Source organism: Alosa alosa, chromosome 6 (assembly GCF_017589495.1).
Source record: "Alosa alosa isolate M-15738 ecotype Scorff River chromosome 6, AALO_Geno_1.1, whole genome shotgun sequence".
In the NCBI taxonomy this organism is placed as follows: domain Eukaryota; kingdom Metazoa; phylum Chordata; class Actinopteri; order Clupeiformes; family Clupeidae; genus Alosa; species Alosa alosa.
In genome coordinates, this window is record NC_063194.1 from 9,330,303 (window position 1) to 9,402,082 (window position 71,780).

General features: G+C 40.0%; 5 protein-coding genes across 13 annotated transcripts; 2 read left to right on the forward strand and 3 right to left on the reverse strand.

The window, feature by feature from the left end:
- Positions 1-274: 274 nt before the first annotated feature.
- On the reverse strand, positions 275-12,184 carry ogg1 (8-oxoguanine DNA glycosylase). 3 transcript variants are annotated; one of them, XM_048245035.1, is made up of 8 exons: positions 12,122-12,184; positions 11,733-11,872; positions 2,934-3,289; positions 2,639-2,818; positions 2,285-2,463; positions 2,057-2,204; positions 1,909-1,958; positions 275-1,726 (listed from the first exon to the last, which is right to left on the reverse strand). In XM_048245035.1, exons 2-8 carry the CDS (start codon positions 11,840-11,842, stop codon positions 1,499-1,501), a joined length of 1,251 nt encoding a protein of 416 aa, XP_048100992.1. In that variant the 5' UTR covers positions 11,843-11,872; positions 12,122-12,184; the 3' UTR covers positions 275-1,498. The 3 variants fall into 3 exon arrangements, with proteins under 3 accessions (XP_048100992.1, XP_048100993.1, XP_048100994.1); XM_048245036.1 differs by lacking the exons at positions 11,733-11,872; positions 12,122-12,184 and adding an exon at positions 11,335-11,472; XM_048245037.1 differs by lacking the exons at positions 11,733-11,872; positions 12,122-12,184 and adding an exon at positions 3,366-3,375.
- Positions 12,185-14,767: 2,583 nt separating this feature from the next.
- nr2c2 (nuclear receptor subfamily 2, group C, member 2) lies at positions 14,768-27,685 on the reverse strand. The gene is made up of 15 exons (XM_048245039.1): positions 27,437-27,685; positions 25,913-26,022; positions 25,455-25,550; positions 24,831-25,031; positions 21,945-22,050; positions 21,569-21,748; positions 21,278-21,425; positions 20,877-20,967; positions 20,447-20,577; positions 20,115-20,289; positions 19,051-19,172; positions 18,754-18,893; positions 17,895-18,032; positions 17,115-17,220; positions 14,768-16,949 (listed from the first exon to the last, which is right to left on the reverse strand). Exons 2-15 carry the CDS (start codon positions 25,970-25,972, stop codon positions 16,775-16,777), a joined length of 1,869 nt encoding a protein of 622 aa, XP_048100996.1. The 5' UTR covers positions 25,973-26,022; positions 27,437-27,685; the 3' UTR covers positions 14,768-16,774.
- LOC125295682 lies at positions 26,546-43,338 on the forward strand. 7 transcript variants are annotated; one of them, XR_007193686.1, is made up of 6 exons: positions 34,947-34,982; positions 36,826-39,531; positions 39,777-40,750; positions 40,867-41,022; positions 42,082-42,156; positions 42,529-43,338. XR_007193686.1 is itself a non-coding variant. In XM_048245046.1 (6 exons), the coding sequence occupies exons 3-6, from the start codon at positions 39,782-39,784 to the stop codon at positions 42,850-42,852; spliced, it is 1,524 nt and encodes a 507-aa protein (XP_048101003.1). In that variant the 5' UTR covers positions 35,733-35,804; positions 36,826-39,531; positions 39,777-39,781; the 3' UTR covers positions 42,853-43,338. The 7 variants fall into 7 exon arrangements, 6 of the variants coding, with proteins under 6 accessions (XP_048100998.1, XP_048100997.1, XP_048101003.1 ...); XM_048245046.1 differs by lacking the exon at positions 34,947-34,982 and adding an exon at positions 35,733-35,804; XM_048245043.1 differs by lacking the exon at positions 34,947-34,982 and adding an exon at positions 35,733-35,804 and having other exon boundaries at positions 36,826-37,157; positions 39,413-40,750.
- Positions 43,339-52,460: 9,122 nt separating this feature from the next.
- b3galt4 (UDP-Gal:betaGlcNAc beta 1,3-galactosyltransferase, polypeptide 4) lies at positions 52,461-60,548 on the forward strand. The gene is made up of 2 exons (XM_048245048.1): positions 52,461-52,836; positions 56,584-60,548. The coding sequence occupies exon 2, from the start codon at positions 56,797-56,799 to the stop codon at positions 57,913-57,915; it is 1,119 nt and encodes a 372-aa protein (XP_048101005.1). The 5' UTR covers positions 52,461-52,836; positions 56,584-56,796; the 3' UTR covers positions 57,916-60,548.
- A 3,747-nt stretch (positions 60,549-64,295) lies between these two features.
- Positions 64,296-69,617, reverse strand: wdr46 (WD repeat domain 46). The gene is made up of 14 exons (XM_048245047.1): positions 69,531-69,617; positions 69,051-69,236; positions 68,820-68,900; positions 68,574-68,686; positions 68,301-68,388; positions 68,083-68,144; positions 67,849-67,953; positions 66,744-66,894; positions 66,346-66,581; positions 66,057-66,210; positions 65,812-65,959; positions 65,488-65,678; positions 65,074-65,187; positions 64,296-64,925 (listed from the first exon to the last, which is right to left on the reverse strand). The coding sequence occupies exons 1-14, from the start codon at positions 69,585-69,587 to the stop codon at positions 64,809-64,811; spliced, it is 1,803 nt and encodes a 600-aa protein (XP_048101004.1). The 5' UTR covers positions 69,588-69,617; the 3' UTR covers positions 64,296-64,808.
- Between the last annotated feature and the right edge of the window lie 2,163 nt (positions 69,618-71,780).

The following is a 71,780-nucleotide window of genomic DNA, read 5'->3' on the forward strand; positions in this document are numbered from 1 at the left end:
GGGCGGCATGGTGCATGGTGCACTATAATAAAATCAGCTGATGTAGTTCTCTGTTGAAGTGGTCACATGTAGTGCAACCAGCTGGTGTTTGTTTAAAATGGACTGGGCCATGTTTGACATTGATCTTAGCAGATATCCACTTTTCTGGTGATGTTCAATATAATGCATTACAATGCCATGTTAAACAAATGGATGCATTCATATTGCTTTTCTGAGCCTCTAGCTGATTGCATAAACATTGATACAGAACCAGATATTTAAATGATGCTTTCCGTTACCTCTTACAAAAACACATTTTTAATAGCCCACTTATGAGTGACAATTACAGTGGCAAGATTGAGATTTTATCTATTAAAAGAGGGTAGCATAAAGCTCAACACGAGCTTCAGAAATAATATGTGAAACGTGACTACAACAGGGACAAAATAGGGGGGAACATTTATCATGAGCGCCACCTTTTGGTCAGTAAATGGCAGCAAAGTTGAACATGAGAATATAACTGGTATCTAATTCATTGACAGTGCCATAAGCGGTTTGTGTATAGTGGGTGTTTGAGACAGTCCTGTGCAGTGAAATAGCTCTGATGGTGAGGACGGGGAGGTATGCGGTAAACCTTAAACAGATTTCCTGTTCACTGGAATGCAATGCACTGTGTCACACACACCTGGGAAGTCCAAATCCAAAGAGGCCAGCTAATGCCTGCAGCCTGCGTGACATTTCCTGCCTCTACATTATTCCCCCTTTAATTCATATTGGCCTCAATTTAATTCAAACAACTCACACGTTAACCTTCCATGCTACTCAGATAAGAAAAGATGTGATCAGACTTCTATTACACATAGAAGCAAATAGCAAATAAAAGGACATGGTGTAGTAAAATATCCTTGATAGCAACTTTGTCACTGTTCCACCATTGGATTAGACATGTGAATAGCTGAGCAACTCAAATGTCCTTAAACTGTTGGATGAATTTTGAGCATAAGAGGTTACAGTGGTTTACTGTACTTCACAATCTGACAATCTTGCACCTCCTGCTATATCAGGTGTTTCCTGTAGAATAGACCCAATAACTGTTTGCTAGCCTGCAACATTCCTCCACAATGTTTACAAACTGAGCTCTGCATCTCATTTTACAAATAATTCCTGAGATCAAAAAACGTTCTGTGCCCTTGAAGGATTCAGCCATCCTTTAGGATTAGATATACATTTCTTAAGTTCTACGGAACACTACAGTGTTTTCTTAAATACGAAGGAAGATGCTTCAGCCATTCCATCCACCGCCCCCCTGGCGTCCACCTGAGTTCAGCTTACGGCACTGTTTGACCCTTGACGATGGCACTACAGCCACACAGACCATAACTACCAAACTCAACAACACTGCCATGTAGCTTTTCTGTGTTGCTGGGTTGCTGTTGTTGTTGGAGAGCTGACAGCTGTACTCCTGACATCAACCAGGTGAAATGTCTTATTTTCAGTTCTCTCTGCCTCTGATTCAGAGCTATTCTCCCTCTTCCTTGACAGTTCGGTTCCTGCTGAATGGTTTCTCCAACTTCATCTTCTTCGCAGTTTTCCCCTTGGCGTCGTTTCTCTCCGACAGTCTGTCTTTCTGTTTCTTAGAGTTGCTCTTCCCCTTCTGGTCGCCCTCTGATTTCACCCACTCGGCCTTCACGCCTGCAGCCCGCTCCTTCAGTTTCTGGAACTTCTTCAGGTCAGCACAGAACAGGACCTGAGTAGGGTCAGCGAGGAGCACAGAAAGAAAGACGAGAGAAAACAGATGAGCAGCAGGGGAGAGAGAATTAGAGCAGATCAATTTCATACAGCTGATGCATTCTGTGGTTATTAAAGGAGTGAAACAGAAGTCATTGTGGATGAAGACCGGAACTAAATGAATGGAAGACAAGTACTCACAGAGTGTGCCCATCCTGCGTAAGGACCCCAGAGCTGTCTGAAGAAATCGCCTGTTCAGAAAGCTCTAGTTAGAATTTCACATACTCACCACTAGTCACACTATACAATTACAAATGCCGTGGCATGCAACCTTGGGTCACACACTCACCAATCTCTCGGTGCACTTTGTCTGTGAGTGTCTTCTGGCCATTGCCAGAACTGCAGCCATAATCTCGCTTGGCAATTTGCCACACATGTGTATCGACAGGAACAGCGTCTAGCTTATCCAGAGACATCAGACACACACAGTCGGCCACCTGCGCAGAAGATCAAAACTGTCACAGTCTCAAATGTTCTTGGAGCTTGTAGCTCCGCACAGACAATTCCATAAATTTACCTTGACTCCGACACCAGGTAAAGTACGCAGCGCTTCCCGTGCCTCTTCATAGGGGGCGCCGCGGAGCTGATGTAACCAGTCAGGGCTGTGTTTGTCCAAGATGAGCCGAGCACTCTGCTGCAGGAAACGAGCGCGGTAGCCAAAACCCAGGTCACGCAAGCACGCCTCAACACCATTATCTGTCTCAACACAGCAGGTATCAATCACATCACTGGTATTCAAACCACATCTGTCAAGAGACATGGTCAAAACATCACATGGAACTTTGCTATAATTGTTTTATGCATTTGATGTTTAGATTCAGATGATATATGTAAGGGCTGTGTTTTAATCAGGCATCAATCAGAGTTTCACCTGCAAGGACTTGCAGCGTAGGGAAATCATGATAGTGTGTGTCCTCAATTGTGAGCAGGCGAGGTCCTAGTGTGTGACAGAGACGCTCAACCATGCCCTGGATGCGTGAGATATGGTTGTTGGAGCTGCAGATGAACGAGAAGAGACACTCCACGGGGTCCTGTTTCAGCATACGCACTCCTGTATAAAGACAACATGAAAACGAAATCACTAGGGACCCAGGCAATATAATTTATACATTACCATTGTCAGCAAGCATAGACATTCATGAACAGGACACAGGACATTTATTTACCTGTGAAAATGCTGGCTATATGTCTGAAGTGGTCATCACAGGCACCCCAGTCTTTGTACAGATTCTCCAACTGAATATTGAGCTGAAAGTAATCTTTCAGGAGCTCCTGTTCAGTGGAATCATGAACTGATGTCACCTTAAGTCCCTCCTCATCCTCCTGCTTCATACTGCCAACACCCTTCAGCCTCTTGTCTGGTACAGACTCTGCACTCGAACCCATTTCCGACACACTCCCTGTGCCATGGTTGTTTTGGTTGGTGTACACATAGTACCAGAGGGTGTCATCTGTCTGGGTAAGGGTCCATACTCGGCCACCCATTACACCTGTCCAATGCCCATCCCCTGTTTCACGCCACCTTGAAGGAAATTAACATTAGACAGATTAACTACTTTGACACATAGATGTGGAAAACACTTAAGGCTTCTACATACCTGACGCACCCGACCGGTAGCGCGACAATGTGACGTCAAAATGACGTAGATCTCTCTGGCGCGCCAGGGTTTTGGCCGTGTAGCGCGAGGTAGCGCACCACTCATTTTTTTTCAGACGAGCGCGACAAGGCGGAAACAGGAAGATGGACTAGTTCGAGGGCAAGCGAGTTGCAGTGTTTTGTTACAGTCGTGAATTTTTAATAGTTTGCTGGATAAGTTAACAAAGTTACCAGTGAGAGTTGCAACACATGGAATTAAGAGGAAAGAATAGAAACGATTTATTTTCAAACAAAGGATATCTATTAAGGCCTTAACAAAATATCTTTCCACTTCAGGAAATTACACAAACTCAGCCAGCTGCTAGCTAGCTAGCTAGCTAACTAAACTGTTTAAATTATTAAAATTTCCCTCGGGATGACTAAAGTACCTATCTATATATCCATCTATCTATCTATCTATCTATCTATCTACCTGTGCACACACCTTGGAAACTACATGATAATGATGATGGTAGTTGTGAATAGTAGCAACCAAAGTCTGAAGTACCATCACAGAGGCTAGCTACTGGTGTTTCAGTAGTGTGAAACTAGCGACAGTAAAGAAAATTCCAATATGGCCGCCATTCGCGAATCATTCAAAATAAAAGTCAGAACATAGTCATTACTTTTTCAATGAAAAAGTAATGAATATGTTTAAAAATTATTAATTTAAAACTGTATTGTGTTACCAAAGGGAAAGTAAATTTAGAAAATAATTAAATAAGACATTTAAATCGAAAATACACATTAGAATGCTATATTTTTCAACGCCAATATAATTAAACTGTGTGGATGTGAAAACAATAAGTTGTGCATATGTAAAAGGGGGGTGAAATGGAATCCTTATAACATGTACTTTCAGAATATATATAGATATTTATACCAAGTTCGCCTTTGTAGGTACCAGGTCATACTAAGTGTGTACCGAGTCATATACTATGTCTACCATTGACATACACTGTTGAACTTCAAATTGTGTGGCTGTGAAAACAATAAGTTGTGCATATGTAAAAGTGGGGTGAAATGGAATCCTTATAACATGTACTTTCAGAATATATATAGATATTTATACCAAATTCGCCTTTGTAGGTACCAGGCCATACTAAGTGTGTACCGAGTCATATACTTTAGGCCTGTCATTGGTCACTGTTGAACTTCAAATTGTGTGGCTGTGAAAACTATAAGTTGTGCATATGTAAAAGTGGGGTGAAATGAAATCATTATAACATGTACTTTCAGAATATGTATAGATATTTATACCAAGTTCGCCTTTGTAGGTACCAGGCCATACTAAGTGTGTACCGAGTCATATACTATATCTGCCATTGACATACACTGTTGAACTTCAAATTGTGTGGCTGTGAAAACAATAAGTTGTGCATATGTAAAAGGGGGGTGAAATGAAATCATTATAACATTTACTTTCAGAATATATATAGATGTTTATACCAAGTTCGCCTTTGTAGGTACCAGGCCATACTAAGTGTGTACCGAGTCATATACTATATCTGCCATTGACATACACTGTTGAACTTCAAATTGTGTGGCTGTGAAAACAATAAGTTGTGCATATGTAAAAGGGGGGTGAAATGGAATCCTTATAACATGTACTTTCAGAATATATATAGATATTTATACCAAGTTCGCCTTTGTAGGTACCAGGCCATACTAAGTGTGTACCGAGTCATATACTTTAGGCCTGTCATTGGCACACTGTTGAACTTCAAATTGTGTGGCTGTGAAAACAATAAGTTGTGCATATGTAAAAGTGGGGTGAAATGGAATCCTTATAACATGTACTTTCAGAATATATATAGATATTTATACCAAATTCGCCTTTGTAGGTACCAGGCCATACTAAGTGTGTACCGAGTCATATACTATATCTGCCATTGACATACACTGTTGAACTTCAAATTGTGTGGCTGTGAAAACAATAAGTTGTGCATATGTAAAAGGGGGGTGAAATGGAATCCTTATAACATGTACTTTCAGAATATATATAGATATTTATACCAAGTTCAAGCCTTTGTAGGTACCAGGCCATACTAAGTGTGTACCGAGTCATATACTTTAGGCCTGTCATTGGCACACTGTTGAACTTCAAATTGTGTGGCTGTGAAAACAATAAGTTGTGCATATGTAAAAAAGTGGGGTGAAATGGAATCCTTATATCATGTACTTTCAGAATATATATAGATATTTATACCAAATTCGCCTTTGTAGGTACCAGGCCATACTAAGTGTGTACCGAGTCATATACTTTAGGCCTGTCATTGGCACACTGTTGAACTTCAAATTGTGTGGCTGTGAAAACAATAAGTTGTGCATATGTAAAAGTGGGGTGAAATGAAATCATTATAACATGTACTTTCAGAATATATATAGATATTTATACCAAGTTCGCCTTTGTAGGTACCAGGCCATACTAAGTGTGTACCGAGTCATATACTATATCTGCCATTGACATACACTGTTGAACTTCAAATTGTGTGGCTGTGAAAACAATAAGTTGTGCATACGTAAAAGGGGGGTGAAATGAAATCATTATAACATTTACTTTCAGAATATATATAGATGTTTATACCAAGTTCGCCTTTGTAGGTACCAGGCCATACTAAGTGTGTACCGAGTCATATACTATATCTGCCATTGACATACACTGTTGAACTTCAAATTGTGTGGCTGTGAAAACAATAAGTTGTGCATAATGTAAAAGGGGTGAAAATGAAATCATTATAACATTTACTTTCAGAATATATATAGATGTTTATACCAAGTTCGCCTTTGTAGGTACCAGGCCATACTAAGTGTGTACCGAGTCATATACTATATCTGCCATTGACATACACTGTTGAACTTCAAATTGTGTGGCTGTGAAAACAATAAGTTGTGCATATGTAAAAGGGGGGTGAAATGGAATCCTTATAACATGTACTTTCAGAATATATATAGATATTTATACCAAGTTCACCTTTGTAGGTACCAGGCCATACTAAGTGTGTACCGAAATACATATACTTTAGGCCTGTCATTGGCACACTGTTGAACTTCAAATTGTGTGGCTGTGAAAACAATAAGTTGTGCATATGTAAAAGTGGGGTGAAATGGAATCCTTATAACATGTACTTTCAGAATGAGTAGTGGGAGCACACCAATACTGCAATTCTTTAAACAAACAAGAGCCGTGAAGCAGTGTCAAAAAAGACTTTCCTCCGCCTATAAAAAGAAACGTAGCCCTGACTTTCAAGTTTCACAGAAAGCAATTGAAGACATCTCTTTATGTGAACATTATGAACTTGAAAGCCAATTTACTAAAAATGAAGCTGTAGTGTTAATTAAAACATTTGTAGATAAATACCTGCAGGCAAACTTTTTAGCCAATGATTTGCTGTATGCTCACTGCTTGTCATTATTTAATTGTATCAGGTGTGCAGAAAATGAGAGAAGAAACCGCACAAACAAAATTCTAATCTCATTACCTTTAGATATTTCAGAAGAGGCAATAAAACACTTTTTAACTAATCAAGCTTTAAATAAAAAAAATAGAAATGAAACAGACAATTGCAAATCATGTGGAGAGAATACTGTGTCAGAAACTTTGCTGATTCATTTGCCACAGTCACTTCTCATATTAGCAGATAACCCCAAAAGCCTCCCATTACATCTTACACTCGACACAGTTTTTGGCATTTACAAGTATTCACTGGCATCCCTTTTGGTATCTCTCTCAGAAAAACCTTTATACAGTTGTTAAGTTTTGATTGTGTTTCAGACAAACAAACAGAAATTGCCAACTTAATACAACTTAATCCCATATTCTTTTTAGTTGAATACTGTGTGGAGACCACTGAACAGATTAATATATGCCGTTTATATGAGGAACAACACAAATGTAATAAACAGTGTGGTAATCATGAACCATTTGAAATTCAAGAATGGATTCCTCAAGGAGATGTCAACTTGCCTCCAAATATGACAGAGAAGGATATGAACGCGGATTAGAAGTAGTGAATGGCTAGATGATAAAATAATAGACATTTATATGAAAAATGCTCCAAGCAAAACTGACAACAAATGACATTGTAATGGTCCCATCAACATTTATAAGTCAGTGTTTAAAAAGTGTATTTTGCCCTGACATCAATGTATTACCAAAAATATATAAGCCTGAAAATAATTGGTGGCAATTATTTATGCATTTTAACAACATGCATTGGGCTGTTATGATTTTGGAGCTGATGGAACAACACTCCCAAAATAATGAAATAACTGTAACAGCAAAAGTCTTTGACTCAATCAAAACATTTGATTATGAAATGATAAAAATAATACCAACATTGCAGAGATATCTATTGTTACAGTATCTAGCGATCCATGGGAAGCTGGTGAATCTTGTATTTAGATATGAATTTTATCATAAATGCCCAACATTTATAAAACAGTCTGATAGCATAAACTGTGGAGTGTATGTTTGTTTTTTGTGAAATCTTTCCTTTTTCAAACAAATTTAAACAAATTTTGCAGTAGCAATATGGAGGGATTTTAGAGTATGAATTAAGTCACCAGGTGATACTGTAATATTTTTCCTGGATATATTGGGGTTTGTATTTATTTATTTATGTATTTATTTATTGATGAATATGTATTATTGTAATTATAATATATAACTTATACTTATTCATAATATTTATTGGAGAAGTGTGCAATATTTGATGTCGGACAATGTGCAATATCCAAACTGTGGCAATTTGCAATATGTATGTGTGTGTGTGTGTGTGTGATAATTGTGTGTGTTGTGTTTAATTGTGACATTGTGTGAATATTGCAGTGTTTTGCTCTGGCTCCTGCTGAGGTCCTTGTGAAATGACACCCTGCTGTCACTAAGGTAATGTATGTGCATGTGTATGTATGTGTATTTATTTATTTATTATTGTCCTTATTTATGTTATGTCCTTGTGAAGTTTGTCTGTCATTGTTTATCATTGTTTATTTGTCCAAGAAAAAGTTTGCATCCCCTTACTTTGAACAGTAGTAGAGGAGGTTATAAAGGGATACATTATAGAACATTTCATGAAGGGGCATGGAAACTTTAGCATGTATAATTGTCATTTATGTACTTTTTTACTGTCTTTTATTACTTTCTATTTATATATGTGTTTTACTAACCTTGTCCTCTGTCTTGTCCTGTCATACTAACATCCCACTTGTGGCCTGTACCTTGACGTGGTGAGTGGGCTTTCAACTAAACAGGCCTGTCTTCCTGAACACTCATCTGTTTTTCTCTTTTAATCTTTCAGTCCTATACAGTGCAACCAGAACGTTTTCAGACCCTTTCAAGTTTTACACATTTTCTTATGCTTCAGACTCATCTTAAATTTTTTTTCTCATAAATCTACACACAATAAAAAATCAGGTGTTTTAAGTGATGTGTATAAAATGTGTATAAAATGTATAATAAATAAAAGACTGAAATATATAATTTACATAAGTATTCAGACCCTTTGTTATGACGCTTGCAATTGAGCTCTGGTGCATCCTCATCTATCAATGGTCCTTGAGATGCTTCTACAACTTGTATGTCAAAGTGAAAACCAAGCCACAAGGTCAAGACAATTATTTGCATATGCAGGCCATTTATTTTTTATTCTATATTTGTACATATTTCTTTTTGTAAATATTTGAACATTACACATGTATTTCTGTATCTGTTTTAGTGCCTTCAATTTGGTTTTACATACACATCTATATGTATCTTATATTTGGTTTTACAAACATATCGTATTTCCTGAAAGTACATGTTATAAGGATTCCATTTTACCCCCCTTTTAAATATTCACAAGTGATTATTTTCACAGCCACACAATTTCAAGTTCAACAGTAGCCTATGTGGCAATGATAGGCCTAGTATGTGACTTGGTACAGACTTAGCATGGCCTGGTACCTACAAAGGTGAACTTGGTATAAATATCTATATACTGTATATATATTCTGAAAAGTACATGTTATAAGGATTTCATTTCACCCCCCTTTCAAATATGCAGAACTTGTTTTCACTCAATTTGAACAGTAGGCCTATGTGTCATAGGCTTATAGTATTTCAGTTGGTACAGAGTTCCCATAGCCTGGTACTTACAAAGGTGAATTTGATATATGTATTTCCTTAAAGGGTGTTTCCTGACAGGCCTAGTATGTGATTCGGTACAGACATAACATGAGCTTGTACCTGGGGTGAGGTGGGATGAGGTGGGGGATGATTATAACATAGCCTACTTTCAAACATTTACAGTATGTCATATTTATGCCTGTAAAAACTATATATATTCTGAAAGTACATGTTATAAGGATTTCATTTCACCCCCCTTTTACGTATGCACAACTTATTGTTTTCACAGCCACACAATTTGAAGTTCAGCAGTGTACCAATGACAGGCCTATAGTATATGACTCGGTACACACTTGGTATGGCCTGGTACTCACAAAGGCAAATTTGGTATAAACATCTATATATATTCTGAAAGTACATGTTATAAGGATTCCATTTCACCCCCCTTTTACATATGCACAACTTATTGTTTTCACAGCCACACAATTTGAAGTTCAACAGTGTATGTCAATGACAGGCCTAAAGTATATGACTCGGTACAGAGTTAGTATGGCCTGGTACCTACAAAGGCGAACTTGGTATAAATATCTATATATATTCTGAAAGTACATGTTATAAGGATTCCATTTCACCCCCCTTTTACATATGCACAACTTATTGTTTTCACAGCCACACAATTTGAATTCAACAGTGTATGTCAATGGTAGACATAGTATATGACTTGGTACAGAGGTAGTATGGTCTGGTACTCACAAAGGCTTAATTTGGTATAAACATCTATATGTATTCTGAAAGTACATGTTATAATGATTTCATTTCACCCAACTTTTACATATGCACAACTTATTGTTTTCACAGCCACACAATTTGAAGTTCAACAGTGTATGTCAATGGCAGACATAGTATATGACTTGATACAGAGTTAGTATGGCCTTGTACCTACAAAGGCTTAATTTGGTATAGATATCTTTATATATTCTGAAAGTACATGTTATAAGGATTTAATTTCACTCCCTTTTACATATGCACAACTTATTGTTTTCACAGCCACACAATTTGAAGTTCAACAGTGTGTGTCAATAGAAGGCCTAGTGACTTGGTATTGCCTGGTACTACAAAAGGCTTGGTATAAATATCTATGTGTATTCTGAAAGTATATGTTATAAGGAGTCCATTTTACCCCCTTTTAAATATGCACAACTTATTGTTTCCATAGCCACACAATTTAAAGTTCAATAGTATTGTGTATAGTATGACAGGCCTAGGGTAGGCTATATGAGTCCATTATAGAGTTAGTATGGCATATACCTATAAAGACTAATTTGGCATAAATATCTATTCTGAAAGTACAAGGAGTCCATTTTAGCCTACCACCCTAAGTTTGAACTAAGTGTTATTTGATAATAGTGTTATTTTAGGTCTTGTTAATGAAAAAGGTAATCCTTCCACAATTATATTAATGCAAAGTATAATTGTATAAAAACATTAACTTTAAATCGATGTATAGTACATTATTATCCCCTTTTTCTATGTTTGTTTTTGTTCCCCTCTCTTTTAATAGTAGCCTACATCAGGAGATGGAGACGTTTGTCCAGAGAATGTCCTTAGACGGGCTCTGGTTTGTCTTGCCTTGCATTGAGAAAGGTGTTGCGTGAGATCACTTCCGTTCAATTTCAAGGATGTTAGCAAGACAATTCTGCTACAATTATTTGCACATGCATTTACATAGGCTAAGTTTCAGCAACATGTTTACATTTCGTGTAAACCTTTGAAAAATACTCTGAAAACCTACTTTAACCTACTTTATCTGATCGTTCGTCTGTACCTTTATTTTGACGCTTTTCGCCGCCATATTGCCCGCTATTGTCGCGTACTGTCGCTTACTGTCGCTAGCTCCACGGAACTTGGTGTTTCTTACTGCAGCTTCTTCTGCTGTGTAAGTAGTCAATGTTAGTCTTTTCACAACAGCGACACCTCTGTTCAGGAGAATATTGCAACTAGTGTTGCGACCACCACGCGCGAGTATAAATGGTTACGGTGCTTCTGTGACGTCACATTGTCGCGCTACTGGTCGGGTGCGTCGAGTATGTGGGACGTTTTAGTTCGAAAATTAAGTATTGCGAGGCTAGCCTACCACTTGTACTATATCACATGCTCAAAAGTACAAATAAAGTGCAAACAAGACACAATTCATTAAATAATGCAGGGAGAGGGCAGACTTGCCGAAAAGTTTGTCCACATCCAAGAGTGAGGTCCAACCGGAGCTCGGATATCGGGCAGGAGAGCGCGCGCCAGGCTTTGCAGCCAACAGACAGTAGAGCGTGCTGGAGCATGGTGGGTCGAAGGAGGAGCAACGTGTCTTGCTGTGTTTATTAAATATTTTAAGGCAATATAAAATGTAACTTGTTGGCTATGATGGGTAACTTGCATTGATTTAACTACCTACAGCCTCATGCAGTGATGTTTTCTTTAGGCAGGTCTTGTGAGTTGATACTGACTGGTGTAAGCATTTGACAGGAATAAGTTAACACAAGCTGCGTTAATAACACATTTATTAAGCTAATCTATCGATAATATCGTAACCTTTTCGTCCCTCCTGAAACTGAACTCACCACCGTGCTTGTTGTTAGAATATTCCTTCCCTCTTCAGCTTCCTCATTTAACGTCAGTTACGCACACTAGCGTCATCTATTGGGCTGGCATGTAAAAATACACTCCAAACCCTTGAGAACTTGAAACCCTTTGCTTGGACTGGCACAGGTGATGCTACATAAAGTAATGTACAACAATATAGAAAAACATCTTGTTATTGAGTACATTTAAATTGTGATTTTTGATTTCAAGTATCCTGATTCTGAACCATAAAGACAGAATTCACAAGGGTTTTGTCAGACATTTCTACATACATTATCAAACCAAAACACTGTAACAATTACTCAACAAAATGGACAGTGGACAGCGCTCTCAAGACGCCAATTTAAACCTGGATTAAGTAAGATTACTTGTAAAATGTAATTTTAAAATCATTTACTTGCAGACAAGACAGGATCCCACCCAAACATTTTTTTAGTAATGATCATGGGCAGTATTTCAATTATATGTATTTTAAATACGTATTTAATTACTTTAGTGTATTTTGTAGGATTGGAACACATCTAATGTAGTTTGTAACAAAATACTTTGAGGGATTGTATTTAGAGTATTTCAAATACTTAAATACTTAAGAAAAATCTGTCATTTTTTCTCTAATAAGCCAACATTTCATCACTCAGTTAAATATACTAACCATTACAATAAGCTATGCTTGTCAGGGAGCCAGAAGGCCAGAATCATGGTGAACCTGTTTTTTTTTTTCTTTGTTGTTTCTTGTTGCCTAGGGGTTACTCCATAACAACAGGGTGGGTGACCAATGATATCCCTTGGGTAATTCCTTATCAGCTCTATTTGTCCATTCAAATACTAATTTCATTACCCTTTTGGAAGGACAGCGTAAAATGTAAACCCATTTTTCCTTTTTCTTGCAGTATTGCCACATTGTGACCAACGTAAGTGTTAGATACTCTAATTTCTTTTTTACGATCCCCTCTGGACATGTCTGAAGTTGGAAAAAATTAATAGAAAAGTCAACTGAGGGAGCCAAAATGGTCAACATGGGTTGTAAACCCAATTTGTTTGCGCCTGAATTTTCTGTTTCATCATCCCCTTAGAACATTGAAAGTTAAAAAAATAAATAAAAAGTAACTATTTTCAGGTGCTTGAATTGTCAGGTGTGTCAAATCAAGACTAAAATGTGAAAACGATACAGATAAGATACTGAAGGAGAACATTAGGACATGGACCCTATGACCTTGAGTACCTAATAGCTGATATTCATTCTCATTACAGGACAGTATTAAAACCACTTAATGGATTTGACATGAGGATTCATGCCAGGGATAACATCCACAGAGGTATGCAGAAATAATGGACACAAAGACCTCCCCGATGCAGAAAGAGTTTTCTCCACCAAGTTAATTCATTCTGTAAATCAACCTTGCAGGATGTTATTCTGTTTGTCCCCCATGTTGCCAGTCATTTATGTAGGCAATAGGCATGCATTTATAGCACAAAAAGGGAAATGCAGTTCAGTTTAAAAAGAGGCCGACCTGTTAAATTTGTTGTTATACATTCATTGGTTACGGAAATGATGGTGGGTAGTATGCCATGTCAGTGGTTCTCAACTGGTCTGATTTTGGGACCCACAATTTCCCATGTTCATAAAGTCGCGACCCATATATATATATTTTAGCATCAGCCATGGATATGGTGAGCTACATGGTAAGACAAGCGAAGTGCCTGTAGGCCTACAGTACTTGTTTGGCATTAGCCTTGTGAAGTCTTCAACTCTTGATGTCACCTTTCAAAGTACTCTACAGGTATGACTTTGACAGGGGTGCCTTGTTTCTATGTGGCATTTTAGTTTTGATGGTTTCATGCTCTCATGTGCCAGCTATCTACTGCACACCACACAATGGGGTTTCTATCCTATTTTGTCCTGCAGTTTAAGCGAATCCATATCTGAGCCTACTGTAGGCTACTTTAAATATTCAGAGTAGCAGCCTACTTCCGTTTACCACTAAAATTATCTCTAACATGACCTGTCACATAAACATTGTCCATGACAATGACTGATATGTAGGCTACACATAAAGTTTACCAAAAAAATAAAGGTCCAATGTTAGATCTGATAAGGTATCATTTTAAATTGCTGATTTTTTTTATTTATTTTTAACCACAAGCTCTGCGACCCACCCAGAACGGTTCCGCAACCCACTTTTGGGTCCCGACCCACCAGTTAAGAAACACTGTGCTATGTTACAGTTGATTCCACTGTTGCGAAGTTTGCTTCTTGTCAGTTCAATCATCGATATGGGATGTTTACATTTTTGTTTACCAGATCTACTTCATAGGAGCACCCATGTACAGAATTAATAGCCCTCTGCCAGCCAATCAGAAAATAGTATTTCTTGTCTCTTGGGGATACGTTTTCAATAAAATGCTTTGTAGTTTCTTTTTAAAAAGTTGGTATACCATGATTATTGTGTGGATATTTTTGTATTTTCAAATACATTTTTTTCATCAGTATTTTGTATTTTATTTTGTTACATTTTATGAGCCAGTATTTGTAGTTTGTAACAAAAGTTTTTGATGTATTTGTGCCCTCTGGTAATGATAAGGTATAGAAACACATCTGGGAATAAACAAATGAAAACAGAGACTGCATTTATGTCATTTAATTACAGAGGCGATCTTAGTGGAGCACACATTTGACCACGTTTCACAGCATTTCATAAAATGCATAAGCTAGTCCATGCATCGCAATGCACTATTTACAAACTAAAAACAACACTGCTCATTGTCAGACAGCCTGATAATGTGGCATATAAAAGCTCCAGATTAACAAAAACATGCATTCATATTTAGGAAATTACATAAAAAGCACATTTCACAGAACAATCTATTCATAAACAGTCTTAAACAGATCTTTAACCCCAAAGATTAAAGTAATATTCAATGTACAACTCATATTCAAATTAAGACATATTTTAAGTTTTTTGTTTAGCCATACATAATCTTTCTTCTCCTATAAATTATTAAACAAGTTTTGTGTTCACAGGTCCACCTCGAACATAAGTGCACACAGCTGTACTTATAGTACACTTTTGATTGGGCTACATCAGACTGCTAGGACATGGGATGCCAAAGCTAGATATCAGTTCTGAATCCTCCTCAGTCAGCAGGCTTTCATGACCACATAAAATGTGCTGACATGCAGAAAGGACTGAGTGATGACTTATGGCCACTAATTTGGATCTGGCAGAGAAGGGTAACAAAAAGCTCTTCAGGAGGAGGAGAACCCCTCCAGGAAACAACAAGAGATGATGCCTGAGGGGAAATAATGGCAACATTTGTAAACATCTAAGAGCTGCAACATATTCAGAGATAAAAAAAACCGAAAGAAGTTTCTCTCTTGCTCACTTACACACACACAGACACACACACACACAGACAGACTGAGGATATGAACACCACAAGAGACAAAATGAAATCTAACAGAAGATTGACTACATGATTGTCATGACAACAGAGAACTGAGGCTATGTGGACGTTAGGCTCTCACCCATGGAAAATGAGGAGCCAGTCCTCCACATTTATGGAACTATCTGCCTTGCTGATCATGTGTATCTATGGTGGCTCAGGGTAATCACATTCAGACCTCTGGTGTTACTGACCACGACTCATTCACATGAATTCCTTATGATGGACTTTGAAAGCCACATCAAATGAGAGGGCTATCTCGGTTTCAACTTTTTTAAAGTTGTCAGGGAAAGTAAGGGGGCTACTGCAACAACAGGCTTCTATGTGGTAATATGAATAGGCTTATGGTGATTCATTATTGTACAAACTAAAATGGCTTCAGAGTTTGAGAAAAAAATTACTGTATGGAATCGAACATTATCTGAGAAGTAACTGCGAGCTGTACCTGACTAAAAGACAGACAGCTGCATAGACCCACCCACATTATATTCAGCAGAGCCAGCAACAAAGACATTTGATGATCAGTTTATCTAAACAGACCAAGTCCAAGAAGACGTCTTGTGAAGACATTCATTGAGACTCCGATTATCCACACAGAGGGATTGTTCATGTGTTACAGGGTCTCAGTTGGCTGACCGTGCGCAGAGTAGCAGGCAGAAGGCAAGAGGATATCCTCAACAAGCCAGACGTAAAAAAAGGCATATGTGCAGGGGAAAAAAACACAAACAAAAGGCTTCCATGAATGTCTTCTATAAATGCTTGGGATGTAAGTGCTTATTCTACGAAGCGTAGAAAACGAATCGCTGGCATCAGCTGCGGCCCAGACTCGAGCCGCGAGAGTCCCAGAGAGAGAGCAGAGCGCTGCGCTCCTGGAACACGACGCTCCGGGACATGAAACGAAGTGTGACGCATCTCTCTGAGTGAACATTCAGGCCGAGCGTCAGGGCTTTGAACAAACGCCTCAAAATGGCCTACTGAGATTAAAGCATGATTACCGTAAAAATTTCATAATGTGTTTACATTAAACATAAAATTCATCCACCAAAAAAGAAAAAAAGGGAATATGTACTGTATTAGGGTCACTGTTTGGAATGAGGGAGAGCATGGTTTGTGGGACTGAAGCACTTTAAGGCCAAAAGGGCAGTGGGTTCAGAGTGAGGTCCCGTGTGACCTGGGGGTCACGAGGGTCACGCGCTGGAGCCCGTGATCTGGCTGTTGTAGTCGGCGGTCTCCATCTTGAGGATGTAGGGGATGATGCTGTCGATGGGCACGTTGCCAATCAGCCCTGTAAAGAAGAGCTCCTCCGTGATGCTGGAACTCATGAGCCGCAGAGCAGGGAGGCGCATCAGGATTCGAGCCAACCTGCACACACACACACAGACACGCACGCACGCACGTGCACACACACACACACACACACACACACACACACAGTTAAGACAAAAAGGTGAACATTCCGTTTTAGAGGCTGACTTATTTGACTGATATTCACAGCTTCAAGTGGCACATCACATTCAGGTACAGTACCTGTATGTGTCCTCTGGGTAGGTCTTCTGCACATAGTCCTGCAGCTCCATCTGAGCTTTCTCCTGAAACTTCTCTATCTGGCTGTTGTTACTCAAGCCGGGGTGGTCTGTGAGATAGATCATGAACCATATGAGTCAACTGAAGGATGATGGGACCAAAGCTAAATTACTCTTCAGTTTAACCTCATCTTGCTGAATTTGCAATGGGTTAAGATTAATGACTACATCTTTAAAATCCCAACTACATATCTACTGAAGTTATTGTTTCAGTTTGAGAATATAAAAAAAGAATGACAGCCTTGCTAATGCTCTGGAGGGGTTTAAATAGTTAAGTGCAGGTTATAAAACGGATAGTTCCGGTCCTTGATTATGATTGGTTGAATCGCGTTCGATGCTGTTGTATATTTTCCAGATATAGCACGGCTGAGACCGCATTTCGTTCTATATTAATGCGTTTAGAATGCACAGTTAATGGTTACAATTTAAAGTTGCTGAGCAACAATTCCGATAAGAATCTACTAGGGGTGGAACTATTCTATGGGGACTCTGCGGAAGAATGGACATTTGTAGATGAAATAGCGTTTAAATTTCATGATTATTTGTTTATTTTGTATCAATTTTTAATGTCCTATATGTGGTAGCCGTTTTATAAAAGCAATAAGCCCCTTGAGGCCGTTCTATATTGGGAATATTCGCTTCGCTCGCTATAACACCCCTCAGCTGTGCTATATTCACGATATAGAATGGCCTCTCGGGGCTTATTGCTTAAGTATAAACTCACCTGGACTGAAGAGCACGATGGCTTTGAGGTAGGCGTACTCATAGCCATCCGTCTCCAGCTTGCCCATGCTGTTGCAGAACTCCTGCAGCTTCCAGATGTGCTCCATCACCAGCTTGATGCGGTCGCTAGACAGCTTCTCTGAAGAAGACCAAACAAGGGTCAATAACAGGCACAACACAGAGCGAAAGGATTATGAACCAGAATCATTATTGGTATGTACATTATATGTATGTCTACGTCTGATATTCATGATGTTTCTTTACTATTATTTTATATCTTTTATTTTATATTCTTATATTTCTTTAACCGTGCTCTGTGTTCCTCCATGTATGACATGACTTTGTTTCTGAGTATCTATATGTCCTTGGAGGGGGGATCGAATGTTTCTGTGTCTGCATCTGCCGTCAAAGGAGTCACTAGTAATCTTTGCATTCTCTGCGTCAATTAGTCTTGAATTTCCCCTTGGGGATCAATAAAGTATCTATCTATCTATCTATCTATCTATCTATCTATCTATCTATCTAGACAAATGCCTAATTAGCATCATCATTATAGCACTGATTAGGTTCTTTTTTTTTTAAACTATATTTTGTTGGGCTTTTTGCCTTTATTATGACAGGACAATGAAGAGGAGAAAGAGATGGAGTGGGATCGGGAAATGACCCGGGTCAGACTCAAACCTGGGTCCCTGTGGGCACTTGGGCCCATATGTGGTACGGGCCCTGTAGCCAGTTGCCCCCTATCCTTGTAATTCTGCTGACTCAGTGAGGTCTATGGAAGTTGGGCCCAGTGATCAAAACTCTCTCCCGTCAATTTACACCACTGGACCTACAAGTGGCACAGTATACTGCCGACTTACCATCCTGGATGCTGGTCTGTAGGTGGTTGACGATTGCTGCCAGGATGGTGGAGAGATTCATGACCTGTGAGCACTGTGCCAGTCCCAACGTAAAGAGCTCATTCCAACACGCCCGTACCAGCGCCGTGTGACACTCCTGTCTGCAGCACACACACACACAGATTTACAGATCAAAACTCACAGGCAGAGCAGAGGGTATGACTCTGAGAATGTCTGTACATGCCTGACTATCTAGTACCCAAACAACTTTCTTTACACACAAACCCACACACACACAGTCAGTGTCGGAGCTCTCACCCAAGAGCGAGAAATGTTGGTATGGAGCGTGCCCAGTGCATAGAGAGGAAAAGCAGGCGGGACGCAGACTCACAGATGTAGTGAACATTCAGATACTCTGGCATTGGACTGGGCATCGTCAACTAGAGAGACAGACAAAGGGGAACACAATGATCAGTTTCAGTCTATTTATATATTTACATTTCAGCTAATTAAGTTTTTTTTTATTGATAATAAATTATTGAGCAGTGTTCAAATTTGATTGCATCTCTATATCTAGATTTTACAACAGCTTTGTGAAAAAGCCTCATGCCTACGGTTGAATCACAGATTCGATATCTGCTACCACTGCCACTAACACTTGTGCCATTTTGTTTAAATCACGATTATTTTGATCAATACTGAGTGATCAATACTTAAACTGAAAAACAAATGTACAAATGTGCAAATGCTGTTTAAAATAATTCTACAATTGCCACTGTAAAGTGAAGGGGTGCTATAAATTCATAACTAAAGACAAAACAAGAAAATGGCTGCAACACAGAATATAGCAAAATAATTGATGTGTTGCCATTATGTTGTTTTCATAATTGTATAGAAAAGAGTACCGAAGCCATGACGTAGCGTTGTCAAGGCAGCAATTTCACTGGATCTAAACAAACCAATTTAATAATAGTGGTGACCATAGCGGTGGCTTTCTTGCGGTTAAAATCCTTAAATTCATGGACGTGTCTTGGCTTTATTTTTGGGGCAAAAAACGTCACTCTTAACAGCCAGTCAGCATTTGATAAGGCTTAAAATATTAGCTGGGATTTTGTTTCTTACTATTACACCTGGCAGGGAATTGTGCTGTGTGGCTAAGCTGCTGCTGAGCAGGTAAAACACATTTAAACGGCTATAGCCTACATTTGAAAAACAATGTATGAGAAAGACACGATGTCACATGTATATGCTGTCGATGACACTTCAAAAGTTTGTTTAGATCCAGTGACGCTGCATGGAAGCGCAACGTCACACTTCGATACTCTATCGAAGACTGTTTGGAGTCTTAATTGGAGACTGGTCATCATTTATGTTTCTCCCACCTTGAAGCTGACGTGGGTGTCTGTGAGCAGGGGCCCCTCCACTTCAATGATGGGCGTCACCTGGTCCCTACTGATCACCTGAATGGTGGCTCCGCCCACACAATCCGCCTCCCCCAGGCTCTGCCCTCCTCCGACCTCACTGGGGTTCAGAGCTTTAGCCAGCGTGTCAAAGGCACTGCCAACACACACACACAAAAAATACACATTAACACTCACACACACACATTTCAGGCTATGCGTCAACACTTTATCTATGTTTACACACACACACACACACAATAAATGCACATTACTCAACGCTTTAATGTATGTTTCATCCTGTACACACACACCGTGTGATTTCAGTAGACTGATCCTCTTGCGGTGAATCGGCAGAATCTCCATTGTTGAGTGATTCGTTCAGGTTTGCAAGTGATGTCACAACATTGGCGAGCGTTCCCAGGTCACCCTGATTGGACTCTCCCTGTCGAGATTGAAAAGTGGGGAAAAATGAAACTCTGGCTTTGTTGTATTTTAAGACAAACACTGTGTGGCAACTGATTACTTATTTTAAGTTACATTTTGGGCCTTTCCGCCTTTACTCAATTAGGACAGTGAAGAGATGACAGAAAATGAGTGCGAGAGAGATGGGAAGTGCGTTTTGGGAATGACCTCAAGCCGGATTAGAACCTGCGCTCCTGTGGGCAATGAGCCCGTTCGTGGTGCGGTACACTACGGTACGCTACAGCTCCCCCCAACTGATTGAGTTTTCCTCCAGTGTACCTTGGTGTCAGTAGCCAGGAGTAGCGTGCCATCAGCCTGAATGAGAGGCTGCTGGATGTTCACCAGCATACCGGGGTCCAGCAGACCTGAACTACAAGGAAAACCAACAGGTAAAATCAGCAAATCAGCAAATCAAAACACACACACACACATTTTTGTTGTGGCATTGTGCGTGCGTGTGGCTCGATGGTGTTTTATGCCCCCAATGTCGTCTTCCAGGGCAGTGCTGCCACCGCTGACTTAAAGGCACCTAATCCTAAACCTAACCCTAACCCTAACCCATGCCTAATCCTAGTGACTTCCAGGCAGCGCTGCCTTAAAGACAACGTTGGGGGCATAAAACACCAAGAAACGTGTGTGTGTGTGTGTGTGTGTGTTTAAGTACGTATAAGTGTAAGTACCGTGCGCCATCCTTATCAGTGATGAAGGTTGGCGTGGCGATGAGTGGACTCCGCAGATCTTTGCGGATGTAGATCTTCTCTGTGGAGGCAGCGCAGTTGGCCGGCTTTTCTCTCGGAAGATCCACTGGCTTCCTCTCACTCTGCACGGCTGCGCGTGCGCACACACACACACACACACACACACACACACACACACACACACACACACACACACACACCAAGTATGAGACGCTATGTATTCTGTGTGGCCATTCTTACAGGTGCATGTGTCTCTGTGTGTGCAAGACTCACACTCCATTTTCATGCCCATCTCCAGGCACTTCCTGAGACGGCAGAATTGACAGCGGTTTCGGTGGTGCTTGTTGACTATGCAGTCCTGGTTGCTGCGGCAACTGTAGGTTAGGTTCTTACGGACGCTCCGCTTGAAGAAACCCTTACAGCCCTCACAGCTGACTGCCCCATAATGCCTCCCCACACACACACACACACACACACACACACACACACACACACACACACACAGTGTCAGTGAAAAAAATGACAAAACAGACAAACAAACACAAGCATCCTTTGAGTGTGCTGTCTGTACATGTGTATATTTATGCTGCTTGTATATATGTGTGTGTGCGTGTGTGTGTGTTGCTCACATCTTAAGGATAGAGTGTACCTGAGGCCTTGTCTCCACAGACCACACAGTACTCCACAGGCTGCGGCCGGCCCATGTCTCCTGCCTTTCCCAGCAGCCTCTCCACTGACACGGCATCTGCCACTATCTGCACAGGAAAGGTCAGGCCCACAAAGTAATTGGATTCAGACAGTGACATATATACAGTACATAAATGCAGTAGCCTGAAAAGTTGTGGGTTCAATTCCCAGCTTCCACCGCTATGCCCTTTAGCAAGACACTTAAAGGTTGTATCAGCGATAGCGGGGTCACTTCTGTTGATGTTCAAACAAAACAGAGAGCTAGCTTGCTACTCCCTCCCCCTCCCTCCCGTGCAATTAAAACTCTCCTAAAATCTCGTTGTTTATTGGTTGATACACTTTATTTTGCCTTCGAGTGGGTTGCCAACCCTTGTTGATTGCAATTGTTTTTGTGTACAGATCTCAGAGCCTAAGCTGCCTACAGAGACGCATTTTTTTGACAGCCTGCTTATGGGGCAGACAGCTAGCGGATCGTTAGGAAAGATTTGATGAAGTTAGTTGGGCCTTTTTGGGCCTGAAATCGCTAATACAACTTTTAACCCCAAGTTGCTGCGGGGATAATAATATAATTGACATACGTAAGTCGCTTTGGATAGAAGTGTCTGCTAAAAGAATAAGGGCTCTATTTTGGGGATCTAAAACACATGGTCACTGGCGAATAGCGTAAATACATTTAGGGGTTTGTCCAGTCCACATTCGGGGTGGTTTTGTTATCAAAAGTTGTGCGCCTGACGCAAAAAGGCGGCTCTTATGTTTCTTAATCAGTCATGGGTGTGTTTTGGGCGTAACATCCTTTAAACCAATAAGAATGACATCTGTCATACCCTTTAACAGCAAGCAGCACAACTTCAAACAGCGCAGGGTATTTTGAAAGTCAGCGGTGCATTTGAAGGAATCTGCTTACACGTGAGACCGTATGGAACAGGTATTCCACTAAACCATGCTTTACTAAAACCTAGCAGAGTATAACCTATATGCATGTGCAGGGCTCTGCAGTGCGCCCATTTCACTCGCACATGCAAGTAAAAATGATGGCGTGCGAGTGCAAAAAATATTTAGGCGCACTGGTGCGAATGACTTCTAACCATGTCAATGTTTGTCTACAAAATACACTGCAACATCGAGAAACATGTGCAAACCATAGAATCACGTCGCGAATGCAGCATAAAAACTACACCTCCCATCAACGTTAGCAATTTCTCGTTGTGACTCGCTAGTAGTCGCTTCTATCAAATCCAAGAGCGCGCAGAAAAAGTGGAAAGTTAGACTAGCCAGCCAAGATGCAAAGATTGAAAAAATTAGTTCTTCTATCCACCGAATTCATCGGATTTAGGAGGAACAGGATGAGATTCTGAGAATGCAGTGAGAGAAGAAAAGGTAACCTAACATGCCTTTTATCCCAGTTGACGTATTGGCTGCAATATGCAAAATATAGCTGTAGCGAACAGGCACAAAAGTAGCCTCCCGTAATACTCCCATTTTGTTCAAAGGTAGAACGCTACTGACAACTCCAGGCTTCCACGCATGTTTGTTTGTTTACACCGAATACAAGCTGAAGTGCAAAACGAAAGTAGGCCTAACGTTTGCCTACTGCCCCCATCAATGCAGATATTTAAAAAAAAAAAAAAAAAAGGATAAAAAAAAAATATATATCCTTGATGGCCTATGTTGGGTTTTGTGGAAGAGAAAATTGACTGTTTTAGTAGTAGTATTAGGCAATATGCAGTCAGATAGGTCACCATGGGCATATTTGGATTAGCTACAGATGGATTCACAAATAAATAAATTAGCCTACATTTGGCAGGATACTTGATATACAGGCTAAATGCAAATATGGCAATATTATTTTACATTAACAAAATGTAGGAAAATAGAACAGACTGAAAATAAAGTAGGCACCAAAGTAGGAAAATAAAGATTAAAATCCTGTTTCCTGTAGCCTAAATGTTGTCAGTCATTTTTAATATTCGCAATTGGTGCACTGGCATGTTTAACTGTTAGCTGCAGTGTAATGTTAGATTATGTGTAAGTTAAGTACAGAAGTGACTGTGCGCCCAAATTTTTGTCTGTGCTCCTAAGTTTTTTAACTTGGGCGCACAAGTGCTCCTGGAAAAAAATGTTAGTGTAGAGCCCTGATGTGCACTTTTATTTTAACTCATAGGCAAGAGTTAAAATAGGCAAGAGTTAACTCAAGTGAAACTAACTTCACCGTGGTGTCATAGTCAACGACAAAACAGTTCTACACAGTTAATTGCTTTCACTATTGACTGACAATGGGTTAACATCGAAAACATAGCCTGAAAAAAGCAACATTTACCCCAGTAATGTTCGAATGACCTAAAACCTAAGGACATCTATCCTGCAGACATCTTGTGACAGTGCGTATTCAGCTATGCTTCTAATGTGAATTTCGCTATAGACCAGGTTTTTCTTGGTCAGTGGCGTAATGCTTTTTAGATGGTGTAAGATAGCGATTTTTAGATAATGCGCTAGACCACACCTTAGGTCGTTAATTGCCACACCCCTGGGCGCATTGTTTAATAAAAGAGAAGCGCATGGCGAAAAATTTGAGTGTTAGATAGGAATACTCTTTGCATCGTGATAAGAATACGCTACACGCTGCGTTTCTGAGCATCAAAATAGGGCCCTAAATGTAAACTTCTATCTATTTTGGATAGGTAATGATCCAGGAATCAATTCATGAATACCAGCTCAGTGATGAAAACAAAATTACTTAGTTCACACTCTGAGTGTGGTTGAGGCAATAGTTGTACTGGGTAAAGTGGTTACATTTGTTTCTATGGTTGTTATGGGCAGTTGCTATGATGACCACAACCAGAGGCTGTACCTGTATTCTGCCAGGCATCAGGCTGTCTGCAGTGGTAAAGATGAGCTGTTTAGCGTTCTGGCTCTCCGGCGATGCCAGGATGACTTTACTGGCCCCAGTGCCATCAGGCGATGCCAGGATAAATTGCTGCTTGGGGTTGCATGTAGGGTCCACAGTGGTCACTATCTGGATCTTCTGACCTGTCTGCTGGTCAGTCACAATCTGTCGGAGGAACAAAAAGAGAGGGAGATCAAGACTGACTGCATTCATTAAATTAAATCAAACACATGATCACCTTCAATGTTGTCAAGAGTGCAAAAACATGTATTTTAAAAATAAAAATGTTGCCCCAAACTGAATGCACTAGGGTTTATTTGATGGTTATAATTATGTATAGAGTGTATGAGTGTACCTGAAATTGTCCATGCATCCTGGTGGGTGTGCAATGCTGTGCACTGACCATAATGTGAGATAACTCAATGAGTTGAAATGAGCTGACATGTGTTTGAGTGTGTAGGTATGTGTGTGTGTGTGTGTGTGTGTGTGTGAATACCTGTATGCGTTGAGGTGTACTGACCATAATGTGAGATGAATTTATGAACTCCATAAATTGAAATGAGCTGATGTAAGGGTGTGTGTGTGTACCTGTATACGTTGAGGTGTACTGACTATAGAGTCAGTGGAGATGATCTGGATCCGTTGTGGGGAGTCACTCATAACGGAGGAATCTGAAGGAGACGTCTGTACCCACACACACACACACACATCTTTACTGTAACTAAAAACATCCCAGCAGTGCAACAACAAAAAAATACCACACACACACACACACTACCAATGGCTAAATGTGTAAATGTGCACAATTTGAACATCTTGAAAGGTCAAGCATCGTGTTTCCATGGCTACCAAAGACTGAATCAGCTATGAAACATATAGCTCTATTACACAGGGACACCATCATATTATTACGTGCATTGTTATTACAACCACAGAGAGCTGAGATACCCACAGCTCACATAGCTTCATAGCAGAACCATGACCAACAAATACCTACACACAATTAGAAACACTCATGTAACACACACACACACACACACACTGACCTCAGCAACCTGATCAGTGGCCACTATCTGCTGAGTGAGCACCTCCATGTTGGTTGTCATGGTGATGTAGTGTCATGAGTTGTGTGGGAGTGGCGTGATTCCAGCCACATCTGTGAGATGGACACATACAGTAGGTGGGAATGATAAGCATGTGGTTGAGATACAGTGCATATTTACACAGCAAACATCAATGGTGTGAGGACACTTAAGTAGTTGAGGGTTTCTGACAGACTAAGAGTCAGTTTTATGAGTCAGTTTCCTGAGCTTTCCTAAACGTTCAACCAGTGAGATGGCATCAGATCTGAACTCTATTAAGTGCTGAAGACATGACTAGCCTGATAAGACTGCCTCAGCTGTATGTCACCACTCTGGATGCACTGTAAGGGTCGCAATGATTTTGTATGCTTCATCTACGACCAAATTGTAAAGACAAAACTTGCTTTGAAGGGAACACAACTGTTCAGTAAACGCGATGTTTTAGAAAAAAGAAAACGAAGACGTTTAATACTGTTGACATGCTGTTCTAGAAACACATGAGAGGTTTGTTTCTGCAAAACGACAGGGCAACGCCCACTAACAGGGCACAAGGTCACACTGAAAAAAAAAAAAAAAAAAACCTGACAACATTCTCCAACTATCTTGGGAGGCAGGCCAAATGTCAAATGTTAAAGTCATTTAATATTCATCTGACAGACATGATTTTAAAAAGAAATAAGCTAACGATAGAGTTGCGTGAAGGACTAACATTTAATTTGCAGCTGAGCCTACAACTATGTATCTTGAATATACACCTGTGCAACATTCGTTATATTTGCAATTGCATTTAACACTGCACTGATTACATTAATTATTGATTAACGGGGGACATTTTTGATAGGGTGAATTGAAGTCAATCCGGGGCGTCGAAAGACAGCCGCGAAGAAAAAACACGGAACAAAATGGAGAATTTGGCTATGAGCCAGCGATACCTTAGGCAGCCATTAAACAATGCAAGTAAAATTAATTTTATCCGATTCGATCGGCGTGATTTATAACGTTTCACTCCATTAATGAGCTGACACACACACGGCTATGTGTTCGACTCGCTCTTAATGCATTCGCTTCTCACTAAACCAGCCCCTTTCCCCGAGATGGCAAAGGTAAAAGGGTCGGGTTCATTTGCGCGAAGGCTAGGCTAGCCTATTAGCCGTTAAGCTAATAAGTAGCGTTGAAGGCAGCTTTTTGTTGCACATGTGGTTCCTAGCATATATTTGTCAGTAGCAAGTCATGACACGAACGAACTGCTTGTGTTTACGGTGAGGAAAACAGCGAAGGCCCTTTGATAACTACATTGACGCTGTTGTCGAAAATCTGAGGCATTCTGACAGCAGTCCTAGACATCCTTCTCCAGTCTGAGTTTTCCGGGCTATCCATGTCTCACAAGAATAGCAATGTAGCCTGCTAGCACAAGTAATAATCCTCGTTTTTCTTGCTAACACAATTCGGTTACAAAAGAGCTCTGCTGCAAGTCGATAAACATCTTACCTGTAAGATTAAACAACGTAGATTTTGGAAGTCGGGTTAATGAAAAGTATTTGTTTATGTTTTTCATCTGTGAAAGGTCATAGTTCGTGACCCCGTTCCGCAAGCGTGCTGGGACGTTTTTTTCTTCTTCCTCCCTCTCGTTGCGCGCTCCTATCCCCTTTTTCTCGATCCTCGTGCACATACAGTACAGCAGTGGAGCCAGGGCTGCTCGAGTCAGACAGCGCTGACGTCAGTCTAGTCTGCTCAGTCTACCTTTGAGAACTAGATGTACCGCATATCGGTACAACATATGACCGCCGCTCAGTCTTGTACATCCATTCCGCGAAAATAAATCATATTAATGAATTTGTCTCCATCTTCTACTCCATCCCCCACTCTTGAAACGTTTGTGTATACTTGTTTGGAATGTGTGTTTTGCACACATTCCGCACACAAAGTTGCCTACTGGCGCTGCAAAGGTGAATAGATTTGTAGCACTTGCCAAAAAAATTGTAGCATTGTTATAAAACCTTTAAAATCTCTAAACAATCACAAGTAGGGCAGTCCATCCATTGCAACTGGACTGATGAAAGGTACACCTGTAGGCTACATTGTATTTGGGAAAAGCAGAAGGTAGCAGCATAATGTATTTATTTATTTATTATTAAACAAAACAATCCCTGTCAGTTCCATGCAGTTTTCAACAGCTATCAAGAAGAGAGGTCATGTCATGGATTTTTGTGAATGTTTCTTCTTCTACATATTCATAACTTTAGTCATCTAGTTCATATGACATTCAGCTTTATTGTCAATGCACAAATTAAATACCAGTAGTCTAAAACAAAATGCCGTTTTACCCAGTGGTGCAAATAACTGACATGTCCAAAAGGGCCTTCATGAAATGCGTTGCGAGACTGTTCATACACATTTTAAAGCAACACCAAAGAACTTTCCCTCTGTCGCACGCACACTATTTGTTTATCCAGCACCGGCTTTGCAAATAACAATGTCCACAGACAAGGTAGAATATTTTGCATGACTTATAAAAGTACGATGTATTGCGACATCAGATGCAAGTCAAATTTGTAGTTTCTTATGTCTCATTCCATCGAACTACAGATCCGCTACCCGATCTGGCAAACGTACATAGTGCGGTTATAGCCGATAGAGGGCCGCGAAGCGAATGCAGAATTGCTGTTCACCCTGTTACGAGTTGATGAACCACTGAAACGATTTTGGAAACATTATTTTAAGGTACAAAAAACTCTTTGGTGTTGCTTTAACGGGCCAAGCTGAAGAGCTACTGTCCGTTATTGTTTGTGCAAATAATATGCTGATTTATGTTCCCTTGCATTTTGCAACTATGAGGTCCATGGTTAGTGTGGCTTTCGCCAGACCAAGCTCAATCCTTTGATTTTCACCCAGCCTAGTCCATGGTAGTCGCCCGATAGAAATACTATTGTTTAATTTTGCGATTGAGATATCCACGCACTGGCGCCCCCCCTGCGACGTGTTCGCCCCCCGGGTTCAGGGCTATTCTAAATACAAAAATGCATAGAGGGACAAACCCCTGGCTGTTAACAAACTATAAGCTATATAAGGTATGCCTACAACACAAATTGTCACTAGGCTATGCTGGCGACCCAAAGAAAATCTACTTTGGGAACCAATGGCTTACAGTATCAAGCGGACTTAAGCTGGGTTAAAAAGTTAGTAGTTTTGCATATCAGTAGTAGGCTAGGCTAATACATTCACGTAGCTGTGTGAATCACGGAAAGGGTGAATGAAGTGGACACTTCTAAATGGAACCCAACTCACTGTACAGTAGCTCGAAGTCTGTGGCTAAAGCAGCCATAATTAAAGCGTTATCATTGTTTAGATACTTCACACACACGTGTTTTTAATCGCATAGACTCCAACTACCAAGCTGGAATCAAAGCACATCGACTCCCCTCTCACACCCTAAACACGCACTTCGAACCAACAAAAAGCGCCTCAGTATCACGGTAGCCATAGGCAAAACTGTATCTGACCAGTGTAACGTTGGTACTAAATCATCCATCGCAAAGAATGATTTTTGTAGCACGTGCAACAAATATGTGTAGGTACAGCCCTGCCCTGAATACATCTCAAAGTGTGCTCTAAAACATCTGGTTTAAATGTACATTACAGGCTGACGCATTTTTGGAGATGTAGATCTACAGGTGCCTTAATAAATCTACGTTGCGGCGAGTGAATAATGCACAAATGATTCACTTTGACGAATTTATGTAGTTTCAGTTACTTTACTTTGAGCCATGCTCTTCCTTACTTGAATCACCTTTGAAAATAGAGGATTGAAGTAGCCTATATGGATGTTTGGGAATGAACGTTGACTCATATGCTTTATCTGAGCCATATTTCCATTAGAAAACCATCACGTAGCAGCTAACTCACTTAGCTCCTGTTAGTAGCCTAGGTTATGGTCATAAGCAAATGAGATGACAGTCGAAAGATACAATTAGTGCTGTTATCAATTTGCTTGGTAGCCTATAAACGCATTTATGGTTTTCTACAAATACATCAATAATCAAATCGGCCTCAATCACTCAACCATGCTAACGGTAACATTAACATTATTTTACCTGCTATTGATAGGATTAACGTAGCCTACCTGCAGTAAAAACAAGCATGTCTGATAAACATTCTCAGATTTATTTTGGCTTCAAGAGAAAATGGGAATTACATGTCATGCAGAAAGCATCCTACCCTTATTAGACGTTCTCTGCGGTAAACTACTGTACAGTCTTGTCCTTGTAGGAAGCGTAGTGTCTAGTGGACAAACGACTATGTGACGCCAATACTGGAAATGCAGCCAAATTATTATTATGATGAATATTTGGTTTTCCTTTAATCCTGCTGAATTTGTAATTATGTATCGGCCGTTCTAATTGTGAATACTGATGGTATACGTGTCTGGGTGTGTGCGTGCGTGTGTATATGTGTGCACCACCATCTACAGGCCAATGAGTGTACAGTCACTAAATGTACACATAACTTAATTTTTTTAGACCCTCCCCATGGATGAAATTCTACGAAACTTGGCATACCCCCAGAGAATGTCAGGTTTATCATACACATAAAATTTGGTGCAGTTCTGAACATATTAACTGAAGAGAGGGGCGATTAAAGCAGAATGATATTGCATTGCATTTTCATTTTTTACCGGGGTGGGGGGGTGCAAATCACAAATGAGTGATTATGGGCTAGGTTGATGTGGGCCCTTGAGACCAACATACCATAAACATTTATTCATCCTCTGTGCCACGGTTCAGGTATTATTTAGGAAAAACTGCATTTTTTGGGTTTCGGGGGGCCCAGCGTGGAGGGGGAGTGGCCCCTGGGGACCAAACGAAATTTTTCCGTAAAAGTCTAGTGGGGCTACATACCCACCAAATTTCATGTGCCCTGGTGGTTCGGTGTCCCGGGTATCGTTGACCAAAAATTCAGGAAGTAGATGACGGAAAAAAAACAAAAAAAAACGTTGACAATCCCTATATGACCGCTTCGCTAGCGGCGGTCATAATAAAAAGCGAGATGTACACTTATAAGTAAACGTAATGTTACTTTGATTAAAGCCACTGAAAGTATCTGTAATATATGGTTCATAAATTATGACTTTTCCCATTTTAATTGCTTTTCTACAAAAATGGTTTACTAGTCATCAGGATTTAAGGAAATCTTCCTTAGGCTTCTTAAAATCACTGACGTGTTTTGGCTTTATTTTTATTTTTTTTGGCAAAAACTTAACTCTCAACACTCTTAACAGCCGCCAGTCTTTGAGAAGACGTGAAATATCCACTGGAATTTTGTTTCTTTCTATTACACCTGCCAGGGAATCCGTGTTTAAATATAGATAGATCAATAGATAGATTGATCCCCAAGGGGAAATTCAAGGTCTCAGTAGCATACAGACATCACACACAACATAACACTTACAGTATAAAAAATTATATATATATATAACACTGAACAATAAAGACAGTAGAAGATAAAAAAAAACTACTAAATCAAATATCCACATAACGTGCTTAAGGATGAATACGCATGAGGCGCTTGCAGTGACAGGGCAGGGACTGAGTCTGTAATTCTGTATGCATGGTAAGGTGCTCTATGAGAGTGTCAAGTAAGTGCAAATAAGTAAGTCCAACAGTGCAACAGTGCAAGAAAGTCTAGAGATCAGCATAAAATAAATATGGACATATAAGAGAATAATGTAGACATAGTAATAAAAAAACTATAGCAGTGCAAGAATAGGTTGAAGTAATAGGGTTACAGCCATTGGTCAAATATTAAGTATTATGTACTAAGTAAGGCCACAATCCAGGCTGTGGGAGGGATGGAGGGGTTGTGCATATGTGCTAATATAGCCTGTAAACAGTGTAGCAGTAAAACAGTAGGCCAGTGGACAGTCAGTACACAAACATGGAGAAGGTGGAGAGGCAGAAGTCTATCTCTCCTCTTCCCTTTATAGAAGCATTGAAGAGTTCTATGGCCCTGGGGACAAATTACTTCCTCAGTCTATCAGTTGTGCATGGCAGTGAGTGAAGTCTCCAGCTGATCAAGCTCTTCTGCTTTGTTATAGTGCTGTGGAGTGGATGACAGTCATTGTCCAAGATGTTGATCAGTTTGTTCAGGGTCATTTTATCTGATATTGAAGTGATACACTCCAGTTCAGCTCCCACGACAGAGCCAGGTTTCCTTACCAGCCTGTCTAGCCTGTCTAGTCACCCAGCTTTGTGCTTCCTCCCCAGCATACCACAGCATAGAAGAGGACGCTGGCAACAACAGACTGGTAAAACATCCTGAGGAGCTTGCTGCAGACATTGAAGGACCGCAGCCTCCTCAGGAAGTACAGCCTGCTCTGCCCTTTCTTTTAGAGTGCTTCAGTATTGGCTGACCAGTCCAGTTTATTGTCCAGGTGTAAATCCAGATACTTATTGGGTGTTTACCACCTCCACATTGACCCCATCAATGGAGACTGGTACACTGTAAAAAATAACACTACATCTTACTGCAGTAACACAAGTATACTTTACTTACTATAGGCTGACCTAGTGTTCTTACTAGAGCAACATTAGTAATGTGCCGAACTTGCAACAATGGGGTCTAAAACTTGAGATACACGAGTAAGCTTCACAACTCAGACCTGAGTAAACTGGACTCACGCAGTGCACACACGCACAGTTAGCAGAGGGAGCATTCTGGATTCCACAGCCAACGGTCGGCAGTGTTACGGTGTGGCTGACTTTCGGGATGGGAGTGTAACGCAGCTTCACCAGTGACTTTGCTCTGTCCGGTAAGTTTACAGTATGTATTAATGTGTCAAATGTTTACAGTATAGGTTGAACTAACAGCATTTGTGCAAAACTGTACATTCGGTTTCATTAACAGCTGGGGTAATGTTAAGTTCAACTTGCTAAGTGGCCGATATATGCGCTAGCTGCTAACAGTTTGCAGCTAACTGATAGCAGCTATGCGAGTTAACACTGCCTCAGACCATGCAGAGCAGAAAACAAATATTCTAGGTATTCAAGCCCTTTGATATTTTTGTTATCGAAGTTATGAGGAAGTGGTGGCGCCTGGGGTCTAGAACTAGGCTGTATAAATTTGCCAATAACAGTTGTCTTCATGAGCTCTCTTTAATGAAGTTTAGTTCTAACGTTAGCCATTTCTCATGAGAAACGCCTTGCTAGCATGCTAAGTTGATTCAAAACGTGTACAGATTAAACTGTGTATGGTTTTTACGTCGATATTCCTACTGTATTGATAAAACAATTAGGATAATTGGACTCATAACCTTACTGACTGAGAAAGCCATGGTCTTTTATCTAAAATCTTTCGTTGTGATTTAGCAAGAGGACTTAGGTTGCAGTGTGTGGAATTTGAACGAATGTGCCGTTATTGAGGTGCAAAATGGCGTCATATAATTCCAACGTATGATTGACATTTTAAATTCTATTGTGATAAATGTACTAGGCCTGAAGCAATAGAGAAAATTAAGTTGCCAAATCATAATATTTTTAGCTTAACAGTATTAATTAGGTCTCTGGAGAAATAATTTAAATGAACATTTAATGTGATAAACTTAATCAGCTGTTTTAGTTAAACATGGCCAATAGATGCATATTGATAATAATTTTGCCCTCTTTTTCTTTTTGCAGTTGGAAAACTGAAAATGCAGAGCAATGAACTGGACATGTAAGTTGTGCTTGTTTGGATGTGAAGTCAGAAGTCAGTTGCTCAAACACTACTGATTGAAACATGGAGGTTACACCAGAATACGACCCAAAAAACTGCAGAGGGTGGTGAAAACTGGCCAACGCATCACCGGGTTCCTCACTCCCCTCCATCAAGGCCATCCAGGGCAAGTGATGCTTGCGTAAGGCCCGCAGCATCATCAAAGACTGTTCTCACCTCAACCACAGACTGTTCACCCCACTCCCTCTCTGGAGGCGTTACAGGTCTCCCCTGCACCCAAACCAGCAGGTTCAGAGGAAGCTTCTTCCCCGCGGCTGTCACCCTACTGAAGAGCTCTGCATCCCGGTGACAACCAACCAACTAAGCCCCCGCCCGATGCCTCCTTGCCTGTGCCTGTTGAGGTGTCCACCATGACTATGGAAACCTTGACGGGGACACCCACCCCCGCGACAATTGCCCTATCCCACCCATAGTGTTCTATTTATTTACAAATGTACATACTGTAATTACACTTATACATGGCATTTTCTACTGCTCTTCATACTATTCATCCTGCACATACACGTATTCTTACTACTGTTATAATGTTACTGTTTCTGCACTACAGTACTGTTACCACACTGCACATAGCTGTATACTGTACATATATGTCTATATGGTTCATACCGAATATCCATATTTATTCTGCTAATACATTGCACATATTTATATATAATTTATATTACTCTAAAACCACCTTCTGTAAAACCAACTGTATACTACTGTTTACACCGCATATTTCTTATCCTGTCTATGCACCACCTGTCTTTGTATATCACATTGCATTTTTCTGCTTTTCTTTTCACTTCTAGTTAGATGCAAACTGCATTTTGTTGTCTTTGTACTTGTACTCTGCAAAATGACAATAAAGTTATCTAATCTAATAGTGCCAACTATTTGTGTATATTCTGCAAGTAAACTTTACTGTCCAACATAAAGTACCCTTTACAACTCAAAGTAAGGGTAACTCATTTAACAGTAGTAAATACAACTTCGTTTCAAGTAAGCTTTACTCGAGGGGCATGAAGTAAACTTTTACTAGTTGGAAGTAAGTAACCAGAACTTTAAAGTCTTAAGTAAGGATAACTTCTTCTAAGTAAGCATTACTTGTAGACATCAAGTAAACATAACTTGGAAGAGAAAAGTTTTGTTTACTTAACTTATTTAAGGCAACGAGTTTCCACCCTTTTTTCAAGTAACCATTACTTATTATTTTTTACAGTGTAGCAGAGCGGGCTTAGACCTGCAGAAATCTACCACCATCTCCTTGGTCTTCGCAGTGTTGAAGGTGGTTGAGTTTGCACCATTGCACAAAGTCCTTCACCAGGCTCCTGTACTCCTCCTCTTGCGTGTGTGTGGAGGTTATGGAGTGTGTGTGTGTGCATGTGTCTACTTGCCTGCATGTGTGTGTGTGTGTGTACAGTATGTTCGCTTGTGTGTGTGCCTGCATGTGTGTTTTTATGTGTGTGTGCGTGTTTGTTTGTGTAAGTGTGCGTGCGTATGCTTGTTTGCGTGCCTGTGTGTGCATGCGTGTGTGCATGTGTATGCCTGCATGTCTACTGTGTGTGTATGTATGTGTCTTTATATGTGTGTGTGTGTGTGTGTTTATGCGTGTGTGTGTCCAGGCTCGGACTGATAATCTGTACAACCGGGCAAATGCCGGTGACCTCCGGGATTTTTTTTTTTTTTTAAGTTATTTAGCCTATTTGCGGCCCGTCATGTAGACCTAGGCTTAGCCTATAAATGCAGTTGCATCCATTTGGATTGGGGGGGGACAGGTCAATCATTTTGGCCTCTTCATGACAGGTTCAGTGTGTGTTACACTGTAAAAAATTATTTCCTCTTTTTGTTGTCTCAACTTCTGTTTTTGGGTCAAGTGAACTTTCAACTTAAAAGTGTTCAATACTTTTGTTGAGATAACACAAATATATGTGTTTTCGCTCTGAAATTATAATGCACAGTTGACACAACGGAGTTATTCTTGTCGTCTCAAATTCAAGTTGAAGTTCACCCTTTGGTTCACCACGCTACGTCATTGCACATGCGCAGACCAAGTTAGTTAGTATTCTACAACGAAGGACCGAGCGTGACAAGCTGACTATTGGAATAAGTAAACTTTTTTTACTGTCTGATATTTTAGTATAGTTTGAGTTTTGTCTTTACCAAGCGAAATACAGTGAACTGTCCATTCAAACCTACAGTATAATTTGCAAACCCTTAGTTTCAAAGACGTATGTGATATGTACGTTGTGAATCGTGGGAAAAGAACGAACATTGCACGTTTTACATTGACTAGTAGCTATGTAATGATTATGTGGAGAAATTCTGAACTTGCCTTCAACTAAGTTATGCAAGTAACGAACTAATCCTCTGAAAGTTAGTTAAGGTAGTTAGCACTTTTGTTGAGTAGCTAACGTTAACTGGTTCGACTAGCCTAGCAAGCTCCATGATACCGGCTAGGTCATGAGACAAGACTCCGTTTAAAAACTAAGCATATAATGATGATGGCTATATAGTGAAATGTGTACGGTGAAAGTATGAGCAAAGAGTACAGTTTCGTCGGCATTGAACTATCTTTTAGGACATCTCCATGCTCGCTGAGATAGGTTAAGAAAGTGGAGCAACGTTTGGCAGATCTGTCCAAACATGTTCTGATAAGTAACGTACGTTAGGTCGCGTGAGCCACGTGGCTCCGACCAGAGCCCTAGAGGGATAACTAAATGAAGTGAAACTTGAACGTGAATATAATCAATCATAATATTGAAGTAGTGAACCATTTATATTTTTCGAACTGAACTGAAGTATTCATTAGAAAGTATGAACTGATAGGGACAACAGGCTACCGTGTGTAGTGATGTGTGTGTGCGCACGTGCGCTTGCAATTAAGTAAGGGTTATTATCCGACTGACTTGCTTTGTTTTCTTTCGAATGATGTAGGCCTTAGTACACTACTAGGGAAAGGGCTAACCAATGCATTATGTTTGACATTAAATAGCCTTCCAACATAGGGCATAATCCTTAAATTGCATGACATATCCTGAAATAACAGGCTTATCTGACAACACACCTATGCCATTTGTTTGTATTTTAAGCCATGCTAATGCAGTATTTTTGTCTCTTTCTTTCTTAAGAAACAACTGACCGAAGATTAATTCAGTGGCCTGGCTGATGCATTGGACCTGTACGTTTTGTACTTTTTCCTCAGCAAATCAGCGGAAAGTAATAAGGCATTACAAAGTTAAGCATGGATTCAATGGAACTACTTGCCCCTTTCCCTGCATATACAAAGACTGTCCTTGCACCCTCAAGACCCAAGTAGCTTTAAAAAAACGTTTGGTTGCCCAGCATGCTCGACAAATTGACTCTGAACCTGTAAATGCACAACTGTTATGTGAACTGTGTGATTTCTGTGAACCTTTCAACCTTACAAAATACTTCGTTCATTTAGGAAAGCATGCTAAGAGTAAGGAAACAGTGAATTGTCCTTTTAAACAGTGCTCTTTCAAATCAAATGTATACAACACCTTTAAGGTTCACAAGAGCAGGTATCACCATGCACCTAGTGTAGATGATGTAAGACCTGATATTATTACTTTTGGAAGTGAGGCCCATGCTGTAGTTACTGACCATGCACATTTAGAGGATGATATTGAGTTGGGCTTAGACTCTGATGATGGTGGTGATGAGTATGATGAAGAGGACATTGACGAAACTATTAAGTATAGTCTCACCTCTTTATTCACACAAATGCAGACAGTTTTGCATGTTTCTAAATCTGCAATACAAGATATAGTTGATGAACTTTATCAAATAAGCATTTTGGCACAAAGCTTTACTATAAGGTCAATCAGACCCATATTAGAGCACCATAACTGCAACTGTGATGCCCCTCTTCTTGCTCAGGTGTCTGATATTGTTCAGAAATCAAACCCCTTCAAATTCTTGTCTAGAGAAAATGAACTTGGCACTACTTACAAAAGAGCTAGATTCTACAAAGAAAATTTCACCATAATTGAGCCAGTTGAGTACGTACTAGATGCTGCTCGACAGAGAACCTTTGTGTATGTTCCAATTTTACGTGTTCTTTCAGATTTACTCAACCGAAATGATGTACTTGATAAAGTTCTACAACATCATAGCTCAGGTTCACATACAAGCCAGTATGGATCATTTTATGACAGTTTGAATCGAAAAGAGAATGCATTGCTATCTGGTGAGGAATTTCACATTGCTCTTGGGTTGTTCATTGATGATTTCGAGGTTTGTAACCCCTTAGGTACCGCCAAAAGTGACTACAAGGTTTGTGGTGTGTATTGGGTGCTTATTAATCTACCTTTTCAGTATAGGTCCTCTCTTTCATCTATCTATCTTGCAACCTTGTGTCGTAGGAAAGAAAGACATCAGTACTTTTGGAAATGAGAGGATTCTTGAGCCTCTGATCAAAGACATTGCGCTTCTTGAAAATGATGGACTTTTTGTTCGAAGACTAGGAGCGAGTGTAACTGGCACAATTGTGTATGTTTCCGCTGACAATCTTGGTGCTCATTCACTAGCTGGCTTCCGGGAATCTTTCAGTGGAGGCAAGTTCTGCAGGTTTTGCTTAGCTGATCGTAATGATATACAAGGTTGTCAAGTTAAAAGTGGAAAGTTTACCCTCAGAACTCAAGAGTCCATTGATGAATGTGTGTCTGAACTGCAACAGAATGAACATTTGAAAAGTGTTGATGGTGTAAAGCGAGCTTGTCCATTGGATAGATTATGTTATTTTCAAACTGCAAAAGGATTCCCTCCAGATATCTTGCATGACTTGTTTGAGGGGGTAGTCCGAGAGGAGCTAGCTGTTTGTATAAATGATTTCATTTCATGTAAGTTTTTCACACTGGAAGAATTGAATAACGCAATTCGGACATTTCCTTACAGATTTGTTGACAAACTTAACAGACCTCATAAAATAACCAAGAGTTCTCTTGTCAAAGGGACTATTGGTGGCAACGGCCATGAGAACTGGACTCTGCTTCGGTTGCTACCACTCATAATCGGCCATTTAGTCCCTGAACATAACAAAGCATGGGGCATTCTCTTGGAATTGAAAGACATTGTCGAGATCTTGTGTAGCCCCAAATTTACAGAAGAATCATTGTGCTATTTGGAGTCCAAAATATCAGACCATAGGAGCTTACTCTTGGAGGTTTTTCCTGGCTACAGGTTGAAACCGAAACACCATTTCATAGAACATTATGCACACCTTGTGAGATGCTTCGGCCCTTTAGTTGACTTTTGGACTATCCGGTTTGAAGCAAAACATAGTTACTTCAAGAAGGTTGTGCGAGATGTGAACAATTTCAAGAACATTCTGCTCACTCTATCCACACACCATCAGCTTCTTCTTGCCTACCATCTTAGAATGCCAAGTGTTTTCAAACCTGACTTGGAGGTGGTGAATGTTACAAATATTTCACCAGAACTTTTGGAGTTTTCTGTGAAGACCGCCATTCAACAGAAATACAGCGGAGTGAAGTCTGTTGGTCTTACTTCAAGTGTGACTTTACATGGCACTACATATTCTGAGGGCATGGTTGTATCTGTTGGACATACATGTGGGCTGCCTGACTTTGCTAAAATAGTCAAAATACTGGTTGTGTCACAGAAAGTGTCATTCATTGTCGAACGTTTCACAGCCTGGTATATTGACCACCTCAGATGCTATGAACTGTGCAGGAATGAGACCTCGGACATCTCCATTGTAGACCCTCAGGATCTCCATGATTACACTCCGCTGTCATTATACACCATCCAAGGACATTACATTTCTGCAAAAGCTTTTCTACTTAAGTAAGGTAAGTATTAATTTGTTAAGTCTCCTTTATTGATAAATATTCAGAGCAGTGAACTTGTCGGGATTCACACACAATGCGTTGTCTGTCTTCCATTTGTATTATTTATTCTTTGGTTCTTGTGGGTGTTACACTGATTAACAATATCAGTCATAGTTTTGCCTTTTGATGCATATTGAACATCATTCATGCATGCTTAGTTTTATCTTGAAACCTGTGTGTTTTGTTTCTCTGTGTCATGACTCTAGGAACTATGCTATTTCGTGTAATCCTTGCACCAGATGACATCAGAAGACTTCGAATTGAAAGTGTTCCGGAAACACTTGATGCATTCATCAACATATTGAAGAGGGAACTAAGTTTGGATGCAACGCTGATTGTGCAGTTTGAAGACCCAAATTTCGGAAATGAGTTGTGCAATTTGACCAGCATGTCCGACCTGCCAGAGGAGAGAGCTACTTTGAGGGTTTTCCAGAAGCATGTCCCAGAGCCGTCAAATGCACAAGAGACCTCGAATGATGACCAGCTCTCTGATTCCACACTGGACACTGCTAGTTTGCAATCAACCTCGTCTGGAGATTCAACTCCCAGACGTAGTGGATTTTTACCAGATCCCTTTGTCATCCCAAAGTTCCCCACTGACATAGAGTTGAAACTCAAGCGTGGCAATGATGGATATTTCAGAGATGGCTCTCTCTTAGAAGTGCCTAAATCTATGTCTAGTGACATTCTTGATGGCTTGGCAGAGGCAATATTTGCCATAAAGACCCACCCAACCAATGGAGAGTGTGCCATTGTTGCGAAAGCATTGGTGGACAAATTTCCATGCTTGAAAGAGGCTGGCTCAACATGTGGGTGGTATGCTTGGAAATACAGTATATACTATAAAATGGGGAATTTCAGACAGCAATTGCGTATTGCTGGGTCTGTGGAGCTTTCTGTACATAAAAGGTCAGCATCGGGGGATACTAGAAGACCAAAGAAGGCTATGAGGTCGGAGGTGAATTTTCTGCCTGAACCCCCTCAGAATAGAAGCCTGGAAATGCTTGAACAAGACAGACGCAATTTAGAGAGTGAAATGATGAAAAGGAATGTGGACTGGAAGAAAGTTGATGCCCTTATGGACAGCACCTTTTCTCTGAGGAGAAAGGAAATCATTGGGGAGGAGCCATTGGTCAAGGATCTCAAAGCCAGGTGGTCAGCTTTGTTCACAGAGCGACAGGTCAGTGTTATTTTTACTTTATGTATTATTAAAGTGACTTGTATAACATTCTTCCTTTGATTAGATTCTATTTTATGTTAAAATTGTCTCCACGTTTGTCCTTGGTTTTTATGCAGATTGAAGCAGAATTCAGGCGGATTGTCTCATCGAACCTGAAGCAACCGTTTTTTGACCGCCTAGATGAGTTTGTCCCTAGGTTTCTGCGTCTGTACAGACAGAGACTGCAGAGTGTCAAGGAACTTAAGCCTTTTGTTGAGTCTCTAGATGATGATGTAAGTAATCGTTTCCTTGCTTGTTGACTGTCCTTTTAGGCCAAGTCTGTTTAAGCATCTATTTCAGATTAGTAAGTGCAGGTGTCTATCAGAATGAATGGAGAATGTGCCCATTAAACTACAATGCATATAGGAAAGCCATAGCCACAAACAAAGTACATCACTGAAAAGATTGGTATGTGTATCTCCCTAACAAAATGATAACATAAACAGGACATGATGACATCAGAGTAAGAAAATTATTTTAATCTAAAGTACTTAAAATGTTGCCTTCATCAAAATAGCCACCTTTTGCAGCAGTTACAGCCTTAGCACAAATAGAGGCAGCTTGAGGGTTTTGGGGACCATCAGATTACCCAGAAAAAGTGACAGCTAGAAGTAGCCTGACGAACGGGACCCACATGAATATGTAGGGTCTGGGAACTAACCATTGCAGTGTTCAATCCGAGGGGCGGGATTGTCTTTCAAATTCCCTCTGCACGCAATAGAATGGCACTACAACTACGAGTCCCATGTGTTTTCCCACCAGCAGAGCTAGTTGATCAAACTTTTGCCAACTTTAAATAAGCTTAACTCGAGTCGTGCTTTTCGCCAGCAGCAGCATCCATCTTAGTTGTTTTCAAGTAGCGGGGAACTCACGCAGAACCGTAGCAACTCTGCTGTCATTATGTTAAGCCCGTCCACCGACTCTATACACAATGTGATTGGCCTGACCAAAATTTGTTTTTTCCAGCTCGCAAGTCAACAGAGAGTTGCTAGACTACCCTGGCTGCAAATTACATTTGCTGCCGCTAGGGTGCGTCTAGATTTCTAGGCTATGCCTAAGGTATTCTAGGCTGTGATTGCTGCAAAAAAGTGGTTATTTTGATGAAGGCAACATTTGAATTACAAAGTTGTAATTTACATTAAAATCATTTTCTTACTCTGACAATGTCTTCATGTGCTGTTCATAGCAATATTTGCTATAGGGGGATCCCAAACTTTTAAAGGTACTTTTGCAGCACTGATGTCCTTTCTGGTCTGCATTCCTCTTCTATTGTCCAAATCTCAAATCAACAGAAGAGAGCAGTTGTTCTCCTTGGCCTGTCCCATTTCCTGAAAGACGATCCCTCCCATTTCTTCAAGATGTGTAAGGTATGTGAGGAATCAATGTCTCTCTGAAATCCATATCACTTGCTAATCTCAATCTTTTTGATCCAAATGAAGTCATGACCCTGTAGTTATAGGATATCTAGAAAATATGTCTTGTTATAAGAATCCGGACATGTGGAAAGACATCTGCTTAAATGGAGAACAAGTGAATTATTCAAAATTGCAGTGACGGGATTCCTTGCTCAATTAATTTGAAAGTGTAATGTATTTGAATTTGAATTTCTTCCGTTTACATAAGTTTACATTAGTTTGCAGCAGATATTTTTATACCCAAGTTTGCAATGCATCTGGAATTTTCATGTGTTGAGGAATAAATGCTGATTAGCTATCTATTCTTATTACTTTGTTGTGTAGCCAACCGAAGAGAGTGAGGCAGTGAAAGGAATGGACGTCGGAATCTTGGTGGTTACAGAGGAGGATCCTCAACGCCCTGTCCCCAAGGAGATGATTGATATTGCACTGATTCTGGAGGTGTATGTCGTTCTTCGGGACCTGAGGGATGTGCCCAACGCATTCGCCCTGCTGATGGGTCTGCTCTATGTCTTCAACATCCATTACCCAAAAGGGCTCAAGTACATGTTTGAGGTAATACAAAAGGTGATAATGAACATTGGTGGAGACACTTGCTCTTCAAGAGTTAATGGACTCTGGAACAAGCTCATGCCCATGAGCCTGTGAAACTAAAAATCTTGTCTTGTTGATTTGTATGTTCTGGAAAGCACACAGTTATGTTATATCTCTAAAAAAAAAACAGTTTTATTGGCTATACTTTGGAGTTGCTACTCCGGTCTTTTAAGTTTGCTAAAGCTTTTATTTACTCACTCAAATAGCCTCTCATTTAGATCATGTTGCTTTGTCAAACCTTGCATGTTCTGGTAAGCACACTGTTTTACAAATATTAGCTGTCAATGCTAAGGTGGACTAGAAGTCCTGAGAGTTGTTTTGTTTAGTATCTCAATCATATATCTTCTGCTATTTTGCCACCGTCTTGCACACTCGGGCATTCATTATCTCTCACACACTGTGACTGTGTGTGTCTCTCTCTCACACACACACACACACTCACACATACTCAGACGCTCTCTCACATAGACATACACCCCCCCTTCTCTCTCACACACACACTCACTCACACACAGATGCTCTTACAGACATACACCCCCCCTTCTCTCTCTCTCACACACACACACACACACACACACACACACACAGTCACTATAACAGTAAGGCTTATGATTTATATTGGCAGAAAAGAAAACCCTGAAAGGCAGATGGATATTGATCAGAGTAGATAAGACTAAAATGTTGATGCTGTGTTTTAGCAATGTTTTTTATTGTGTGAAACACTTGAATGTGTGAAATAAATGTTTTTGTAAATATTAGCTGTCAATGCTAAGGTGGACTAGAAGTCCTGAGAGTTGTTTGTTCAGTATCTCAATCATATATCTTCTGCTATTTTGCCACCGTCTTGCGCACTCAGGCATTCGCTATCTCACACACACTGTCTGTCTGTCTCTCTCTCTCCGTCTCTCTCTCACACACACACAGACATACCCCACCCCCCTTCTCTCTCTCTCTCTCTCTCTCTCTCTCACACACACACACTCTCACACGCATACACCCTTCTCTCTCTCTCACACACACACTCACTCACTCACACAGATGCTCTCTCACACAGACATACACCCCCTTCTCTCTCTCTCTCACACACACTCACACTCACTCTCTCTCACACACAACACACACTCACTCTCTCTCACACACAACACACACACACAGCCGCACTAACAGTAAGGCTTCTGATTTATATTGGCAGAATCCTGAAAGGCAGATGGATATTGATCAGAGTAGATAATACTAAAAAATGTTGATGCTGTGTTTTAGCAATGTTTCTTATTGTGTGAAACACTTGAATGTGTGAAATAAATGTTTTTGTTAATCTTATCTCGCACTCTTGTCTTGTGTAAACTTAAAAAAAAAAAAGTTGGAAGAACTTAGATTTTCAAGGCAACCGAGGCAACTTACTTGATATGTTAGTACAACAAACACAATGAAGTCAACACAAATACAAAGCTTAGTCAAGACAACTTGAAAATGCACATTAGCCCCACTATATAATGTTGTGGAACTGATGTAGATTGGAGTTGAGTCCACACAGCCATTTGTTCATGCAATGCATAATTAGAAGTTGGATCCACTAAATTGAATGTTGTGTTTACAAACAAACCTTAGTTGACTGAACAGGTCATTAGTTAAGTGAACTTTCAACATTAAGTTGAGTGAACTGAATTGTCTCTTTGTGTCAACTTATTATCTGATTTCCAAACAACTTAAAATTTCAAGGCAACCAGGTTACACATATTTTTAAGTTGAGTCAACAAATCTTTTTTTACAGTGTACGATCGCGCCCCCCTGCCCCACCCCTCAAGTGGATTTGTCCAAGCAGCCGCTTGTTTTGTGGGGAAATATAGCCTACGAGTCCATGCATGGTAGCCTAGGCTATATAAGTGCCCTGGCTGGTGTTCACATCATCGCAGTTTAACCGTAAACAGCAATCAGAGGTGTCTAATTTTATTCCATAAATATATTGTTTTTATAGACGTAAGTTGCACGCGCTACGAAGAGCTTCCATTTACTGCACCATGTAGGCTACTGTAGTTTGTCTGTCAACATAAAAAAAACTCCGGGTACCTACAATTTTCGCACAACTTGGTGGAAAAGTGTAGCACAGGTTAAAGAAAACCTATTCATGTTGACTCAAAAGGAACTTTAAAGTATTCCCCATATAGTAGCCTTTTAGCTCACAACGACAGTGAAAGTGGAACTTGGAAAGTGGAAGTCTCTCCACCGAGTGTTACATTAGATGCACAATCAATCGCGAGTCGATGCACGTATAAAGTATCAACTAGGTTAGTAACGAAGGTAGCCTTATTTTGCAAAATGTGATGACGGCACACAAACTTGGGCAAAAACGTTAAGTATACACTTGTGGTGATGGCCTACAGTTAATGTGAATCTCTGACTATAACCAATGTAGAAGATTTGCACCAAATAGGCCTATGTGGTTGTGTTTCTACAACATGTTGGCACAAATCATCATTTCTGTCAACTATGACGATCTCCATGCATGTTCAGTAGCCTATATTTTTCATTTAGTCAAGCAGTGACATGTGTTTTAATCAGTGTTGGGCAAGACAACTACTATTGTTTTACTTTTAAGTTACTTTTACCAAAATATCTAGAAATATGGATTTGGAATTCTAAATGCAGTTTATTATGCTCAATGCAGCTCATTGCACTTCTAATGGAGGGTGATGTGGTACAACATAATGACTGAGCTAGGCTTAAGGCTACAGTAGAATGCAATAGGTGCAGTGATGGCTCATGATGCAATACAAGGAACAATCATAGCCAGAATTTTGTTTAAAAAGAAGACAAAAAGGTCAAAGTCTGGTCAATTGTGATAGAAATGCTGTAACTTTAGGCTTAGGCCTACTCGTTAAAATCAACAGAGAGCCCACTACCTGTATATTGTAACCCAAAACTTAGACATGTCAAGATAGGCTACACAGTGCAGCTACTGGCCATTTTGGTGCCCTAACTGGTGAAATACAGTATTAACTTAAGGATGTCATCATATTACATTACATTACATTTGGCTTTTTTAGCCAAAGCGACTAACAACATGGTAAACAGTTTAAGTTTTAGAGCAATTCTGAACAATTTTAGGACAATTTAAAAACATTAGAGTACAGTAAGAATAAGTGCATCAGTGAGTGCTGTTTTTAACAGTTACTTGTCAGTTTAAGACGGCTGGTGAGTGCTAGGATCAGTAAGACTTGTTGTAAGTGTTGCTATGAGAGGAGATGTTCTCTAAAGAGCTGGGTCTTCAGGAGTTTTTTGAAAATGGAGGATGTCCCTGCCCTTGTAGGAACTGGCAGTGTGTTCCACCAACGAGGAACAACAGATGAGAAAAGTTTGGATTGGCCAACTATAAAGATGTAATCTGCCTGTTCCCAGGGATGGATAGTATTTCTGAAACATGTAATATGTGTTTCAAATGCAAAATAATATTTTGTCCTTTGCATTTTATTGGGTTGAAGGAAATGGCTCTGTATTTTGTATCAAAATACTTTATTGGTGTGTATTTTTGTATTTTAAAAATACTGCAAGCTAATCATCGCAAAGTGTTGTGCTAATGCTGGGAACAGGCAGGGATGGGCAAAAATACATCAGAATGTATTTCTAAATAAAATACCTAATACCCTCATTTTTAATGTATCAAAATAAACTACAAAATACAGTAGGCCTAACCATATTACGTATGTATCAAAATAAAATACTGTATTTTTGTATTTAGAAAATACTCAAAATACTTTTTTCAAGGAAGTATGGAAGCACTGCAAAAAAAGCTTTTTTTTATCCCAAACATTTAGCCTATTAAAACTATATACTATAAACTATACTTTGGCCCCTGTCGTATACCGTATGCAAGTTCATGTAATGTGATCAGAATTAAGAATAATTCAAGAATTTACATTTACATTTAGTCATCTAGCTGATGCTTATCCAAATGACTGACAGAGCTTTCAATTAACCACATTATAATCAATAGGCCAAAATCATAATTGTGTATCTGTGCCAAAATTCGTAATTCAAGTCCAGTGCAGAACTGAATAAGAAAATCATAATGGGCTATGTATCTTGAAGTTCCAGTATGTGAGAGACTTGACGTGCCTTAATATCTCCAACCTCAAGTATGCAGCTAATAAGGAAATATAATTGTTATTTAATTAAACAAGGTGAACTTCTCCCCACTGTGGAATGCAGTAAAGGATGCTACAAGGAAGGGAATTCAAACACACTCAACACCTATTGATGTCATTGTGGTTGAGATATCTGACATTTTTCTGTTAAAGATTGGCATGGAGACAATGGGACATGGTTGCCTTTGTCAGTGTCCTTATGTGAACTTGCACAGGTCAACTTGCTCAATACTATTTTGCACTTGAAACACATATTACATGTTTCAGAAATACTACCCATCCCTGGGAACAGGCAGATTACATCTTTATAGTTGGCCATATAATGACATACAGTGCTGGCCAAAAGTATTGGCACCCATGCTAAAGTTGACTGAAAAGAGGAATATAAAATCATCTTTTGGAAATTGATCTTAATGCCTTAAGTGAAAAATGAGGAAATATCTAACCTTTGAGGACACCAATTTTCTTAGTGAATGAATAATGTATCATAAATAAATAAATGTTCTTCCTTGAACATGCATGGAGATCGTCATAGTTGACAGAAATTACGATACTGATTATATAATAACCTATAGGTCCAAATCTAAATGTTTGGGTTTAGTTTATGAAGTGTTGCTACAGCATGATACTGTGTGTTTGTTATTTATGGGGGGGAATCAGGTGGGGATTTTGGTATCGGTGGGCTTGTGTGTGTGTGTGTGTGGGGGTCGTCGGTCCAGTAGTGGGCCGGTCCAGGAGAAAATTGCCAGGGCCGAATTTTGTTCCCAGTCCGACCCTGTGTGTGTCTGTGCTTGTGTTTGTGTACCAGCGATTACAATGTTTTTGCTTTTTCATTTTTAACTAGGTGGCGCTATACATCAAATGAGTGGATATGAGATGGGTTGACATGGCCCCTGGAGGCCAACATACAAAACAAAATTGGTCATCTTAGGCCCTACTGTTCTCGGGACAGAAAACTTTGTCTGGCCCTCTATAGGCTAGTTGGTGTACAGTCACTAAATGTACACATAAATTAATTTATTGTGTGGCCCCTCATGAACAGAATTCCACGAAACTTGGCATGCATTCAGAGGGTGTCATAACTCATAATGATCATACACCTCCAATTTCGTGCAGTTTTGACCATGTCAGCCAGAGATACCTGCGATTACAACACCTCATTTTTACTTTGTCATTTGTAACTAGGTGGCGCTATACATCAAATGAGTGAATGTGGGATGGGTTGACATGGCCCCTTAAGACCAACATACAAAAAGAATGTGATCCTCCTAGCCCCTACTGTTCTCGAGTTATTCACAGAAAACTGTCACTCTGCCGCCTCCTTTTGGGGGTCCAGTCCGGCGGGGGCGCGGCAGTCATAATAATTCAAACTGAATAGAGTCATTACTGACACTTTGGATATTGAATTACAATTTCAAAATTGAATAACCAAATTGCACATTGAATTGCCAATTGCAGAATGTATGCCATTGGAATAAATTATATGCTTCCATACAGCTGTAGTCTAGGCAAAGTAAGGTCTGACAGAATTGCAACAGAATTTATTTTCACATTTTTATATTTAAATTGGTGATCTAAACACCATAGTAAAAGTCCATGAAAATCCAGTTGGTGGAAATATGTTAAAATGAGGGTTGTTTTATGCATTATCCTTCAGCAAGTACTGACAAAACTGTAATTAGAATGTTGTAGAATAAGCATTCTAAAGAATATCTGACCCCATCTAACTTAACATGGAATTTTAGAATATTGCATTGTTAAGGAACATTCTTTTATTTCCAAAGAGTTAGTACATTTTTCAGGCTTATTTCAGACTGGTTTGTTGCTAATTGGTGTCCTTTTTTTTTATTTTGGCCCTTTGAATAAATGGAAATGGTTGTTCAGTCTTTAAATAGAGCCAGTGTGTTTTTGCATTTACGTGTTCCACAATGTTAAAGTTGTACAAACACATAGTTAAGCATTATTCAGCCTACAGTAGGAAAGTGTTTTTGGTGGTCTGATTTAGAGGTCACTGAATCATATACAGTATATCACATGAAAGTATCAGTCCATCATTTTCCAAGACTTATAGACTTGTATAGTTATTGACCTCTTGTCTGGGGGTTGACTGATAGATTGTCTGTCCAATCAGAGGGGCCTGTATGATCCCTCTTTACTTTGCACAATTTTGGCTAAAACAGTAATTAGACAGCATAGTATGTTTATGTAAGTGAATGAATGAAGGAAAATTGTAAAGGCAAAGTTGAAGATGGACATGATAATGTCCAAATTCGACAGAAAGGTGCAGATAACTGCAGCTAGCCTCCAAAGAGGTGACTATTGTTGTGACGTCTAGCAAAAGGTGCATGCTATACTAATAAATATAGTTTAAGATTAATAAAATTCATGCCTATGCATGAGTCATGGTTTTACCAAAATCATAGAACACCCAAAACTATACATATTCTAAAAGCATATGCCCTGTACATGAAATATAGCATTAATCAACTTATGTCCCATCTTCCTCCATACCATGCATAATACATACTCCTCTATTCTGTATAGTCAAATCAAGTGAACAGCTGATACATTTTGGCCTGCACTATTAAGGGAAACAAATTAAACATCATAAACTATATATTTTCTAAAAGCATATAACCTCTAGAAGTGATATGATACCAATTAGGACATGTCCCATCTTCCTCCATGCCATGCACAATACATTGGCCTCTATTCTGTATAGGCGAATCTAGTGTAAAGCGGACACATTTTGACATATACTGTCTAGGGAAAGCAAATTAAACACCCTAAACTATATAATTTCTGAAAGCACAAAACCCTCTAGAGGAGATATAACACCATTTAAGGCATTTCCCATCTTCCTCCATGCCATGCACATACATTGCCCTATATTCTGTATAGGCGAATCTAGTGTAAAGCGGATACATTTTAGCCTATACTGTCTATGGAAAACAGATTAAATACCCTAAACTATATATTTCCTGAAAGCATATTACTTGTAGATGAGATATAACACCAGTTAAGACATGTCTCATCGTCCTCCATGCCATGCACAACACATTGCCCTCTATTCTGCATAGGTGAATCTAGTGTACAGTGGATACATTTTGGCCTATACTGTCCGGGGGAAACAAATTAAACACCCTAAACTATATATTTTCTGAAAGCATATACCCTCTAGATGAGATATTACACAATTTAAAACATGTCTTATCTTCCTCCATGCCATGCACAATACATTGCCCTCTATTCTGTAAAGGCGAATCTAGTGTAAAGTGGATACATTTTGGCCTATAATGTCCAGGGAAAACAGATTAACCACCCTAAACTATATATTTTCTAAAAGCATATGCCCTCTAGATGAGATATAATACCAGTTAAGTATTATCTTCCTCCATGCCTTGGACATGGTACATATTCCTGTATTACATTTACTCTGTATTAAAACACATTGATTTTAATATCGCTGAAAAAGGTAGAGCATTCCAAAATGTTCAATGTTAACATTTAAAATCATATTATTGTTTATTTTGACCATCATTTGTCCTCAGATTCACCCCTGTGGGCTGAATAGTAATTGAGATATAGGGCTATATTTGCCTAATACGCATGGTCACTAGCAAATAGTTTAGGGGTTTGTCCAGTCCTCATTGGGTGTGGTTTTGTTTTCAAAAGTCCGGCACCTGGCACAAAAAGGTGGATCTTATGTTTCTTAGTTAGTCATGGGTGTGTTTTGGGCGTAACATCCTTTAAACCAATGAGAGTGACATCTGTCATTCCCTTTAACAGCAAGGAGTTGGACTTCAAACAGCGCATCAGTATTGTGATAGTCAGCGGCACATTTGAAGGAATCTGCTGAGACCGTGTGGAACAGGTATTCCACTAAACCATGCTTTACTAAAACCTAGCAGAGTATAGCCTATAAACGCATCTGCACTCGTCTATTATTTAAACTCATTGGCAAAGTAAAACTATAACTTCTCTGTGGTGTCATAGTCAACGACAAAACAGTTAATTACGCTATTGACTGACAATAGGTTACCATTGACAAAATAGCCTGAAAAAGACAACACTTACCCCAATAGTGTTTAAATGACTGAATAAGAAACCTAAGGACATTTATCCTGCAGGAGTTGCTTACATCTTGTGACAGTGCGTCTTTAGATGTACTCCATATGTGCCTCTCGCCTATTCACTTTTAACTGTCATTAACAATTTGCAAATGATGGTTAATAACTACTCATTGTGAGACGTATTTCCTGATATCTTTATTATAATTATGTTCCATTGTAATCGTGTAATTTGTAATGTTTTGCATGGATGTGCGCTGGTGCACGTTCCTGTGGACGAGTAAAGCAGGGTGTAGTTGTGCACCCGCCCATCACTGTTGATAATGCACTCTTAAATAACATATAAACAACTCGCCATGGATTTCTGACCAGGTATTTCTGGTCAGTGGCGAATGCGCTTAAGGTAGTGTAATGAGCGCGCATTTTTAGATAATGCGCCAGGACCCCTCTTTAGGTCGTTAATGGCTACACCCCTTGGTGCATTGCTCAATAAAAGAGACAGGCATGACGAAAAACTTGAGTGTATAATAGAAATATGTGTTGCATCATGATGATTATACGCTTTGCGCCGTGCTGTTGACTGTCATGATAGGGCCCATAGCCATTCTAACCTCTTGGCAGCCATTTTGGTGGGCATCATTTCTCAAGGTCAGATTTTACTAGATTTTTAGTATGTTATTTAGCATGTCTAACAGTACCAGAATCCATAAAAAAAACCTTTTGTATCAATTTTTTTGATGTTGAACCCTATATTGACCCGCCTAAAGTTACTCAACTTGCACTGGATCATCTTCCTGAATCTCAATATTATCACAAGTGTGGGCAAATTTCTAAGTCAGCACCAGTCAGTTATGATGTCATCACATCACCAAAAGTATTGGTTTTACCAAGAATATTTTTCAATATTTTAAACTACAAAAATACATACCTATAAAGTATTTTGATACAAAATACGAAGCCGCTTTTCTCAACCCAGTCAAATATAAATTACGAATACGATATATTTTGTATTTGAAATATGGAATACATGCAATAAATACTGCTCATCCCTGTAGGCATCACTTGTTCTGAGATACCATGTTTAGTTCAGGAGATATAATGAGTTATAGTGGAACATTTAATGGTTGCCATGGCGACCATTAGGGTTTTTTGATAATGGTTTTATATCTGAAAATGTTCAGGGCTCCAAACTGTAGGCTACAAGTTCACCAAGTTTCATGCCTTTATTAAAGAATTTGACCTAATTTTCACATATCCCATGCAATAGCTTCACTCTCATATGAGAGTGAAGCTATTGCATTTTATCCCCCAAAAAAGTATATTATAAATAGAGTCAGTTTTTCCATAATCAGCAGGAGTAGTATGTTGCTAGGGAGGTTGTGATTTTGGAAGCATAGGCTCAATAACAGTGAAGCTATTTAAATGTATCTTCATTTTCGGTTTTGCACTTTGTAGCGGTCAGACGCTCGACTGAATGCTCAAAGGGATGCATTTTATTTATCCACAGAATATGTACACGGTGCTTTTGGATAAAAACCGGGTTAGCTTGTTGTACCGGTTAGATAGGCAAAACGCGATTCTGCCCATTCCTGTCTGACAGCAACAAAGTGACGTATAGCCTACTAGACATTCTCGCAAATGGCCGTGCTGAGCTTCACTGCCCGAGGCGATCTGTTTGCATGGAAACATTGGATGCAGTGTGTCTCTTCCATAGACAGTAAAAGATAGGTCTCTTCATCAGTAGCGGCAGCCGGGATCATCAACAGAAGCATCGCCACGAGGGTATCACAGGACATACGAGGACGACCCGTTTTCTCGAGTGTAAGGTAGGTATCTGTAGCGTAACCCAAGATTAGTTGAGATAGTCAAATTGTATCTTTTTAGAACAAATAGCTGGATATAACCATTACGATCGATGTTGACCTAAATTAGCATACTTTCATATTGTCATTGTATTCGTTTAAAAAGAAGAGGCTGTAAGTAGGCTACTCCTTAACCCTTAAAGGAGTAGCCTACGAATGTTGGGAAATGAACGTTCTAAAGAATATCTGGGTTCATTGAATTTTAGAACCTTCAATTGTTGCGGAACTTAGAATGTTCAAAAACCTACACCTTTAAGGGTTAATAACAACGTTACAGTCTGCAGCATCCTGTTAACCCTTTGCAGACTGTGCCGAACATTCCATTTTTTCATACTCGATGGCCTTATGGCACAAAAAAAGGCTTATTGTATGATTATGCTACATGACAAAGATACAATATACCCACCACTCTAATCAGGAGAAATAGCCCTTTCAAATGGTATAAAATATAATTAATAAGTTTGAGGAGAACATACATAATTTTTAAAAAATATCTTTAAAATTCAACCCCAAAAAACACGAAAATATCAGTTTGTCAAGATTAATCTAATTTTTCTCCCAATTTCTATTGTAGATAGAGAAAAACATAGAGTGTATGGGAGATTCACAATTTTGTCCTCTACTCAGTGATAAACCTTCAAAATTCAACATCAAAAAACGTGAAAATATCAATTTGTCAAGATGAATCTTTCTTTTCACCTAATGTCTGTTGTAGATATAGTGTGCAAAGGATAGCCAGTGTTGTGTTCTCCTCAGTGAAAAAAAAAACAGAATCAATTTATCACCTTTGGTTCAGAAGTTATGATTAATTTACTCATAACAGTAGCAAGTAGAATTTTTACAGAGTAGAATGTTTTCATTTCCCGGTTTGGCATCTGATCTAAAAATACAGATATAATGGTCATGTAAAAAAATAAGCTGTTTTACCATCAAAACAAGCTCAATATGGGATGTCTTACTGTACTCTGAAGAGGCTAAATCAATTGTGGGGAGGACAGATAAAGGCTGAAAGACAGACTAGCTGATTGTAACTGCTTCTCCGTGTGCTTCATTCTACTATGAAAACAAGAATATAGAGACACTGGCACATGTGTTAGGTTTACGAAAGGGGAAATAAATCATTTTATTTAGAAAAGTCTTAAACAATGTGATTAAATAACCAGGAACAACAACTTCAGGTAAATAACAAACATATGTTTACAAACATGCAGTAACTATTAGAACTACAAGAATGACAAGACAACAGTATAACAAAGATCAACAAATCTTACATGATGAAGCAAACATCAATTCATACTAACATTCACACACATATATATAAAAACAATTAAAACGTTAGAAGAAATTCAATACATTTAACAACCATACAGCATATAATTCGATACAATATATAATTATCCATATAATTTGCCCCACACATAAGGTGATACACTAACGCCACATTCACACCAGATCCGTGGTGTGTGCATTGTCACAGCTGTGGCATGGTTGTGTGTGTGTGTGTGTGTGTGTGTGTGTGCATGCGCAGGTGTGTCCATCTAAGCCTAGCAGACGATGGGGTGTAAATGCTATTGGAGTTGGTGTCTCTGTCTGTGTTGGAAGGATAGGCAAAGTGTATGCTTTGACCAAACTCAAAATAAAGAAATTGTCAGATAAGAAATATAGAAATTGAATTACAAATCTAAACAAACTATTATCACTATAATCCCTCTCATTATTGTTATAAGCAACACTCTTATCACAACCAGAAATGTGCTTGCGCTTCAGATGGACGACACACACACACACACACAAAACATGCTTACCCAGCTGAGGATGATGGAAGATTATCTCCTCCTGTAGCACATCATTGTCTTCTTCTTCATCCAGAAGCTACCCATCCATGTCCCATGTCCATGCCATCGTGGTCCTTGGGGTCATATTTGCCATCAGCAGTCGGCTGCTTTCACCCCAGTTGCACGTACTTCTCTCCCTCCATCTAAAATAACAAAATCACAGGTCTGATAGTGAATAGGTTGTTTAGTTTTATTTTACATTACTTCCACATAATCTTAATCACCACCAACCATGACTCTTTTCACTAAAAGTATTATTGTCACTGGAGGACTCCAATATTGCTTGGAGAGGTTTAAAAAGTTTTTAAAAATTGATTTATTAACATGAGTCAGGAGGTATGACAGAAAACATCTAAACAGCATATGCATACACATACACACCGTGCATAGGCTACTGCAGTTGCGTGAAAGACAAAACACCCCTTAGAAAATAATGTGTTGACGAGTAGGCTTGGGTGTATGAGCTCCCATCATAGTTAGCCACCCAAAAAAACCTCATAATCGTAGCAGCAGCCAACCTTACAGCCTAAAAGCTAAAAACCATACTAAAACACATTTATAACAAATCTTCAGTCATGTATTCATGAAAACAGCAGTCAATTAATAAAATCCTTACGCTACACCATCGGTGATCAACACAGTCTTCACGCCGGTAACGTAACATTAACGCTGTCATTCATGTCAGATGTTTCTATCTAAGTAAGCTAAGCAACTTGGCTACAAACAACTGTAAATTGTGCTATACATATTACTTAAGGAATGAAAGGTTTATTTGACAATAAAATACCAATTAGGGTCTACTTGACATAAAGTTGGTAGTCATGAAGCACGGGAGTGAACTTTATCGCGACTACGCCATTAAGGACATGTTGCAGCCTCTCCTGATGCTAACGCTACCTAACTTAGCTAGTTTTCTATCAGATGACAAGCAAGCAACATCGCTCAAAATAGAACAAATCGTTAAAGTTTCAGTCTTAGTAGGTCTGTAATCTTGGTTGACATATAGTAGCCCCCCAAAAATGACTGAAAATGATGAGTTTACTAAAGATTACGGTGTGCTAAAATACCAGCTGTCATCAGCTGAAGTGAACACACACACGCATTATGTTACGGCCATGCATACAAGGTGTAATTACCAGCAAAAAATAACTTTTAAAAACGATTTTGAAGTAATAACACGGATAACAAGTAATAATAACATAAAAGACTTGTTTTTACCTCAGATGATCCAGTAGTTTCTCCTTTAGACGACGCCAAGATCAACGATGCATAGTGCTTCCTGCTGTTTTTCCTCTAGTGGAGGGAGACGCCAACTCTTGATTTTTCCTTCACGTAGTAAAACAAATTCGCGCCACAAATCCCTTTAACCAATCATATCGCCAGAAAGCCTATGATGTGACGTTTTTGAGGAAGTTTTCAGTGATAAAATTGGTTGGGGTATGGCGGAGTTATTAGACTGGACGTCATCGGTACTGGGGTACCGAAATTAGAATGGGCCGTCTGCAAAGGGTTAAACAACTCTCAATAACTTCTCACATATAGAGGCTAAAACAGCATTCGCATTATCTGTGTAGCCATGAAAGCCAGCTATCTATAGGGTCTCCTAGTGTTAACCAATGGCTGTTAAGGATAAACCATGAAATTGTGTTCGATTGTTTGCTGCTCGATGGGACACTGAAAGCCTATTTTAAAAGACTTGATATTTGGGAAAAAGCGGTAGGCTACACAAGGTGTTGGGAAACGCAAACCGATAACAGACCACTGCTAAAAGAGCAAAGTTTACATATCTAGTTCTGGGCATTCCATTCAAATTTGAAACAGTCGTCGCGACGAAACGACAGGTTTGGAAAAGTCAATCGATTCTCCCTTTTTCCAGGCAAGCCTTCGGTCACTGTGTGGAACTGTCTGCCTGAGAGGACGGCGTAAATAGGACAGATCCCCTGGCATCTATGGTATACTGCAGAGTGTACTACGCCACTACCAATCAACATGACAACAGAGTGGAGTTGGAATTAAACAGTCACCTTAAGTGACAAGGAAAGGTTGGTATATTGTGGATGCTGCTTGTCAAGTCACTGGTAGAGGATCAATGGTTGGTCGGGGATTATGGGGCTGCAAAAATCGTTTGGGCAAACGCAGTGGGAGGTTTGGAGTGGCGCCTGCTGTCTGTGGTGGCATCATGGGCACCTTCCTCCTGGTACTACTTTTCATTGACTCCATTGAACTGTGGGCAACGTCACTGGGGATGACCGGGCATGTTAAAGAACCTACCCAGGGCGGGCTTCTACCTCAGAGTATGCCACCCACACGGCCGGAGGAGTACCTGCTGATGCCCAGCCCCCTGGTATGCCAGCGTGCCAAGCCTTATCTCATCACCATGGTGACAACAGCCCCAGCCAATCAGAGGGCACGACAGGCCATCCGGGACACGTGGGGAGGGGAGGTGGAGATCCGTGGTAAGCGGGTACTAACCCTCTTCATGGTTGGCATGCCCGCTGACCCCACCATGGGCAAACTGCTTGTAGTGGAAGCACGAGAGAATGGTGACCTGGTCCAGGGCCGCTTCCAGGACTCCTACGGCAATCTGACCCTGAAGACTCTGGCCATGCTTGGTTGGGTACGCCGATTTTGCTCTCAAGCACGCTTTGTGGCCAAGGTGGATGACGACGTACTCTTCAACCCATCGGCTCTTCTGCGCTACCTAGACCACAGCCATCCGCTTCAGAAGACATCAGACGGCCAGCCGGCAGACCTCTATCTCGGCCGCGTCCACATGCGCGTGAGGCCCAACCGGGATCCTTCCAGTAAGCATTTCATGCCTACCCAGGCCTACGCTGGCGCGGTGTTCCCAGACTACTGTAGCGGGACGGCCTACGTGCTCTCACGTCCTGCCGTCCTCAAGCTCTGCCTGGCCGCTGCTGCCGCCCCCCTGCCACACCCTCTGCCCCCTGAGGATGTGTTTGTTGGCCTGAGTGCCCATGCAGCGGGCCTCGTACCCACACACTGTCCACTCTTCTCAGGGGGGCCAGCTGTGCCCTACGGCCGCTGCTGCTACCAGGCCATGGTGTCAGTGCACCACGTCATGCCGTCAGAGATGGTCCACTTCTGGGCAGATGTCCACACTGCCGCCCCCTGCTCTTGGTTGGGCACGCGGGCCTCTCTTGGGGTCTGTAAGGTGCGAGCACTGCTAGGGACCCTGATAGGGTAACAGGCTGCTGTCTGAGTTGAAGGAGAGCCGACGTTATGGTGCCCAATAGAAAGACTGACGTATGCAATGTAAAACACATAAATAGGAGTACTCACTATACACAACATGCAATACTGCACAAGATAAGACAGAAGGCAAAAGCACAAACCAAGCAGTAGCATTGAAAATCACTGTTTATTATCACAATTCCTATTTATAGCTTAACATTCAGGATTTGAATGTATATTACTGCATTTTCATTATAGTTAGGGATGCACCGATTTGTGAAATTCAGTACTGATACCGATACAATTTGTCCGATAAACAATATATATTGGTATTTGTTTTATTTATTTGATTTGTAGTTAATTATACCCTTTACTAGCTGGAAACAAACATATTCAAAGTAAAGGTGCTTTAAGCGATGCCACGTGTTTTTTAGGCTAAAACATTTTTTGTCACTTACAGCAAACATCACCTCACCATCCGCTAGCTGCCAATGTCCTGAATACACTGAAAAAAAACGCAATCTCTCTGGACAGCCCAAGCTCCAGAAACAGCAACAAAAACAACCTGGGCAAACCTAGCCCATAAAAAAAATAACAAACTGTTCCAGCAAATCACAGATGAGATGAGCGTTTAGGAGAGTTTCAATTGCACGGGAGGGAGGGGGAGGAAGTAGCGAGCTAGCTCTGTTGAATGTCAACAGAAGTGACGTTACCCAGCATCGCTTAGAGTACCTTTAAAATATAACTGAACCATTTTTAAGGCTTTCATTTATGGCACTATCACACATCACAGAACATTTAGCTAGTGCAGAATTGATTTGACTTAAAAGATAAATATCAGCCACTGCCTTCGGTAAATGTCATATAATTTGCCAATAGCGATACGAGTCAACAGGGCCGATACCAATGTAAGGCTGATGTATCGGTGCATCACTAGTTATAACAAGCCATAACAGGCTTTGCTAAGGCTTTACATTAATGAAGTCTCTGTGACCTATATGCACTATACTGAAAGAAAAGGTGATGAAAAATTCAACAGCTTGTCTAAACAGTAATGGTTTCATTCAACATGCTATGCACAATGCTGAGGTCATGGATAAGAAATCAACTCTGGAATTTGAGTCACCAAAAGCCTTTCCTTGTTAGATCCCTCAGAAGGTTCAGTGTTGAAACATTTCAGTGTTTTGCATTGCCATTTGTATTAGTTAATAGCTTGTTTAATGCTAAAACATGTTATTGCAACACACCATATTTATATATGCAGCCAAATTTTTTGATCAAAAGGGATCGTCTCAATAGTGCACACTTAAATATTGATGTCAGTGACTATGGATTACCTTTGCTTTTATAATCAGACATTTACAAATTCAATGACTACCGGTACTTCAGTAATGTAGCACTGTCTAGGATGTGAAGCACAGTCTTCGCAAATGCACTGTTTTTTTTTGATAATGTGTGAAATCCTTTTTTTCAAGGGGTTGTTTCTACATAACATTGAAATTACTGATGAGGTGTCTGTACTAAATCAGGTCAGCCTTTGTGAAATGCATATAGAGAGTTCGTATGAGAAAGCCTATAGGTGTTACTTTGACCCTTGTGCAAATTAATTGAAACATGAAGAATAATACTGGCTGATGCCGTTGTAATGGCAGTGCAGACCCAAGGCCAAACACCATGTTAGCAAAAGTTTTTAAATTTGTGGTTCTGGCTCCTAAATTGAACGGGTTCTTCCTGGGGTTATGCCACACCGGTCATGACAAACAGGACAGTAGTTTTTGTATAATCCTGCTTATACACACACTGTACCTGCAACATAACCTCTTTGGTGGTTGTAATTAACTGATTCAACATTGGCATGTGAATTAAAAAAACATTTAATATTACTGGGCCTTTCAGCATATGAAATGGCATTAGATTGTAGGCTAATTCAAATAGAGGAAATCATGTTTTACTTTGATTCATTTGAACAAAGGTATCTGCACTGGGAAGGTGAAAAGAAACAGGGAAGGTGAAAAGAATTTCAGACATAAATCAGTGAAACTTTGTTTTAAGCAACTGAATGTGAAAAATATAAAATGTAATATTTATTGATCTATTTTAGCAAAAACAGATTGTTGTCATGGCTTGTGTGTAAGAAATGTGAACTGTAAGTGTCTAAATATGTGTTGCATGATTGGAGAGTGATGGTCTTGGGGTTTCACCTTTCCATTTGATCAGGTTGACTTATATTCCTTTATGTCCCCAAGTAGAAAAGCTATTCCCATCCTACATGTAAACCATTTTTACATCCACTGTCAACATAGCTTGTATTTTAACAAAATTACTCAAATACCGAGGCAGAGTTTCCGAAATTTAAATCAGACCGTGGTACTGACCTGATAACATTTGGTGTGTAGTACGCACATCTGTTTTTGTAGCAGCATATATTACCACTCAGCTGCCACCCAAGTACAAAAGGGCGCCAAACAGGGAAACAAATAAAAAGTTAATCTAGTGTCACCATGCAATAAAATATTACCGTAATGTTTGGTACTTGAGCGCATGGAGAAACAGGACCAGGTTAATGCACTGAAAACTTGTGTATGACAATATTTGATGGGAGCCTGTTAGTGAAAATAGAGCAATAATAAACTCAATAATAAAATCTCTTGTCTCAATCACTTCCTTATCTTAATTCAGTCTTCAAGGTACAGGTTAGTAACTTGTTGACAAATGATTCAATCTTCTATTATTTGTTATGGTCTCATTTGGCTTGGACTTATAGGTGTGCACATATATATATATATATATATATATATATATATATATATATATATATATATATATATAGACAGACCATATGTATGTGTGTGTGTATATATATATATATATATGGGGCATGAGAACAAGAAGAGTGGGACACATCATTTGCTTTTTCAGCAGGTACAAATAAAATCTCAGCCTCTTACTCTCAGCTGTGTGTGGGGGGAGGGGGGTATTCAGAACCCTCCAACAACCTCTGACCTGACGATGGGTATATGGTTTCTAGGAGGCTTCCACGCCATAGAAGTCTCATCTACCCAAGCTCAAATCAGAACATTCAGAACAACCTACAAAAGGAATAATTTTAAAATATAACCGCAAGCGGTGATTTACGGGGTCCGAGCAAAACGAACATGAGGTAGCATAGCTTTTTAGTTTTACATATGCTTTGATTGTTTGGGCCCAATTGTTCAAAAGAAACGTGATCGGATTTCGGTTATCGGATTTCAGTAACCGGATTTCGGCTATCGGATTGGATCAAATCTTGAAAATGGCTTGTTTAAAGGGAAACAAGGATCCTGAAATTGGATTAGATCATATAATCTATTCTTGGTTTTGATCTGGATAAAACCTTCACTTTGTGTTGTTCAAAACTTTTGAGTTGGATTGGAATAAATTTGATGCATAAAATTAGGATTACCCTGTGCTGTAACGTTATAGTGTGCTAACCTCCACAACCCAACAGTATTCTAACAGTAGTATTCTAGTGCGCTAATCTCCACAACTCAATAGTAGTCTAACAATACTCTATCCTACAGGACTATGCATTAGTCATGGATAAGATGAAGGGTTTGATAATGGAAGGCAGTGTTTCCCACAGAATGGAATTGTATTTGTGGTGGTAGGTGAAGGGGGGTGAGGGTGGGTTCTGTGTTGGAGTCAATAAGATGAACAGCCTATAATTATGCAGTTATACTTGCCTTGCACGACAAGTCCTGACAAGTAGCTGTAACGTTATAGTGTGCTAACCTCCACAACCCAACAGTATTCTTAACAGTATTCTTAACAGGGGGTTCTGTGTTGGAGTCAATAAGATACACAGCCTATAATTATACAGTTATACTTGCCTTGCACTACAAGTCCATATTGACAAGTAGCTGTAATGTTAATAGTGTGCTAACCTCTACAACCCAAAAGCTTTCCAGTATGCTAACCTCCACAACCCAACAGCATTCGAACACTAATGCTTCAAGTGGGATTTGAACTCTCAACCTAAGGATCACCAGTACAAGGCATTAGCCCACTGAGCCACTGTCAATCCTACATGTTGGCCAGTCACATTCACATGGTCAAAATGTGTATTGGTAAACACACAACAAGAAAAACTCCAAGCATACATTTGACAATAAAATGAAGGGCTTCCCTAAAACAGTACACCTGAAAACTTTTTGAAATTCTGGGGCAATTAGACATTTGTAGAGATGAACACTAATGGATGAAATATAAATATGATAGACGTAATGATGAAGGAAAAATAGTAAACAAAGAAGTTCCCCTAAATGTAATAGAGTCCCGGCATTCTGATTCTTGGTAACTGATGAGTGTGAATAGCTTGGCGGGCCATCCTATATCATTGAAATGTATAGTCTGGAATCGAACCATTCACCTCGCTTAATCCAAGGGGCGGGCAGAGAATTGTCTTTCAAACTGCCTAGGCATGCAATAGGCCAGCGCCACGAACATATCCGTATCCGGTCGGCAAAACGGCAAATAGGCTACATCCTTCTTCGAAAGGAATGACTTAAGTGCATTGTGTTGCTCAACTTTCAAAGAAAAGCACAAGTCCAACTCCTCCAAAGACGCCAACGCCGATTCAAACAACCGCTCTTCATTCGCCATAGCCACCTTCCTTGTTCACCGTCGCAGGACTGTCGTTATCAAGCCTTAAGACTCTCTAACAAAATAGAGCGCTGTGATTGGATGACGTCCACGGCGTCAGCCAATAGAAATCCCTATGGTTTGATACTAGACGTACAGGCTGAGCAAATTAATTTGCCGCCGCTAGGGTGCGTCTAGATTTCTAGGCTAGAGTGTGAATGTTGATTGACTGATGTCATTCAGGTGCTGTTCAATGGTGTGAATCTTAAATGACAAATCCTAAAGCTCTAACGGGGATTCGAACACTCAACCTAAGAAACACCAGTACAAGGCATTATCCCACTGAGCCACTAACAATCATACATATTGGGCAGTCACATTCACATGGTGAAAATGTGTGTTGGTAAACACACAAGAAAAACTCATACATTTGACAATAAAATGAAGGGCTTTCCTGAAAGATACACCTGAAATCTTTTTGAAATTCTGGGGCAATCAGACATTTGTAGAGAACACTAATGGATGAAATATAAATATGATGGTTGTATGGTTGTTCTCCAAGGAAACATTTTTACTCATATAGGAATATAGGTGATATAGGAGAAATGAGCTGAGTGGTCGAACTTTATTGGTCTATATCTCTGAAATGGAACAACATATCCAAATTCTTTTGATAACTTTTGTGAGGCTTTGTCTAAACATTGTCTGTGAGAATTTTGGTGAAGATTTGATATTTTTTGAAGCCTGTGAAACTTTTTATGATGTTTGGCTTTTCTCTGAAATTGTGGCAAAAGTAAACATTTTTAGAGCACAAGACCAGGGTGAAAAAGATGCATCTGAATGTAGAGATTAATATGATGAAAGAATTTTGAGTCTAGGTCAATCTGGTAAGGAGAAATAAGCATTTTTGACAAGAGCGCCACCTTTGGGTGCAGTACCCCAAATTTTGGGTTATGGGTAGTGGGGGGTACTGGTAACAATACTTGAAAATCTGAAGTTTCTAGGACTTTACGGTTTATAGGAATATAGGTGATCTAGGAAAAATGGCCTAAGTGGTCTAACTTTACTGGCCAATATCTCTGAAATGGAACAAAATATCAAAATTCTGAGCAATAACTTTTGTGAGGCTTGGTCTAAACATTGTCTGTGAGAATTTTGGTGAAGATTTGATTATTTTTGAAGAGTGTGAAACTTTTTATAATGTTTGGCTTTTCCATGAAATTGTGTCAAAAGTAAACATTTTTAGACCATAAGACCAGGGCCAAAAAGATGCATCTGAGTTTAGAGATTAATATTATGAAAGAATTTTGAGTCTAGGTCAATCTGGTAAGGAGAAATTAGCATAATTAACTTTTTTCCCCAATAGCGCCACCTTTGGGTGCAGTACCCCAAATTTTGGGTTATGGGCAGAGGGGGGTACTGGTAACCATACCTGAAAATTTGAAGAGTTTTGGAGTTACGGTTTAGGCTGCAGTATGACTTTTACAGAATTTTGGCCAAAAATGAACGGTACAGAAACAATAGGGGTCCTGCAGCTATGCTGCTCGGACCCCTAATAATCAAGTACTAATGTTGAGTGGCTGTGCAGCTATGCCTGAAAAAAGTGGTCCAAGCTTAGTCCAGAGCACATACACTGCTGTATGGAGAGTTTGTAAGGTGAATGTAAGTGAATATTGAAATGCCCACATTTTCACTTGTCCCTGTGCACTATATACCACCTTGAAGAAGGTTTAGAAAGTTGCTGTTTCTCTACAAAAAGAATCATACTCATACTTGTATCCCGAAAAAGAGTTTATCTTTTAAAAAATTATGTTTTAACGAGCTCTGACAGACAACTCTTCAGGTACTCACAAGGTCAGGATGAGGTCAGAAAACCAAAACAAAACAATGGCATTGGCGACACACACTAAGTTTGCTGACTGTTTACTTTGTTAAGTTCCTATCCATACAACCTAGGAAGGTTTTATTGGTTTTATGTAGTAACTTGTCATAGAAAGTACAACACTGTATATTTCTGAAACAAACGGCGTATTTCGTGCATTGCTGGTTTCCTGAGGTGTTTCTCCGCCATCAACACAATTCCTTCCTACACAAACACACTCAGGCGCACACACACAAGTAAAATTTGTAAATGTGTCAGTATTTGGCTGTCAACGTCTTTTTGTCCATTTCAGTCCAACAGCCCAGGGACTGAAGCACATGATGGGCTGAACCTCCTCGCCCGTAAGGGCATGTTCTTCCAGCCTCACAGGGTGTGGCCTTTTCTCTCTTCAACATTGCCACCGCTCACTTCTTAAACCTGTCCAGTGCTGACCTCTGTCCTTGAGCAGCCAGAGTGGCCTTTTCCTTCTTCAGCTCCTTCTGCTTCCCCAAATTCTCCTCCACCGTTTTCCGAATCACCTCCTGAAGATATGACAGAGACATGTAATGAGAAAAACACCTTTCTAGTTCTAGAACAGGGCCTTTTTAAAAATGTGTATAGCAGCGTGTGTGTGTGTGTGTGTGTGTGTGTGTGTATATATATATATATATATATATATATATATATTACCCTCTGATCTTCATGAGCAACCTTCTTCTTCCTCTTCTCCACGGCGCCACTTGAGCTTCGGCCCTTCTTCCTCATGCGAGGTTTGAACTTCTCCTGAGCCAATGGGTCATAACCCTGTTGACACAAGGATACATACACGCTTAATTATTATTATTATTTTTTTTTTTTTAAGCAGTCCTTCTTGTGTCACCCATGTCTGAGTGATTAGAGTAGAACCAATACTGACAATGCCAGAGGATTAGTAGGAAATGCTGGCCCTGGTTCAGAGCAAGGCAGAGCTGGGCCAACAAAGAAAGCATCGACAACTGCTTCAGAATCTTCTATCCCAGACTTCTAAGCAACTCTACAAGCATGCCAAACTATACCGCGACCTTGGCCGAAATTCTACTTCTATATTAAGCGTAGTCTGCTCACCAGGGTCTTCACCCGCTCCTCGTGCCTCTGCTCCCAGGAGGCATGGTCCACTCTGCCCAGCTGCGATGGGTCCAGGCAGATGAGCTCGGGCTGGATCTTCTCCAGCAGAGCCTTGACCTCCCACTCACGCCGCTGCTTCAAGCTGCCCACTGGGTTCACATCCATGGCGTCGAAGTTGGGCTCACCCGCACCTACATCACATACAGAAGGGATGAAGTAAGTGTGTACCTATTGCTTAGACACACCTAAGGACAGGACCGATGAATGTCTGTGAAGATGAATACAGGCGAAAGGATTTGTGTGAGTGTGTGTAGGCGTGCTGACCTGGTACAATCATGCTAGTGAATCCATCGGAGTGTCCTACTCCCAGAACATCCTCATGTGGGCAGTAGCTCAAGCCTGTGATTCCTCCCCTCACGCGATGGGCCATGTAGGGCTTGGTCACCGGCGTCCCCAACACATCCCTGTATACCTGCACACAAGAACATGCACACAGGAATAGAAATACAGTTAGCCACACACACACATTCAAATAGGCCTGTGATTCATGAGGAGTGTGTGCATGTTACCTGCACAATGTCTCCTGTTGCAGCAGCCAGCAGTCCTCGCTGACTGAGGGACAAACAAGCGGCCCCTGCTGGCAGGAAGTAGGACTGCAGAGGCTTGAAAGCTCTGATGTCATACACCTTCAGCTTCTTGTCCAAACCAGACGTCACCATGTACCTTTACACAGACCAAACACATTTGTATGGACAAAAGTGGGGTTGTCTCTAAATGGAGAATTACAGTACGTAAAAACAAACAAACAAACAAACACACAAACAAACAAACAAACAACATTATAGCAGCAGAACTCACGTTCCGGTCTTGTCCACGGCTACTGAGCGGACCCCACCCTGGTGACAAAGCATCTTGACGAGTGGCTCCTTCTGATTGGGAGACCAGAGGCTGACAATGCCATTGGGATGGCCCATGTGAATGATAGCGTTCTGAGGGTTTTGGGTCATCACGCCGAGCCGACCCAACTTGGCATTGATGCATACCACCTCCTTCCCTACAGACACGTCCAGATACTGCAGGAACCCTGTTGCACTCTGGGCACAACACACTCCAGTTTATTGATCCACAAACACAACAAATAACACAAGACGACCACACACCTTCCAACTCTTAAACTATGTTATTACAGTTTCCAAAATGGAGAGTTGGAAATGTATGAATTAATATTCAAGCTCTGACACACACACACAACTTACCGCCGTGGCCAGCAGAAAATGGTATGGCAGAAACTCCATACTGAGAACGTCATTAAACTTGCGAATACAGTGAAGCTCCACCCCTTTGGAGTCGTATATGTGCAGCCACTTTTTCTGAGCCACAGCAAACATATCTTCATTATGCAGCCACCTGAAGAAAACAGACACACAGGCTCCTTTTCAACTCTGACAGGATGTGCTCCACACTATTCACTCTCTATCTCTCTCTCAAACACAGCAACACAACCACAATTCACAAACACACATACATATTTGGTCCTGACCGTAACATTTATTATCTGAACCTGTCATGGCTAAGCAGTGACAGCAGGTGGCAGTAGGTCGATTGGCTCATTCAGAGGTGCGTGCGCATGCAGCACCTGCTCTGACATTCTCCTCAGAGCTATTCTCACTGACATTTGTGACAGACCATCCAGTATCCAGTAATTAGTTAATTAATTTCTTACATACACAAATAGCACACAATCCCTATTAAAGACCCCAAGACTGCCACCTAGTGATAGACCCACGAAAATGGCCTGGTTTTGAGCTGACGTGCATGCGTCACTGATTCGACCCAAAGCGGCAACCGAGTTATGATAAAATGTCCAGATTGTGCGTTTTCATGAGTTTTCGATCGTCATATATTTCATTTCCATTCATCACAGAGTTCCCAAAATCACATATAAGGTGTGTTAGAGTGTCTAGTTTCGTAATTAAAAAAAAAAAAAAAGCTAAAAACGTAATATTACGTTTTTGGCACTCAACGCATGGGAAGGCACTCAATGAGTTAAAACAACATTATAAGCTATCTAGCTTGCTAACTGATACATTTTTGAATGATATACAAGAGTGATTAAAAAGAAGTTGTTTTACACTTTTACGGTTTCCGACACTGACAATAAAACTGACTTGTGAATAGTCCATCTGAGTACCATTAAAGTGAATTTACATTAACTGTCTGCTAACACATAGCTATAAACATTGCTAAATACATTATTTCCCCTGTGTGTGTGTATTCATCAGAGAGTAAACTTACGTAGTTTGACTTTATGAGGATGGTAACATGTGGATGTATTAGCATGCATATGATATTGATACTCACTTAACATCATTGACTGTTTCCATGACATTTATTTCTGACACCAACTGTTTCGATTGCCACTCTATGCAGGTCACATGACCTCGTTTCCCTCCCAAGATGAGATGCCTAAAATAAACAAATAAATCAACTCACATTAAATACTCATCTTGTGTGCATACATCATTTCCTTCTAGTTAATGAACATGTATCCTGCTCTTAGATATGAAGTCTCCATCTCCAAACAACATAACTTACCTCCCAGCTTTGCTATAGTCAAGTCGGTATGGACCAAACTGAGATAGGTGCAGGTTAAAATACTGCAGAGGAAGAAAAATGAATGAATATTACAGATGAGAGTTCATTTTCCAAGGAGTTGATATTGCAAATCATGTCACATACACACAAACCCAAGACCTGTCAACACATTAATTATCATGTGTAGATGTATGGGTATTATCTTTGGTGCATTTTACCTTGGCTCCTGAAGTGATGTCCACAGCATCTGCAATGTCATCCTGAGAGATGGTGCAGGTATCCTCATCCTCATCTCCCTCTAGGAAACTGTAAGCACCCAGCCCATTCAAACACAAGAGTATCCATTCATTTAAACTGTTATTTCTGGAAAACTCCCTCCATAAAATGCTTTGGCAGCAATAGGCATTTCATAACAATGGATAAGTAGACTGCTCAACATTCTAATATGTACACAACACATTTTGAAACAGCTACATTTAAGACAACATTACCCTGCGTCCTCTGGGAGCAAGAGGTCAAATCTAGCTGCCTGTTTTTGAGCAAGCTCTGATTCTGCCTCGGAACGTTTTATGGCCTCTTTTAACTTTGACCTCAAACCGGACGTCTGCAGAAAAAAGTTAAAAGGAAAAGAGAATTAAACAAGCACTCTCTCTACAGCAAACAGACGTTTTAATAATATGATACTCTCACAGTCTTCTCACAAATATGACGATCTATTTCAAAAGAGGGTTGCCTACCACTTGGGACTTCTCTCCTCTCTGAAACTTCTTCAGCCGCTCTTGGGGGATTGGAGCTTCTCCGGGGAAAGGGTCTTTTGACTGTAACGGAGTTCGATGTCAATCATGATCATCGAGTAGCCTACTAACGTTCATGGATTATGTCTACATCAGAGGGTCATGTCGCTGACATGGCAAGTGGCAACACTACACTACACTGCACTGTACCTACTGTCAAGGAGAATAACTTACCCCGGAGATATGGTTTGTCTTGCTTTGTCGATTCTTATTTTGCTTCTCTGTGACCAATTCTTTATTAGGAGAGACCGCTGTGATGTTTCCTTGAATTGAGTCACTTTCTCCATCTTGTCGATTCTTCTTGTTAACGTGACTATTTTCACTATCCTCCGTTGGATTGTCCCAATAGCGCTTCGGGGGCTAATAATTAAAGAGTCAAGATATGGTCAGACAATCAGGTTCGTGCATGGTATTCTATTTCTTATGTCTTTCAAATGAAAGGAAACGGCAGAGAATGTACATTGAAGTTAGTAATCCAAAAGTAGGCTAGATAACGTTCGCTAGCTAGCGAGCTAGCATGCAAACTTAGACAGTTGATGGTAAGACAGATATTTCAATATTAACATGTTTCGTGAAGGGGAAGATTTGGATGTGAACATATCAACATGACGACTACGTATGAGTGCAAATAAAAGACTAAATTCATGCGTTTACCTTTCCCTTTTTACCCACGTGTGATTTGGTCGACGCTGCCTCCATGGTGGCCGCCATCTTTGTTGTGTATTTTCTTTTCCGGTTACGTCATCACTACCTCATAAAATGTTTGGATGTTTGGAACTTTACAGATCCAAAAGTAGGCCCTACATTATGTTAGCGAAATCTAACCTAAATCACCTTTTTTTCAAACCCCCACTGAAATTTGCAAAATAACTGGTTACTTGGCCTATTGATTATCTGGAACATCAAAGTTAAAAAGAATAGCTGGTAAAGTCAAAAGTCAAAGTCAAAGTCTGCTTTATTGTCAATTTCTTCACATGCCAAGACATACAAAGAGATCGAAATTACATTTCTCACTATCCCACGGTGGAGACAAGACATATTTTACCAATTTAGTCCACAGACAAACATAACATTCAAGTAAACAATAACAAGTAAATAAGAAGGCACATACAATGAAGAAATAAGAGCAGCAAAAAAAGTGCTATTAAAGTGCTATTAAAGAACACTGACAGATAGTGCACCATATACCACATATGCATAATAGTGGCTCTACGTAGGATAGAATGAAGTGTGTGGCCTTGCTGCAAAACTGTGCAGAATGACATCAGAAACTCTACTCTCACAGCTCATCTTGCAGCTTTAGCCTAACCACAACACATGAGACTCATTTTCCACAGTGAAAACACTGAAATGCTTGTAGGTTTCAAAGTTAAAGCAACTATCAAGACGACATACTGGCTGGTGCTGGTTCCCTGTAGCCTTCCTGACAAACCTGTTAGCACATTTTAATTGGCTCTGCCTGTCCCTCTGGAAAGGATCCCATTGACACCTGTTTCTGACCTTCTAGTGTTATGACTTCTAGAGGCGTAACCAACTGTGAAATTATACTTAAGTTGATGCATTAAAGTCTTACCAAATCCTTTCAGAAATGCAGCAAACACATCTTTCTTGTAAATGTTTAAATGCAATTTCAAAGTAAATACACATTCCCGAGTTTCTGGTGATTCAGAGTTGGACGTCAATGGAATCCTTTCCAGACCGACAGATTATATTTTACATCATACCTGTGGAAAGGACTTGACTAAAGCCAGTTTCAACCTTTAAAAAATGATGGAAGACTGGCGTAGAAACACTTAAGATGCAATGCTAGAAAGTTTGTCATTTGTGGTAAATTGATTAAAGCAAACAAAGGTGTTATTTCAAGCAGGAATAGTTCATTCTAACTTTATCAATATAATTTTTTTCTCTTTTTCAGATATACACAAGCGAGGTGTTAAAATTCCCTCTACTAGTGCATTTTCCACAGTGGCCAATCAATAACCAAGCCTATCAAAAATAAAAATCACCAATAAAGCAACCTTTGTGGGCAAAAATCATCACCATCAGACCCTTGGAGAGGATTTCACTGGGGTTATCAAGTTGGCACCTTCCGTCCTGGACCCACCCAATTCTCCACACTCATGATGGGTGCACCAACAAATATCAACACATTCTTTGGCCATTTCTGTTCGTTGCTGTCGCCGTTTATGATCCAGTCAGCCAGCAACATAACAAACCGCAAACAATTGCAATGGTTACAAAGGAGTTACAGCACGCACAGAGACGATAACAATATTTGCCATCTTATCTAACTCAGGGGGAGATGGTGAATAAGCTAATTTCCCAAAATGTTGGCATGTTCCTTTAAAGAATATCTGAAAGCAGACTTTATTTTCAAAGATGGTTACTTAATTTGTTGTATACTGTAAGGTTAAGCAAGAAGAAGCTCAGGTTTCAAAAACAGGAGAGGGGTCTACTCTCTCTCTCTCTCTCTCTCTCTCTCTTTCTCTCTCTCTAGTGGACAAGATATACTACAATAACTAAACAAGCATTATTACACGGCTCTTCAGAGTGCTGCAGAAAGTTCCATTCACATGAATGGGCCTTCCCAACGTTCGGGCCTATGTTAAATCTATATAAATCACCGGCAAAGTATATAATCACCGCTGTCAATGGCAACGGGTTGATTAACGTCTTTCATATCCCCAGGGATGGATTACTGCACGGGCCTACCGGGCCCAGGCCCAGGGGCCCAAGGGATCAGGGGGCCCTGAAGCCCAAGCCTTTGCATGTAATCATTGCCTCAATATCAACAAATCAGGATGTAGGCTATGAATCTGATTGAATTTAGTATTGGCCATCCCCAAAATACACCAGAATACAGGAAATCTCATTAAACAAATTAAAAAAGTCTGGGGAAGGACC

Coding starts and splice junctions, on each gene's coding strand:
- b3galt4 (XM_048245048.1), top strand. CDS start 56,797: ATGGTTGGTCGGGGATTATGGGGCTGCAAAAATCGTTTGGGCAAACGC.
- ogg1 (XM_048245035.1), bottom strand. CDS start 11,842: ATGCTCCAGCACGCTCTACTGTCTGTTGGCTGCAAAGCCTGGCGCGCG. Junction 2,819..2,933: donor TATAGCCAGCATTTTCACAG/GTAAATAAATGT, acceptor GTCTTTATACAG/GAGTGCGTATGCTGAAACAG. Junction 1,959..2,056: donor CAAAGTGCACCGAGAGATTG/GTGAGTGTGTGA, acceptor CTTTCTGAACAG/GCGATTTCTTCAGACAGCTC.
- nr2c2 (XM_048245039.1), bottom strand. CDS start 25,972: ATGACAACCAACATGGAGGTGCTCACTCAGCAGATAGTGGCCACTGAT. Junction 22,051..24,830: donor TGATGCCTGGCAGAATACAG/GTACAGCCTCTG, acceptor TTTCCTGTGCAG/ATAGTGGCAGATGCCGTGTC. Junction 18,894..19,050: donor CCAACATTTCTCGCTCTTGG/GTGAGAGCTCCG, acceptor TGTGTGCTGCAG/ACAGGAGTGTCACACGGCGC.
- LOC125295682 (XM_048245041.1), top strand. CDS start 39,767: ATGACTCTAGGAACTATGCTATTTCGTGTAATCCTTGCACCAGATGAC. Junction 40,751..40,866: donor CTTTGTTCACAGAGCGACAG/GTCAGTGTTATT, acceptor GTTTTTATGCAG/ATTGAAGCAGAATTCAGGCG. Junction 42,157..42,528: donor ATTTCTTCAAGATGTGTAAG/GTATGTGAGGAA, acceptor TTTGTTGTGTAG/CCAACCGAAGAGAGTGAGGC.
- wdr46 (XM_048245047.1), bottom strand. CDS start 69,587: ATGGCGGCCACCATGGAGGCAGCGTCGACCAAATCACACGTGGGTAAA. Junction 69,237..69,530: donor ACGTGGGTAAAAAGGGAAAG/GTAAACGCATGA, acceptor TTTAATTATTAG/CCCCCGAAGCGCTATTGGGA. Junction 67,954..68,082: donor GACTATAGCAAAGCTGGGAG/GTAAGTTATGTT, acceptor TGTTTATTTTAG/GCATCTCATCTTGGGAGGGA.